This window comes from Haemaphysalis longicornis, unplaced genomic scaffold (assembly GCF_048455015.1).
Source record: "Haemaphysalis longicornis isolate Haplotype H1 unplaced genomic scaffold, Haemaphysalis longicornis Haplotype H1 scaffold_1, whole genome shotgun sequence".
Taxonomy (NCBI): Eukaryota; Metazoa; Arthropoda; class Arachnida; order Ixodida; family Ixodidae; genus Haemaphysalis; species Haemaphysalis longicornis.
In genome coordinates this window covers 231010264-231082352 of record NW_027526203.1, presented here as the reverse complement: position 1 = coordinate 231082352, position 72089 = coordinate 231010264, and the positions used below count along the sequence as shown (strand labels likewise).

General features: G+C 49.6%; 2 pseudogenes; one reads left to right on the top strand and one right to left on the bottom strand.

Moving 5' to 3' along the window:
- Positions 1-15379: 15379 nt before the first annotated feature.
- On the bottom strand, positions 15380-16040 carry LOC144158141 (uncharacterized; annotated as a pseudogene).
- Positions 16041-40360: 24320 nt separating this feature from the next.
- LOC144158134 (uncharacterized) lies at positions 40361-58670 on the top strand (annotated as a pseudogene).
- The last annotated feature ends 13419 nt before the right edge of the window (positions 58671-72089 follow it).

Here is a 72089-nt window from a genome sequence, read left to right as displayed (position 1 = left end):
TACATGGAACCGAGATTCCACTTCCTCGAAAGCATGGAACGTCTACAACAGGGACCAATTACTCTCAGAAATATTTTAGGACCATGGATTCATCCGTCAAAGCAGCGCCAAGCTCTACGGAGTTTATTCTCTTATTTGGATGAAATTGGCCTAATTTCAAAATTGTAAATTATGTGGCCCAAACTCAAAACAAAAGTCCGCTACCGCGCCAAGTACACGACAGTTTTTTTTTTTCGTTTTCTTTCCTGCCCAGCTCTTCCTTGGGCCTTTTCTTCCCCCATCCTTAACCCACAGCAGAGAGGCATGTAGGCGTCTGTAAATTCCGGCAAACCTCTCTGTTTTTCAAATAAACAGCCTTCTCTCTCTCTCTCTTCTCTCTACGCACGCATATGATGTTTTTGGCACTTTCAATCAACAGACAGAAACTGTGGTACTAGCTTCTATTTTTCTATTTCGTGCGCCTCCCCGCACGGGGCACCTCGAGCAATCTTGGTGACGGTACTGGCGATACCGCGGACCCCGAGCCCCCAAACATAAGCTGGATCCAACCGTGGCGATGTGTTTATAGGTGGAGGGTTAGAAACCGCGAACGGTGGCCGTCGGAGCCCAGGTCAAGCTCCGGCGGAAGGGCTTCCTGTCTGTCTACCGGGCAGGGAGCTCCGGGACCTCTTTGACTACCAGGGTAAGGTCAAAGAAGAAAGTACCCCCGTCTCCCTGCTTTTTCCTATGTCATATGGATAATTCAAACCCCCCCCCCAGACGTGATCGGCCCCCGAAAAGCGGCCGCACCGAAGTTTCCTTTCCATCCGTTCCAACAATCCACATTCCGAAACCTGACAACTATCCTCGATTCTTGGTTATCGAGGCAGTTGACAAAACAAACCCTGTTTCTTCCATGTCCGTATTCTTGATCACTAAGTTCATGGGAGGCATCCTCGGAAAATCGTTCGATGCTAAGAACCTCCGTACCGGTGAAGTCCTAGTCAATGTCAAGACGCAGCAACAAGCCACTAACCTCCTCTCGCAAACCTGCATGGCAGATCTGGCCATCAGAGTCACTCCCCATCGTAGCCTCAACAGCTCTCAGGGCGTGATCTCGGAGACCGATTTGTTGAATGAGACCGAAGCTGATCTTTTGGGAGGCCAGAAAGATCAGGGTGTAACTGCAGTGAGGCGTATCACCATCAGACGAGACAATAAGGAAATCCCCACAAAGCATATAATCCTGACATTCAACAAATCAAAACTTCCTGAGCACATCAATGCTGGCTTCATTAGGTGTGGTGTACGTCCGTACATACCTAACCCGCGCCGCTGCTACAAGTGCCAGCGATTTGGGCACGCTACAACTTCTTGTCGCGGCAAAACGACCTGCGCGAAATGTGCCGCACATGACCACCCTACTGAAAACTGTGACTCTACTACCTTCACCTGTGCAAACTGTCAGGGGCCGCCCGCAGCGTGGTCCCGCAGCTGTGAAAAGTTTCAATTAGAAAAGAAAATCATTAACATCAAGGTCACTGAAAACATCACCTTCCCAGAGGCGCGGAAGAGGTTCGCCTCTTTCCCTGTGGGGAGGTACGCCGACGGAGCTCGCCGCGGGGCGGAGCGGCGTGTGGTTTCTGCGGGGACCCAGTACCGCGAGTCGGACTTGGTCCCGCCCCCGCCCCCCCCCCCCCCCCCCCCCCCCTGGGTTGCCTCAGGCAGCCCAACCCGCCTCCGCACCGCTCGCTGGGCCAGCAGCGGCTGTGGGGGCAACCACGTCTTGTGGAAGCGATGCTGCATCCTCCACTTCCACTCCAGTGTCCCAAGGCACAGGCGAGGGCGCAGAGGAGATGGACATGGGGGAGCCAGCGGCAGCTCCCACCCCCACCGCACCGCCTGCGCCATCCGAGGCGTTCCTGAATCCCTCGGTGGTTGCGGGCAAGGGAAAGCGCGCCCCAAAGGGTTCGCGGTCCAAGGAGCCTGATCCCTCAGGCGCTCCAAGGACATCCGAAGATAAAATGGACGTCGGTCCGTTCTTGTCTGCGGTGCACCGCAAGGAACGCGTCCCGACGCCAAAGCCTCCCGACAAGCCAAAAAAGACGAGAGTCACAGCCCCGAAAGACGACACATAAACAACACATTCCAGTAGCTCCAAACACTTCATAATGGGAAGAGAGAACATAGTAGAATGGAACTGCAGAGGCCTTCTGAATAATCTTGACGACATGTATGAGATCCTGCATACCAATCAGCCAAGTGTAATGTGTGTTCAGGAAACACATTTGAATTCTAAACACACAAATTTCTTGAATAGTTACCTGGTATACAGGAAAGAAAGGAAGGCTGCACACACTCTTCTGGCGGTGTTGCCATAATCGCCCGCAAATCCTTAGCATGCCACCCTGTCACCTTGAACACCGTCCTTGAGGCTGTAGCAATACGCTTAATAATATTTAATAGGTTGATAACGGTATGCTCCATATACATTCCTCCTGATGTTACACTTTTGAGCTCTGACTTCGAGGCGCTGGTTGACCAGCTGCCCGAACCGTACATTCTAACAGGCGACCTTAATGCTCACAATTCTCTTTGGGGCTCTTCTCGAACGGATGCCCGGGGTCGCCTGATAGAGAGGTTTCTTACATCCTCTGGAGCATGCCTTTTCAACAATAAACATCCTACATACCATAACATAGGTCACAACACATACTCACACCTTGACCTGGCTATTGGCTCTGCAATTCTCTTTCCATGTCTTGAGTGGGGTGTGGGCACGGACCCATATGGTAGTGACCATTTCCCCACTTCATTAACGTATATAGGTACAGGCCCGAGCAGTCCATCTTCCCATAAAAGGTTTAATGAAGCAAGGGCTAACTGCAATACATTTACAGAGACATCCAAACTACACCACACATTCATAGGACACCTACACGTTGAAGAAGCTACCCAACTCCTCACGGCGCACATCCTCGACGCCGCCGAAAAGTCCATTCCCCACGCCTCTGGTGCCTCCCGCAACCAGCGGAGGCCGTGGTGGAATGAGGACTGTAGGCGGGCGCGAGAGGCCCAGAACAAGGGGTGGGGTGTCCTTCGTCGGTACCCCACGTCGGGTAACCTCATTTTGTTCAAACAGGCCAAGGCGTTAGGAAAACGTGTGCGCCGTGAGGCAAAACGAGAGAGTTGGCGTTCCTTCATAACATCAATAAACTCCTACACAGACACACGGAAAGTATGAACAAGAATACGCAAACTCAAAGGACAACAAACACACAGCCTGCCTCTGGTCAGCACAACAGGGGACACACTCGAAGACCAGGCTGACACACTCGCACAACACTTCCAACGCGTTTCCAGTTCCGCACACTACACAAACACTTTCATGAAACACAAACAAACGGCCGAAAAGAAGCCTATAATAGATAACAATAGGTCATCATCTTCTTATAACTCAGAGTTTTCACTGCATGAGCTGAGGGCTGCTTTGAGCACGTGTAAACCCTCAGCTCCAGGCCCAGACAACATCACATACACAATGATACAACACCTGCACGCAAACACTCTTCTAACACTCTTACACCTATATAACAAGATTTGGCTTTCGGGGCACATTCCAAAGTCTTGGAAGGAGGCTATAGTTGTAGCTTTCCTGAAAGACGGAAAGGACCCGTCGTCCCCCTCAAGTTACCGCCCTATTGCCCTGACGAGCTGCCTGTGCAAGCTCTTCGAGAAGATGATCAATCGCAGGCTCGTGTACTTCCCAGTGGCGGATCCAGAGGGGGGGCGGTAGGGGCGATCGCCCCCCCAAAGCCTGTGGCCACCTTCTTGGTCAGGTTGCCCCGGCACGACTGCCCTAACCGCAGAGGAAGCCGAATGGCTAGAACGGCTGTTATGATTGGCCTTCACGGCTTGAGAGGTAGCTACACGGCAGGCATACCCGAAGTTAGTCTCCTAACCGTGGTTATCGCAAACCGAGCTAGGCAAGCATGGTTTACCCTCACAAACCGTGGAGCTGCAGGTGCACCAGCCGTGAACCGGCGCCGTGACCCGTCGGCATAGCTACAGATGGATGCAGCCTCATGGTGTCAGAGCTGCGTGGCGCCGTGTCAGAAATTAAGCGGTGTGCCACAAAAGCAGTTCACTCTCCGTGTTTTAACCACGCACTCAACTTGTCGATTTCGCAGTCATCGCGCGTTCAAGCCGTTAGGAACGCGGTGGGGGTTATGAAGGACGTAATTTCCTTCTTCACCGCCTCACCAAAACGAAACAGTGTATTAACGAACACACTTGGCCACCAACTGAAAAGCCTTTGCGAGACGAGATGGGTGGAGCGACATGACAGTGTCATCCAATTTCGGGACTCTCTTGTCTTCGTGGCGAAAGCTCTTGACGCCGTCGCCAACTGGAAGGAGCTTCAAAGCGCTGCAAAAGCAAGGACGCTCCGCGTCGCCGTTGGCGATGTTGAGCTAATAATGGCGATAGTTTGCCTCTCGGACCTTTTGGCTCACACGCTTCCCTTGAGTCTTCTCTACCAGAAGGAGTGCGTTGATGTGCATACACCAAGGAATACGCTGACAGACGTACACTGTAGCTGCCCTCACTGCTCAAAGGCGTAAGAGTGAACAGGCGTTCACACCTCTCTACGAGAAAGCCGTCGCGCTCGCGGACGAATTTGAAACCGAGCTGCGGCTCCCTCGCATCACGAAGAGACAGTCCTACAGGTCTAACACACCAGCGCTTGATCTAGAGAGCTTCTTCAGGACATCAGTGTATATTCCTCTACTGGATAATGTGTTGGCAGACCTGAAATGGAGATTCAATGATGATACTTTTGGAGTTTTTTTTATGAACGTTTATTTTGCCACAGGGCATAAATATGGGATTATGAGGTGATGGTGATTAGATGAAAATGAAAATGTTCGCTTCGCGGATGAAGTCAAGGAGTGAACGTTGATGGCGCCCATGTATCCATGCGGCGTATGCGGAAGCGTCGTCTACGCGGAGGCCCGTCGCCGCAAGGTGCCGCAGTCTCGTCGGCCTCAAGGCGAGGCAGGACCACAGCAAGTGGTGAAGATCGGCAATCGCGTCGCTGCGGTGGCACAACACTGTGCAACCAGAGTTTGTAAAAGAACCTCGGTATTGAAGCCAGTGGCGGGTCACGGCGGGAGTTAAGGCCACCCCCACCCGAATCCTCCTGAGCGCAACCTCCTCTGCACGGGTAAGACCCGGGGGGAGGGTGGCAGCACACGGTGGAATGAGAGCACGTGTGCGGCGCCAGAGGTGTTCTTTTCTCGTCACCAGGAGAGTGGCATCATCCAGCTCTAACGGGGAGGTCGGAGATGGAACGGATGCTACCAGTCGGGCTGCTACGTCTGCCTTGCAGTGTTCTGTGAGTAGGTCACGTGGAACCCATTCAATCAGGATCTTGTGAGCGATTCCTGCCGCAAGTTTATGGGTACTCTGAGCCAGCACAGGGCTACGACTAACTAACCGTAGTAGGCGGACTGCTTGTAGAGCATCGGTGCGAACTACGATGCGCGCCCCGGGCTGCAAAGTGATTCCGGTTACAGCAATCAGAGCCTCTCTAATGGCTACAAGTTCTGCACAGAACGATGATGGAGGTTCCGGGATTTTAAATCTGGACGACTTGCTGAGGGCTGGATGGCTAGTGCAATGAATGGCAGTGGCAATCACAGTCTCTTGTATATATGATAGAGCCGGGTGGAAGGAGGCTATCCGTGTCGGCGATGCGTTGTTTGAGGGCAGACGCCGAAATGTTGGAATCTGGACGACGAAGGTCAGTTCGTTTGTTGCCACTCAATGGCACGAACTGCCACGGGGGAAGTACTCGCTGCGGTAGGGCTGGTAGCGTATGAGAGACTGCGTAAGCTATTAATGCTCGCGCCGAATCACACAGTGCATTCTTCAATTTCCGAGCTTCGCGACGTTGATGAACAAGTTCATCCAACGTGTTCAGTTGGGCTTGTTCCTGGAGAGCAAGCTCTTCCTATTTTTCCGTCCCAGCTGCTGAATACCATAGCATCAGAAGACGAAGCAAAAGTAGTCAAGCAGATTGCCCAGCGGTATGGATCGCTCGTAAGGCACGGCTTAATAAATGCTAGTGTTATTGCAGCAGAACTGCGGTTATGGCGGGAAAAGTGGAAGCGTGAAAAAGAACAAGGAGCGGACATCCCTGCGACTGCTGTTGAAGCATTCTGCATGTGCGATGTCGACATCTTTCCTTCGATCAAAGCACTACTACAAATACTGGCCACTCTCCCTGTCAGCGTCGCCAGCGCCGAAAGATACGCTCCGCCGCTTAAAGACATAGCTGCGATCACAGATGAGTGAGACACGCCTGACCGGCCTCGCCTTGCTACATACGCAGAGACATTCCTGTTGACTGTGAAAAAGTTATTCATCGCTTCGCCAACGGAAATCGTGGACGACGGAGGTTGGAATTTGTGTTGTAGCATTGGATTGCTCACATTAGAACTTTCAGTACAAGTTCCCAAATCTACCAACCAGACATCGTGGTGCTCTAGCTGCACATATTTCCGTGGCATTGTTTCTGCAGTCTAGTACATGAACTCCCATTGTATCTGCAGTAATGCTTCGTTATCAATGGGACATTCACTTTTGAAGTGCAGGTATGTGCTCATCATTATGACCCCGGAAATATCCAAGAATTAGTGGAATTCTGGTGACCACGTCGAAAGAGGGAAAATGATTGGACGTCAATCGGCTCACTTAATATGGTGCCGGTGCACCGGAAAGCGCCGTGCCTGTTCACTGCGATCCGGATAATGTAAATACTTGTATAAGGAAAGCGTTCTTTCTCACATCAACTTGTCCTGATGACTGCCCGGAATGACACCAACCTGTGTTCGTACCGGCCACGCAACCCGACTCCTAACAAAGGCTTAGCACAGCAAAATGTGCCTACATCTGAAGTATGGCAGCCCGATATTTGTAGTATTTCTTGATATTCATTAAGATTAGAAAACTGATTAGAACAAATGAGTAGAACCACTGTGAGCAAAAATTAACAGTATTTATGATCTGACGGGGTTCCTTTGATAATAGTAACTACTAAAAACAAAAGTCACCCTCTCCCTCTTTATTTGTACTTCAAGTGACCGCCCCCCCTAAAATGAGTGGCTGGATCCGCCCCTGGTACTTCCTCGAGTACAATGGTCTTCTCGAGAGCTGCCAGGCAGGCTTTAGGGTGGGGCGATCGACAAACGATCAACTGGTTGCACTTGACTCATACATCAATGATGCCTTCGTGCATAAGCAGTACTGCTTAACTGTCTTTTTCGACCTCGAGAAGGCCTACGACACCGCTTGGTGTTATGGGATCCTTAGTGACCTCAGCTCATTCGGTGTTTCGGGTAATATGTTGAACACCCTTGTTAGTTATTTGTCGGAGAGAACGTTCAGAGTAAGAGTTGGTTGTGCACTATTAAAGGTTCATGTCCAAGAAAGTGGCGTTCCGCAAGGTGGCGTGTTGACTTGCACTCTCTTTATCGTAAAGATGAACTCTCTTGGAAAGGCACAGCCACCAACAATCTCTTATTCTATGTATGTAGACGACGTGCAAATATCTTTTAAATCATGTAACATGTCAATATGCGAACTTCAAGTTCAGCTTGGTGTCAAAAAGCTTGCTGGCTGGGCAGACAAGAATGGGTTTAAATTTAATCCTGCAAAAAGCTCCTGCGTTTTGTTCTCCAGGAGGCGCGGGGTCCATCCGGACCCAGACATTACTCTGAATGGCGTGTCGCTTCCTGTGAACAAGGAGCACAAGTTCTTAGGTGTTGTGTTTGACCAGAAACTCACATTCATTCCACACATCAAGAAACTTAACCATAAATGTCTGAAAACAATGAACATACTTAAGGTTCTCTCGCATCAACCGTATGGTTCCGACAAAGAACTCCTACTACGGCTCTATACTGCGTTGGTTGGGTCTCGTTTAGACTATGGCAGTGTGGTATATGGGTCGGCGACTAAAACAGCGTTGCGAATGCTTGACCCAGTGCTACACCTTGGGCTGCGGCTTGCGTCGGGTGCTTTTCGCACTAGCCCTGTCGATAGTCTGTATGCCGAGTGTAATAAGTGGAGCCTTGAGAACCAACGGACGTACATGGACTTACTTTATGCTTTTAAAATTTCATCGCTGAATAACCATCCTTTTTATCCTGTCTTTAACGACACATCCACATCTGTGCTTTTTGTAAATCGCCCATTCGTTCCTCTGCCCTTTTCACTTAGAGTGAGAGAGCGAGCCTCGGATCTGAGCGCTTCGTTTTTAGATGTGTACAGATCATCCTTTTCAGACAATTTACCTCCTTGGAAAGTTCGTCCTGTGTCCTCCGACCTTTCTTTTATGAAACTTGACAAAAATCGGGTACCGCGAGCTGCAATACTGCAGCACTTTCTGTCTTTGCAGTTTAAATACACATGTGCAGAATTTTATAGTGACGCTTCTAAAACCTCCAGTATGGTGTCGTGCGCTGCTCATGGTCCTAATTTCAATGCAGCCAGAACCATGAGCGTGCACACATCAATTTTTTCAGCAGAAGCGTATGGAATTTTAATGATTGTACGACACATTCTTGAAACTCAAATTCCCAATTCCATCATCTATACAGATTCTTTGAGTGTTGTTCGCGCACTGTCATCGCACAAGCCCCCCAAAAACCACATAGTTAATCTTGTATTCAGCACTATCATGTCCGTGTATGCACAAAAGCACGAGCTGGTCCTCTGCTGGGTCCCAGGACACGCAGGGATCGCTGGGAATGAGTTGGCAGACGAGACGGCCGGTGCTGCTGCACTCAGGAACACTGTGGACATTACAACGGTACCCTACACAGCCCTCAAGCCACACATAAGACAACACCTGCGCAGAACATGGCAAACACACTGGGACGAACAGACAGACAACAAACTACATGTAATAAAGCCACACTTGGGACGGTACACAGCTGACTCACACAACAGACACACGGAAGTCGCCTTGGGTAGGCTGCGGATAGGGCACACCCATGCACCGCACTCGTATCTGCTGACGGGATCTTCTAGACCCCAGTGCAGCAGGTGCGGAGAGGCCCTATCCGTAGTGCACATACTAATCACATGCAAGGCACTTCACACAACACGACACAAACACTTCAGAGAACTCCACAGACAACATATTCCCCTACATCCATCATTTTTTCTAGGTGACGATGCCATTGTTTCTGTGAAACGTGTGTTTGAGTATTTGTTAGACGTCAAGTTTTTAAACCTCATTTCCTATCACGCATCATGAAATCTGGCCTTATACACCAGCCATGCTCATTGTCGTTTTGTAATTTCACTTTTGTTTTTGTTGACTTTACTTAGTTTTTAAGGTTTCACCCCTAATATATGACTATTGTTTTGGAGCTCTTTGCCCCAGTTGGCCTTGCGCCATAAACATACAACCATCATCATCATTATTTTGTGCGCCTGTAACTTTTGTGAATTCCACGATTTGGAAAATTCGCTACCTTCAAGAGTGCGGGAAACTTTTTCACTAGAATCAGGCTGCCCAACAGTAACTGGGCTTGAATTCTTCATCTCACAGGGCTTTCTTTTTTTCTTTTTTTATCGCCCGCATACTCGGAGTGAATCACGAGACGCACGCAGGGAAAGCAACAAGGGAGAACATCTGTGTTATGGCCAATCATTTTACTTGCGGCTGTTTGAAATTAAAAACATAAGCTCTTAAGGCTTATTTATTTCAATGACCATTAGCCTTGCTTTACCCCCCCCTCCCCTCCCTAGGGGAAGTAGGAGGGCTCGGCCAGAAGTATTTAGGAACGGGTTTTTTGGTAAAGCATTTCACTAAAGCTTTTTTTTTTCTCGAGTGAGCCAGGACGGGTACATGCAGACCACCTACAATACATGACGTTCGGGGATAACCACGTAGTTTTCACAATTAGCACAAACACTGCGTGTGGCGCCACCGGGCTTTCCTGGAACGGATCTCACTTTCTCAACAATGCGCGAAATAATGGTTCCAGCGGTGGTAGCGAAACGGCTAATCTCATTGGTGCGGTTTCATCCTTCGGTCTCACTGGCGAAGGTAAGCGTGCACAAATAGCCTAGGCTCCGTAGCCCGATTCGCGAAAAATGTGGGCCGCCGAAATTAAAAGGTCCTATAGTATTTCTATCGCAGCTTCAACTGTGAGCTGATGTACCCCGAGCCGCTGGATTTCACCGCTCTAACTGGCCGTCAAACCCCCATGCGCGCCAGGTCTCCGCGGCAGTAGCGCGCGGCACTGGACGGCCGGCGGAAGGCCGGCGGCCGCTCTCACCAACGTTTTTTTACTCAGGGTTCCAAGGTTCTATAAACGTTGGCTCTCGCTGCCGCCGCTCGGGCGCTCCGGTTGCCGGCAGCGCCCTCTGCGCAACGCTGCGCGTGCATCAGACACGCCTCCCCATATAGAAGGCGCGCGGACGGCAGACTAGCTCATATTTCTAGGGACCATAGCTAAAACCAGAGTTACATCGAAGAGCTCTGGTTAAACCACCCCCAACCACCCCCTCCGATTAAACTACCCCCTCCGATTTGTGGCGATTGTCTGTTGTTGTAATCACTTGTGCGTTTTCTTCTTGGTCATCGTGAACAGCGATAGCAGTCATTGTTTTAAATACCCAGTATTTGCCGAAAATGTGTTTGTGCGCACCTTTTCGAGAACAGATGTAAGATACAAGTGGGACGTCGTAGCTGCGTGCGCGATAAAAAAGGAAGGGGTTACTGGTTTTGCCGCGGTAGTGATTGCTGCTTTATTAAACAGCGACCGAGGGAGAGAAGAATGCGTAAACTAGGAACCAGACGCAGTAAAACAAGCCGCGCGGGGGCGGTATTATAGTTGTTGGTCGATGCTCGCGCGATCACCTTCAAATCGCACGCGACTGTACCTTGCGTTCCGCCCGCAGGGTCGTGGGATCGAAACCAGGCGCCGGTAAGTATTATTTTTTTATGTAGTGTAGGGGGAGAGGTGCGGACTTGTTGTTGAGAGCGAGGAGGGTAGCGTGATGCGGGAGAGGAGGAGTGGGGAGAGGGCGCACCTGGAACGGCTGTTGCGGACGCCGAGGCACGCCGACAACGCCGGGTGATATCGTTAGTTAAAGAAATGCTCTGCATTTAAAAATATCTTCATGGTGGTCGTCCGTGTCGGGCAGTGGTAAGCGAGACAACGCGTCCGCATGGCTGATAGCTGACCCTGGCTTATGCTTTATCTTGTAGCGATAGTTCGCCAAAAATGTGAGCCAACGATGCACTCGTGCGGTTGCAACAGCGCTGCCCTGCCGTTTAAGATCAAGCAGGGTTGTCAGGGGTTGGTGGTCCGTTAAAATGTGGAAATCTCGCCCGTAAAGATACTTGTGAAATTTCTTCACCGCAAAAACGATGCTCAGGGCTTCTTTTTCAATTTCCCCACACTTACGCTCGGACGGGGACAACGACCGTGAAGCAAAAGTAATGGGTTTTTCATTCCCGTTTTCAACATGCGATAACAGCCCCTAGACCGTATTCCGATGCGTCACACGTGATTTGTAGTGCCTTTTAGAGCAAAGCTTTTTACCTCTACCCCCCAAGGGTCCTTTGCGACCGTTGGTGTCACCAGAAAACAGCGAACAAATAAAAGAATTTACCGGCACCGCCGGGAATCGAACCTGGAACTAATAGACTAACAAAGCGAGAGCCCGTTGTCTTACCGATTTAGCTACGAGCCCACGAGAAGACGGGGAAGACAGGTGGTGTACTCACCAACCACATCTACGGGTTTACCCCCTGCGTTCTCCCTGAATGCCACGTGAAAGCGTCACGCGACCACTCACGCCCGTCTAGCGGCCCTGTGCGCACCTTGCTCATGTGCTAAGAGTCACAAAAATTATAGGAAGCTCACACCAATGCATGGCATCTAACTTCTAGTACGCCAATGTGCTAAAGCCCGTGGCCTTCAGTGTTCACGTATAAAATCACAGCTCCTTGTCGTCCGCCCTCACACCAAATCAAGGAATACATTCAAATACCCCTTGATGGCCAGGCCATCACTCCAAGCCCCAGCATCAAGATCCTGGGCCTACATCTCGAGGCTAACACCAAGAGTGACGTCTGCTTGCAGCGCCTCAAAAAGAGCATTAATCAAATCATACACATGATCAGGCGAGTTGCCACCAAGAAGCGAGGCCTAAAGGAATCCGGTACCTTTCGATTAATTGAAGCTTTTGTCCTCTCGAGAGTCACTTACGTCAACCCCCTGTCTTCTTCTCAACAAGGAAGACATAGAGATGCTTTATATAATGATTAGAAAGGCGGCCGAGCAGGCCATCGGTCTTCTCATAAGTGCGTCCACACAGAGGCTGCTTAGCACGGGGCTCCACAACACGGTGTAAGAGCTGATAGAAGGCCATCTTTCTAACCAGAAGGTCCGACTCAGAACTGCAGTGGGTAACCGCATGCTTCACCAGATTGGCTGGGCAGCCCAGAATGTCACTCCGCTTGACGTACTCCCAGGCTCTTGGCGACTAAAACTAAAGATGCTCCCTTTGCTTAGAAATATGAACCCCTCACAGGACGAGAGTCATCGAAAAGCACGGGCTCAAGCGCTAAACACCACCCTCGGTGGGATCATGCAGTTATCTACACAGACGCCTCCAAACATCGAGGGCAGCAATACGCCATCATCGTGGCTACCTCCAGAACCAACCTCCTTGCGTCTACCTCGCTTAGGACCCAAGAAATGACGGCAGCAGAAGAAGCAGCCATCACCCTTGCTCTCACACAACCAGCGGTTCGGAGAATAGTCACCGATTCCCAGCAAGCCTACTGGAATTATCAGTCGGGTTGGGTGTCCCGACCTGCACTGCGCGTGCTAATAAACCACTCTCCAAACGGTTCCATTCAGCTCATCTGGACACCTCCTCACGCTTCAATGCAGGGCAACAAATACGCCCACCCAACAAGCCTGCGCTTTTACCTCCTGTGCTATGGAGCTGCATGAAGACAGTCACCCGCTTACCACGTTCATGCAGATAACCCAACATTATCGCTTTCTGAGACAGACCGTACCTTCGCCTTACCCTGACCTTTCCAGAGAACAACAAACTACCCTACGGCTCATACAATCCGGGCTCCTTCCCACAGCCTACGTGTCTTCATTTAATGCATCCGAATTGCTACGACGCTGAATGTAACTTTTGCTCAGAAGTAGGAACACTCCACCCCGTAATCCGGGTGTGCGACTTTAGCCCTGAGCACGCTCCTCTCTTTCCGTCAACTACCCAAAAAGAGCAATGGGAGATGCTGCTGTCCAGGCCCTCTCAACCTACCCAGCTTCGGCGGGTGGACAGAACACAGGCCGCGCGGTCTGCATACGGGCCCCACAGAAGAATGAATCACTCCCCAGGGCTGCAATCTCGGCCATTCAGAAATCTGAACAGAAGTATTTCTTCCTCCTCCTGCTCCTTCTCTGCCGCAAGCCTCGTCGCCTCTGTCCGCGGAGCAGAGACGGAGAAGTCAGATCGTCTAACACCGGGTTGGAGCTTTAATTTTATAAAAAAAGTTTCCACTCTTGTGCTACACCAATACAACTCAACCAAAAACCGTTCATGCGTCGTGCATTGATTTAACCTTACCAAGAATACCTCTTTGAAGTAATAAATGGCGTGGTTAAGTGCAATTCACTTTTCTCTGGTTTTACTACTTGTAAAGCAATGTGAGTGAATTTAAGTGACGTCGCATGGGAAATCGTTATGGGTGCCGTTTACAGCTTTGCTTTCCAACCACATTCACAAGGTGGATTGGCGCGAATTTTTTTTACATCGTGAAGCTGCAAGACGCTTTTATCGGACAGCATTTTCTTGCAAGTTGCGAACGCCTCGTCGCACTTATGCGACCAATGCCCTCTGCTTTCCTTGCTCAGCAAGTCGTGCAGCGGTTCTAGGATTGTAGCCAAATTTGGCAGGAACTTTCTATAGAAATTTACTAAGCCCAAAAGGCCTTCAGCTGGGTCACGTTAGTAGGTTTCAGCGCCTCTTTGATGGCTACGACCTTTTCGGCCGTAGGGTGCAAGCCATTTTTGTCAATATCATGCCCCAAATGCGTTTTGCGCTGCTGAAAGAGCCTACACTTCTTGGCATTTGCTTTAATACCATGTTCACTCAGGCGGCTTTGCACCTCCTCCACTCTGCCGTAACACTGCTTGTAGTCTACTCCGGCTATGACAATGTCATCCAAGTAGCAGGCAGTGCCAGGCATACCTTGTAGGATTTGATCCATTACAGCTTGGAAAATTGCTGGAGCACACACTACGCCATAAGGCAAGCGACGGAACGTAAAAAGGCCCATGTGAGTGTTTATGGTGAGCAATTCTTGTGCTTGCTCATCCAGTTCCAGCTGAAGGTACGCCTTCGACAGATCAATGACTGAAAACACGGTTCCGCCTTCAAGTGAGGCAAAAATATCCTCGTGCAGTGGCAAGGGGTAATGGTCGACTTCTATTGCAGGATTTACTGTGATTTTGTAATCCCCACAGTGCCGAAGTTCTGTTCCGTCTTTTTTTGGAACAATCACAAGAGGCGTCGCCCACTTGCTGTGCCTTACCCGATACACGACTCCCGCTTTCTCGAGATTAGCGAAATCTTGCTCGACTCGCTCGCGCAAGGCGTATGGCACTGGTCGCGCTTTGCAGAACACTGGGCATGCGTTCTCTTTAAGTACAATGCTTGCTTTGAAACCCTTGATAGCACTAAAACCAGTATTAAATACATCCCGGTACATTTCAGTGAGGGGCGTTTCCCTTTCCAATGCCTGCACGGAAAAAACCTCACGCCAGTGGAGTTTTATCTTTGAAAGCCAATTTCGGCCAAACAGCGTAGGAATCCTTGCCCCTTCAGCCTATTTGGCAATAACCAGAGCCAATTCGAAACACTGTCCTTGATACTCGACTTTTACGTCGGCTACTCCCGCAACAGCGGCAGGCGTACCGTTGTACGTCATTAATTTCACATCCTCTTGCGTGAAACTGGCATTAGGAAAGTGTCTCGCCCACTCTACTTCCGAAATAATCGACACGGCCGCACCCGCATCAATGTCTATAGGAACTACCTTCCCATTTATCGTAACGTTTACTCTAAATGGGGGTGTGTCGGAACGGTTCACGTGACCCAAAGTACGCAACTCTCTATCCTCCTGCGGCTCTACACAATGCACAAGTTTTGTTTTGCACATTTTCGCGATGTGACCCTTCTTTTTACATTTTAAACAGTCACTAGTCAAAAAAGGGCAACTCACAGGAGGCTGGTGTCCTGCACCTCGGTGACAGCTCGTTTTAGTCCCTTGCGATGCCTTCTTAGCAGGGCTCGTTTTTCTTCGTCCCGTCTTGCTTGGTTTTCCTTTTGGCGGAGATTTCTGCGTCCCTCGTTACCAGTACACTTCCGTACTGTCAGAAGATGCTCCCGACTTGTTTGGTTGCAGCATCCCTTTCATGTCCTGGCTCGCTGCTTCCATGGCGATGGCGACCTTGCACGCGTGCTCCCACGTGATTTCTTCGTCCCGAAGGGCCAGTAACCTGCAGCGGACGGCTTCAGTGCGCAATCCCGCCACCAGCCGATCCCGCAGAGCGTCGTTCAGGAAATTGCCGAACTCGCATGTCGAAGCCAGCTTCTTCAATTCCACAATGAAGTCTGCAACGCTTTCATGTGGCGCTTGTTGGCGTTGGTTAAAGCGATAGCGTTCGGCGGCCAGTGAACGTTTTGGAGTGTAATGTTTCGTCAGGACACTCACCGCTTCCACGTACGATGCCTTGGCCGGTGGGCAGCAGTAAGCTCCGGAGCGTCACATAGGCGGTTTCCCCTATGGCCGTTAAGAAGACTTGCAGTTACTTCTCTGCAGCGATGTCATTGGCGGCAGCGAACAATTCGAAGCGTTCCAAGTACACCTCGAAATTACCGCTGTCCGGCTGGAACTCCGGCAACGTGCCGACGGTTTTGCTGTGCACGTCGGGCGAATTCATTTTGGAAGCTCGGTGCGTATCCCATCCTCGTCGTCACTTGTAGCAGAGTCCTTTACTGGTCACGAAACTGCTCCGTAACTCAATGGGAGAGCTTCATATGCTGCGTTTGGCCGCCGCGCGGTGGCGCCACCCTCTCACTGAGGTCACTCCTCGGGCTTCGTTGCGCTGGCTCGAACGGCGGAGCCGCGGCGAGTTGTGTTTGTTATGTGCGGGAAAAAAATGTAACGTGCATATCGCGCTCTTGTAATGCGACTTAAGTAGTTCAACGACGATGCCGAACATGTGTTGCGTCCTGGGATGTCGTTCTTTGTACAACGATACCACAGAAAATGTTTCCTTGTTCTGTTGACCGAGCGACGGGCAGCTGCGTGAGAAATGGAGCAACGGGATATTTCAACTTCGACAGTGTGTGGAAATGCACTGTGTGTAAAAATAGAAAAAGCAATGCACCCTTTTGAGAGCATCGTGGACCTAGAATTGTACAAGGCTAACTTAAAGCCGGATTTTTGTCATATCAGTCAGGTTGTAGCGGTGCTTCATTATGTATGTGCAAACTTGTATTACCTTGCGCTCAGGCTCGCGTGTAAAATAGCTTTGGGACGTCCTTGTGCTTTTACTTTTCATATTTCTGTGAATTGTCCCTTAGGGTTCGTTTTGTTTGTTTTTTTAACCGCACGTGGCCACTTCCGTTTTTTATGTGGCATTTCAACCGGAGCGCCGGTTTGCTCTTTTATCGTACGTGCCGTCGGGCAATATTGTTTGATATGGAAAGGGTGCCACCTTCTCGCTAACTTGATTTTTTGTTTCTTGGACAATGTTCTCGATCCTATTTCCATGGATCTGAAATTTATAACGTTCCGAGAGTAATACATGCGTAGCAAACGCCGCGCAACTCACTTTATCGACGTTCATCTGTGCACGTCACACTGCGGACTGCTTCTTCGACGTTTGTGTTTCATTCTAGTCTCTGGTAGTGCAGGAGCTCGCTAGCTCGCTGCGTTCAGAAAAGCTTTGCGTCGTTCTTGGCTACGTGGCAATATTCTGTTTCCTCCGTGTGCTGCACATCGCAGCGCGAAAAAATAAATTTCTGTACGCTGGACCACGCTCTTTTGTCTCCCTTCGTAACATAGACATTTTTTTTCGTGTAATAAAATTAGTTTTATTGTTCTTTTTTCGCTTCCTGTTTTTGCAAGGATTGCAAAGCGTGGAAGCAGAAAGACACATGGTGCAACATATATCTCTTCGTGTTTTGATCCTTCGCGTTTCTGCAGCGTTTTTAGATGTTCTCAAGTATGTACCCACTCATCGAAACGACAATACTACTGGGCTATCTCTTTTAGCGTTCTGTGCATTCCAGAGCATTCAACAGATTCATTAAGCGCAGTCTGAACGAGGCGTACTTGGTTTCTTTCAGTTTTTTTATTCTATTATCGATAGGCCCGCAGCAGTCCGTGACTACACAGCTACCGTATGTGTGGTATTTACAACTTTGCTTTAAGAAAAGAAGCAATATAGATTTAAAAATCCGTAAACACGACGGCGCAGCGCTTGCGCCAGAGCACACGGAATCCGTTGCCGTTCGTGGTCGAAGTCTACGGTAATTTACTTCGAAAAATGAAACCCCATTGAAGGCAGGTGACATACACACTGACTGGACTGTTCATCACTAACTACTACAAAAAAAACACACTTAATCAGCGCGCAGACACCAAACGAAGAGAGCGTTTGCATGCCAAGAGCTGGCAAAAATGCCGCACGCGCGGCGGCTGGATGACCTTCGTGCGGCGGTGGCGCCTGCAGTGGCGCCCGCGGTCCCTATATGAAACGAGAGCCGAAGTTTCGTGATCAGTAAAGCATTGAAGGACTCTGCTTGTAGTAACCGGCAGCCGGGCAAGAGTGGAAACGTTGCTTTATTTCCCTAGGCGCGCACTGGCAGCTTCACAACTGAAAAACGCGCATCCAAGCCATAGAGAAATAAAAAATTTCTTTATCTGTGCCCAAGCCGGGTGCGCTACTTTATACACAAAGCGTCGGTGCTGCGCACGCGCTGCCAGCCAACCGCTGCGCGGATAACACGATCGCGACACGACACTAATGCTAACTGATGATGTTCATTCTGTTCTTGATCGGGGTTCTGAAGTAGACTGTGTGTACTTGGATTTTTTAAGGCATTCGATAAAGTTCCGCACAACTTCCTTCTTTTAAAACTAAGTACACTTAGCATTGACCCGAATGGGCTTACATGGATTAAATGTTTCTTTACCGATCGCCCACAATTTGTACATGCCAATGGCTATAACTCTTCAATTCCAGTAACTTCTGGCGTACCCCAAGGATCAGTCCTTGGTACCTTACTCTTTTTGATTTATATTAATGATTTGCCAAGCAAATGAACCTCCACTGTGAAACTTTTTGCCGATGATTGTGCTGTTTACCGAGGGATTAAAAACGCTAATGACACCGTGCTACTCCAAGCAGATCTGGACGCGATTTCGGACTGGTGCTCCAAATGGAAAATGACACTAAACACTAACAAATGCAAACTAACGCACTTATCACGTCGTAAAATTACTGACCACGCTTCCTACACCCTTAATGACAAGCTGTTGGAAACAGTAACATCGTACAAATACTTGGGTGTCTTACTCACTTCAGATCTTTCTCGGAACAGTCACGTCAGCCGCGTAATCGCCAACGTTAACCTCATGCTGAGGTATATTAAAATGAATTTTTATATGACGTCACCTTCTGTTAATACTCTTCTGTATAAGTCGTTAATTCGCAGTAAGCTTGAATATGCCGTAACGATGTGGGACCCCCGAGCTAAAGCACCAACAAATGCTATTGAGGCTGTTCAGAATTGCGCAGCTCTGTTTATTCTCTCCAACTACGATCGTACAGCTAGAATTACACTTATGAAGCAGTCTTTATCATTGATACCCCTGAAGCTACGCCGCAAAATTTCACGCTTAGGCTTGTTCTTCAAAATATATCGCATGAATTCATATCTAAAATTGCATTGTTCACCCCGGCAACGTAAATTTCATCGCGCATGGATCATCGCCACAAAGTGGGCACGCTTTTTTGTCGCAGTGCCTCTTACTTATCATCTTTCATTCCAAAGACGTCATCAGAGTGGAACCACCTACCAGCAGCGGTCGTTGATACTAAAAATTTAGAGGAGTTAAAAAAAATTAACGCCAATCCACTCTGTGAATGTGTTTGGAAAGCAAATCTGTGAACGGCAGCAACAATGCTTACTAATGCGACGTCACATAATTCACTCACTTCGCTCTACAAATATTGAAACCAGAGAGAAGTGAAATTCACTTTGCATACCCTTACCCTCTACTCCTTCAAACAGATATTCTTGGTAAGGTTAAATTAAGGCATGAGGCATGAACGGTGGTTGGTTGAGTTCTATTGGTATAGCACATGAGTGGAAACGGCTTTCACGAAATTAAAGCTCAAACCTGGTATTAGACGATCTCACTTCTCCGTATCTGCCGTCGCGAACGGAGGCGACGAGATCAGCGGCAGACACGGAGCAGGATCAGGAGGAGAAGTAGGAGAGGCAGAAGGAGGAAATATTCAGATTCCTGAATGGCCCAGAGTGTGGTCCAGGGCAGTGGTTCCTCCTTCACTGTAGCCCATATTCAGTCCGCGCCACGTGTGCTCTCTCTACCAGCTGAAGTTGGGTAGGCAGAGAGGGGCTGGACAGCAGCATCTCCCATGGCTCTTGTTTGGTAGTTGACGGAAAGAGAGGAGGGTGCTCAGGGCTAAAGTCGCACACCCCGATTATGGGGCAGAGTGTTCCAACTTCTGAACAAAGTTTACATTCAGCGTCGGGTGTGGCAATCGGGTGTGGCAAGACGCGTCGGGTGTGGCAATGAGCCGGATTATATGAGCCGTAGGGTAGGTCGTTGTTATATGGAAAGGTCAGGGTAAGGCGAAGGTAGGGTCTGTCTCAGAAGGCGATAATGCTGGGTTACGTCCCTGATTGAGACAAGCGGGTGACCGTCATCATGCAGCTTCATAGCAGGGGGGCTAAAAGTACGGCTTGGTGGACGTATTTGTTGCCTTCCATGGAAGCATGAGCGGGCATCCAGATGAGCTGAATAGAACCCTTTGGGGGAGTGGTTTTAAATGCAGAGCATTTCAGTAACTCACGATGTCACCCGCGTTGGCGTTCGTAGTCCGCACGCTCACTGCGCATGCGCGTCGAGTCGAGGCGAAAGCGAACACATCTCTCGCGAGGGGCATTGGATTGGATTCGAACACTCTCTCGCGAGGGGCATTGGATTGGATTCGATTGGATTGGATTGGATTGGCTTGGCTTGGATTGAATTTGGATTGGATTGGATTAAAGTGGATTGTGTTGGATTGTGTTGCGTCATAGCCGCTGCACGTTGCGTCATAGCCGCGGCAGACGCGCTTGGGCCGGCGCATGTGCAGTACTCTCTCTTCCGCGGTTTCCTCTCCTTCGGGCGCGCTGCGCATATAACCGGTGTGCCGTTCTCCGGCCAAGCAACATCCGCGGTTGGCTCAAACACCTAGAGTCCACGCCGCTTTACAAGTACGCCAATGTCGTCGACTGGGACCGGCTTACGCAGTCCCCTCAACGTATATAAGCGGCGGAGCGCGCGTTCGGAATTCAGTCAAGGGCGTCTTTGCATGGCTTACGCTTGACGTGACGTTTTGCTTGACTCGAGTAGATGCGACGCATTTACTCGAGTTCCCCCCGTGGGAAGATGCAGGCGGCTTTTTTTAGCACACGCAGTGCGGGTCGGGACACCAAACACGACAGGTAATTCCGGTAGGCTTGTTGGGAAGTGGTGACTACCTTACGAACCCATGGTTGAATGAGAGCCAAGGCGATGGCTGCCTCTTCTGCTGCCGTCATGTCTTCGGTCTTGAGTGAGGCACAATCAAGGAGGTTGGTTCTGAAAGTAGCCACGATGATGGCGTACTGCTGCCCTCGATGTTGGGAGGTGTCTGTGGCGCTAACTACATGAACCCCACCGAGGGTGGTGTTGAGCGCTTGAGCCCGTGCTTGTCGGTGACCCGTGTAGTCTGAGGGGTTCATATTTCTAAGCAAAGGGAGCATCTTTGTTTCTTGTCGCCAAAAGTCCAGGAGTACATCAAGCGGAGTGACATTCTGTACTGCCCAGTGTTGCAACCGTGTCATCCCAGCGCTGACACCAGTTGTTGCGACCGGGCGGGGGCACCCGATTCGAGCTCCGTGGTCTCAGACATACAAGGGGTAGCGTGTATGATGCGAGCGGCCAGCCGCTGTTGCAGCCGTGAAGAAGTCCAAAAGCCGTAGGCTAACGTAACTGTTTACTTCATAGCGAGAGGTGAGCCGAAGCCCCCCAAAAAAACAATGCCCTGCGGGCGAGGTTACAATACAGGACTCGAGAAGAGCGACCGCAGGGATTCGCTGCTCAAACAGGAAAGAATTACAGCGCTTGGGCTGCTTCTATTTATATCCAAAAGCAGCAACGGTCAAAACGCCAACAAGTAGCAACACGCCACGAACGTCACAGACACACACAACGCTCTTTCCACAGTTCGTGAGTCATCGGCAGCTTCGGCGCACGTTGAGTCCGAGAGAGGGGAGAGAGTGTCCTTGAAATATGCTGAGGCATGCCTCGCCGGGCCGGCAACCGTCGAAGTTTGAAGCGCGTTGAAAGCGAGGCGACTGGGCCGGGCATGTCGAGGCGTGAATGTATGACCCACCGACGTGCTGGCACCTGACGGCTGTGGGGCGCACGTCCGTGAAGCATGCCTGGGCGTGCCGTTGGCAACCGCCGGAGGCGCGTTGCAAAGCGAGGCGTCTGGCCCGGCATGTCGAGACACGAAAGTATGATTCACCGACACGCTGGCGCCTGACGGCAGAAAGGCGCACGTGGTGGATTCGCCGCCCAGCCGTGGAGTGATGCGGGAAAATAGGGCGCGTTGGCCGATTCGTAACAGCTTCTCCGCCGGGGGTCCGAGATCCCGATGGATAAGGGTCTTCAACCGTTGTCCGGAGGGATGCTTTCGAAGTGAAGTGCTCGGCAGACGCTCGACTCCAGGCCTGGGCTGTACGACACCGTGCTGGAGCTTCACAGGGCCGATCACTGGACGAGTAGTAGCTCCCCAAGAACATCTCTGGCTTGGTCATGCAAGCAACAGAACAACACAGGAAGACACAACTGCATCGCCGGCAAGTGCGAAGACAAATCCACAATGAAGATCTACCAGGCTTTAGTTGCGAAAAAATACGCTAAGAACTATCTGCTCTAGTTATATTTTAGCTCAGCAGTACTTGAGACAAGTGAACAAACTTGAAAGGTGACATTTCGCGTGATTGGAAATGTCCCACACAAAAAGAAATGTAATTGTAAAGGGCGAAACCTGCTTCAGGAAAACAATGCAATAGAGAAAGTCAGGCGTCTACAGGCCACTTCTCGCGCCGAGAGCTGCGATTTGAGCTCTCGTCAATGCCCTGAGTTTTTCCCCTTCTTGTACCGCACTTTAGGTGCGGCTGCTCTCTGAAAGCTGCTGCGACCGCGTGAAATGACACCGGTCGTCTTGTTCGACAAAGGTCGAGCGCGTGGAGGAGCGAGCGGGATTTTCCACCGTTCATACGTTAGGCGCGCACTGCTTCTAGGCGGCGTTCCCTTGGCGCTATGCGAGCTCACGGCTTTACCCCCTGGCGCGCCCGCACTGAAACACGCACCGCAAGTATCCGCGGAAGTTTTTGCTATCTCCTCGTTGCTCGCCTTTTTACGAACGCGTTCGGCAAGCAAACGCCGGAACGCGTTTGCGTTCTAAACCTCTAGGCTGGTTGGTTCCCGACTTCGGCTCAGCCACAGGTGACACCGGAACCTCAACTAGCTCAGCCGATGTTGGCCTATCGTCGGGAGCATCAGCTGGGAGTGACAAGGGCACGACGAGCTCATTAGACATGTACCTTGCAGTTCCCAACAGTCACTACCTCGTCGTCCCTCGCGCTTTCGGCGACGGCCTCAGCACGCGAAGCTCAAAGCGTGTTCCCGTTCTCCTTCCTCACTGCCAGAACTACACTACAACTAGGCTGCCCTGTCTCAAAAGACGGCTCAGCCGCCCCAGACACCTGAATCTCTACGAGCTCGGCTGGCCGTTGCTCGAGGTCAGCTACCTGAGCTGGTGGCAGGACGGAATCGGCTTGCCCAGTGGCGAGATCGTCATGACTCCCAACTGAACCCTGCAAACCATTTGCTGCCTCGACTGCAGGCTTTCCCACCACGTCGCTCTCTTCTGAACTACCGTCCGAAGGAACAACCTCCGTTTCAGCGGACTCGTGTTGCCTTTCGGTAGCCTAATGGTTTCCGCACTCCCGCGAAACCTCGCTATCTCGCAAAATGTTCATGTTCAGACCGGTAGGCGCTCCCAAGGCCTCCCGCGATCTGAACCATCTAAACACCTCGCCGAGATGAGATCTCCAAAGCCAACACAGAAATCATTCCGCTCTCAGTGGACTTACATCGCCCTCTGTCGTGAGCCTCCGCAAATGCGCCATCTCCGCCGTGGCCTCCGCGATCGGCTACCGGGGGCGCGCCGTTGCTCCGGACGTTCCAATAGCACGGAGAGAGCATAATTCCAGGCTGTTTCGCCGTTTTCCGCCGCATCGCGGCGCGCGTAGCCTAAGGTCGTTTTCCCTGGCGCGCGCGGGTGCAGAGGACGAAAACTCGGCCTTCGCAGCCTGTACGTGACGTTTAATAAAAGCGTTACCGCACACCAATGCAGGTGAAAGGTAGAAGTAGTTACTGGTGCCATTAGGGTAGTTACTGGTGCTTTGAATTTTTGACGTAGACTATATATGCCCGGGGTGATGCATAAGTGAATTCATTGCACAGCAGTATTCTTTTTTGTAGTCACGCATGGTTCCAAAACACAACACGTTTTCCGGTTTTGTTTCTAAAAATCTCGTACATGTTGTTTGGAACGCACGGAACGCATATTCCGTGCGTTCCAAGCAAAAACCAAATTATGGGAATTCAACCGACCGAAATGCAACCATTAGTAAACACGAAAATACCCACTATGTCGTTTCCGTTTTTCTCCTTTAAACGTGGGGTCTTTGACAGATAAAGTAGATGACATGGCAACACTACTTGAAACGTTTGGCGTAACTTTTACCGCGAGACTATTAACAGAGACGTCGTATACTTCAGCATCTGAAGTGTATACTGTCCAAATGGCTATCGGTATTTCTTCCGCAATAGGCAGCGTAAACATGCTGGTGCCGTTTAGTGGCATGCATGTTTGCAAATAAAAACGTACAGAGAGACTTCCAGTCTACCATAAATGAATGTGGTCTAAGTAATGTAATAAAAATCTTTACCCCAGTTACGATTGGTAGTTCTCCACTTGATGTGTTTATTCACTAATATCCCGAACAACTTACTTACAGCCGATGTTGTGCATACAGATATTAGTGATCAGCTGAACTGCTCACCCAAAAAAATAATGCCCTTAATATGTCATGACAACAAATTAGCAAATCTATAAATTCAGAAACAGTCTTTCGAAAAAATACATATGTAGAGCCGATAGCGATATGAAAGGCATCGCGGAATATCATGACTTTTTCACTCACGGCAAATAATTTGGTAGCGTGATTGCAGTAGGTACTTGAAACCCCTAAGCATAATAAATAAAACGCAAAAATATGATTGATTCGTACCCGTGGAAGCCTAACAAATTATTTGAATATCGTAGTCGCCTGCCTATAAACAATACATGAGAGCTTATCGGTATTACGCTGTTTTCGCACACGCACGCACACACACACGCACACACGCACGTGCGCGCGCACGCACACACACACACACACGCACACACGCACGTGCGCGCGCACGCACACACACACACGCACACACACACACACACGCACACACGCACGTGCGCGCGCACGCACACACACACACGCACACACGCACGTGCGCGCCCGCACACACACACACACACACACACGCACGCACGCACGCACGCACGCACACACACACACACACACACACACACACACGCACGCGCACGCGCACGCGCACGCGCACGCGCACGCACACGCACACGCACACGCACACGCACACACGCACAACGGATACCCAGAGCGTTCGAAACAACTTAAAAGGCAAAAAAAGCATATTTTCGCGCGATATCGCGCGAAAATGATGCAACAGCGAAAAAAGAATTCAGCACGCTGGCATTCACTCTGCCCGAGACGACAGAAACCTTCTCGGCATTCGCCTTTCAAGCAAACGACCACTAAAGCTGCGTGCAAAGGCAATCGTGGGTGTTAAACAACGTACGTTAAACAATGTACTTGTAGGATCAAGTCAAAATACATATACCATATATTCAAGTTTTCTATCCCGAAGACGCGACAACGAAGGCTGATTTACAACTCATAGCGCAGGCAGCGTCGGCCAGACGAGCCTCGCTTCAACCTTAGGCTAACGGCGCCGCCTCGCGGCGTGTGTCGGAGTTAGCAAAATTACACTGCTCCCCTTGCTTCCGCGCCGAATGGCACGGCCGGAGCAACGGCGCGTCGCCGGCAGCAAATCGCGGATGCCACGTCTCCGCTAGCTCTCTTATCCACCTCCCCGCGCTGCTGGGCCGCAACCGTCGCTTCCGACTCGCGCTCCCGAGCGTGTGCTACTAGCAGCGCTGGCACGGTGCTTTCCTCGACAACGAGGTCTTTTTCGAGCAACTCAGGCTTCACTTCTTCCTGCTCGAGATGAATTTCGTGCTCTAGGTTCTTGTCCTCTCGTTGCAGTCTCTCTCGCTCGAGTCTCTTTCTTTCCCGTTCGAGGCGCTCGGGCTTTTTTCTCGCATCTTTTCCTCGTGTTCCTGCTCTCGGTTTCTTTACTCGCGTTCCTCCTCTGCAGCCAGACGTTTAGCCTCTGCCTCGGCGGCCTGACGTTTCGCGGTCTCCCTGCCATTGATCAGTTTAATGCATTCCGACAGCTCCTCATCGTCAGCCCCGACAGCGAGTATAGCCTGTATCAGCTCTGGCTTTCTCAGCGCGTACGTAACATCCAAGCGCAAATCTTTTGCAAGCTCCAACAACTGTGGTTTTTTCAGCGCCTTCAAATTCATGGCCGGTCTATAGTACTGCTTTCCCACTGCTCCAAAAATGTTTTGCGCGAATAACCCACGCGACAAAACGCACGCCCTACCAGCTATCCTCAGTAGCCTGGTACAACTCAGTGAAGAAAAGTCCCGCACTCACCCTTGACCGCCATGAATTCTGCGAAGTCTGAAGCCGCCTTGACGTCCGTGGTGTTGGGTCTCGCACCGCTGGCTCCAGGTGTTACGAAGTTGTCATCCGACCGCTGCCAACCAGTTGTTGCAACCATGTCATCCCAGCGCTGACACCAGTTGTTGCAACCGTGTCATCCCAGCGCTGACACCAGTTGGTGCGACCGGGCGGGGGCACCCGATCCGAGCTCCGTGGCCTCCGACATACGAGGGTTAGCGTGTATGATGCGAGCGGCCAGCCGCTGTTGCAGCCGTGAAGAAGTCCAAAAGCCGTAGGCTAACGTAACTGTTAACTTCATAGCTAGAGGTGAGCCGAAGCCCCAAAAAAACAATGCCCTGACGGGCGAGGTTACAATACAAGACTCGAGCAGAGCGACCGCAGGGATTCGCTGCTCAAACAGGAAAGAATTACAGAGCTTGGACTGCTTCTATTTATACCCAAAAGCAGCAACGGTCAAAACGTCAACAAGTAGCAACACGCCACGAACGTCACAGACACACACAACGCTCTTTCCACAGTTTGTGAGTCATCGGCAGCCTCGGCGCACATTGAGTCCGAGAGAGGGGAGAGAGTGTCCTTGAAACATGCTGAAACATGCCTCGCCGGGCCGCGTATTCGGGTTTCGGCGATGCATCACCCACGAAAGGGAGAAAAGGATGAGTGCGAGAGGGAAAGGCGAAGGGTTGCGGGGCTGTTCTGCTGGTGTACACACTACCCGCTCTTGGCTCGGCGGCCGGCCTGCAGTGAATATCCATTTCTTTCCTCCATGTGAAGCGGCAAGTGTTTCAATCGCGCGTTGGATTTTGCCTTCTGGGACGGCTGCGCTGTGATTCAACCACCCTCCTAGATCTGTATATTTTAACGAAGTTAAAAGTGCCTCAACTGTGCCTGTGTTGGATTTCGCGTCCCCTTTTGATGCCCGCCGCTGTCGTGCGCCCTTTTCACTCACTTGCGCGAACCGGCAAGTGTTTCAATCGCGCGTGGATTTCGCCTTCTGGGACGGCTGCGCTGTGATTCAACCACACTCCTAGATCTGGATATTTCAACGAAGTTAAAGTGCTTCAACTGTGCCTGTGTTGGATTTCGCGTCCCCTCGTGATGCCCGCCGCTGTCGTGCACCCTTTTCACGCATTTGCGCGAACCGGCAAGTGTTTCGCCTTCTGGGACGGCTGCGCTGTGATTCAACCACACTCCTAGATCTGGATATTTTAACGAAGTTAAAAGTGCTTCAACTGTGCCTGTGTTGGATTTCGCGTCCCCTCATGATGCCCGCCGCTGTGCATTTCGAAGTGCTTCAACCGGGTCGTTTAAGTTTTACGCAGCAACCGTGTTCTAGGTAATATTACCTAAATACTAAATACTTTGTCATCCGTGTTGTTTTGCAATATCGGTCGCAAATCGTCGCGTGAACGGTTGCTAGGCAAGCGTGCATCCACAGTTCACCCTGTGATCGGCCGCCGCTGTGAAAGTCGTCAACCTGTATTATGAATGAATTCCTGGAGTGTGACAAATAGAAATTTAGCCTAATGCCCCATAAAGTTGGGCCTAAGTCACGCTGGGAATACGCGATAAGTATAATCACTTGTCGCCCACCTTGAACATGTTCGTACTCAGATTTTCTGACGATTGCTTTCAACCTTGTCACGAAGGTTGCACTTTGTGCCCTGCTTTTTATGCGATGGCACAAACAACCGGGTTGCTTGTTTTGTTTTTTTCTTTATCGTATCTAGCGCTCCGCCCAGACGAAACGGCAGTTGGCACTAAAGTTTTGCCCAGACAGAATTAAAACTGTCAAATACTCCTGCTCTGATCTTCGCCTCTTAGATTTAGACACGCAGGACTACCTTTGCACCGGCTCCTCTTCGCGATCGTGTGTTCACGGGTCTTTTTCTTTTTTGCTTGCAAGCCCCAATGGTGCTAGCACCCACACTTATTTGCGAGTTGGACTATGAAGTCTCCACTGATGACTTACGTTTGTCCACACACACTGAGCAAAACAAGCTACAAGGGGCTTTGGTATCCAGTATTCTTACGCTGGAGCATGCTTCAAGGCATGTGATCACAAAAGCACTTAATTTTACAGCAAATACAGGTTCTCAAATTGACTGAAAAACTGAAACATAACATTAAGATGAATCTTTACCTAGGATGTTCCTGCTAGTTCCGCATCAATTGCCAAAAAAAAAAGCCCGCAACACATGCTAATGCACTGATCATGAAAAAGTGACGTAGTGAATAGTAAATCTGTCTGCTGAACACAATTTTTTAATAAAACTACAGATTTGAATATAGAATACATGTTGCAATGTATGGGCACATGAAACAGCAACAAACAAGTCCCAAAGCTCAAAAATTCTTTATTAAAAGCTTTATAACCTCAAATACAAATACAACATTTTACGTGCACATCGCGGTTTAGGCCAGGAACATCTTGGCTCAAAACTTTCCACAATTTCTCAGTCAGCACCTGCAACACCAAAAGAAACAAATAAACGCTTCCTTTTACAACTACACCGCAAATGTCAAGGGAATCTAAATTCAAAATTGATGGTGTATTTTGTCCCATATATGGCTACATTAATATGTACACAAAAGTTAGTTTAGCCTGCTTTTGAACTATTCTAACTGCTTATTCTGAATTTTTTTCTACGTGACACCAGAGATCCTTTGGTGATGCAGTCTTGTGTCTAAAACCTGCTTCAGTCCCTTCACACCAAACAGTATTTTTGACTTTTTTGAGAATTTGTACAAGGCCAAATAATGGCTTAAACGTGAGGGCACGACGGTCACCAGCCCTGCAGACGGCGGTCGCGACAGTAGCAAATACCCGATGGCCATGTTCGACCTCGGTCACAACTAAAGGCGCTCCATTGCGTCCACGGTCGCTTTTTCCCTGGGCGGCGGCGGCCGGAGTCACAACGGCGATGTGACAGAACGGCGCAAGGACAGCAGCGCCTTGGCTTTACGAAGTGCCAACGCACAACAGAGACCCCAATTGTAAGTAATTTTCTACCCCTGACCATTGATTTATCCGTGCGTTATCCCTGCAGTACTTTAACTTTTAAATAATCGCTTCCTAGTATTTACACGATGTCACAGTACCTTTATGTCTGCGAGCAAAAAAAATTGTATCTCGTTTTATTTCAAATGAAATATTTGCGTTTGAATTGGTTGTTGAAAGGAGCGCCCACGATGAAGCGGATAGGTAACTTTGAACGAGGGAAAACGTAAATTCAACTCGTATCCGCCTGAATATTCATGATGCACAAAGTTGGCGAGGGTTACTCAGGGACAGCTTTACGTACATGAAGAGTTACCACTGTCCATGAAGTACACGAAGAGTTAATGTACATGGAGAGTTAAAATACATATTTGTTCTCGCTGGAGTTTAGTAGTTTGCTTCTTTTACGGGCATGCGACTCCGTGTGACGTAGCCGCTGTTGCATGGTGTGCCCGTCATCGCGACCTTTGTTGCCCCGTTACATACCGACGCGTGCATCCACTGCTACACCCAATTTTAAAATCATCATAGCAGTGTGCGCAAGTGAAGGGCCTTCGTACTGGTGGCGATGAAAAGAAACGTGCCTTTTTAGAAGAATTTTTCTTGCCCTCTTTCTGGCCTTTCTTTGAAGTTTTGTGGGTTCAAGAGTATCGTTCTTTCAATGCTCAATCGATTTGGTATGACGGACGAATGTATTCATATAAAAAAAACAGGCTACAGGCTACAGACCACAGGCCCTTTCAAGAACACCCGCAAACTTTCGCGCTTCCCCCCCGCCCCCCCCCCCCCCTTTTCTTACATACGGGTGCGCGCTGATGTGATTCTGCCTGGATTTTGAGAAACAGTCAGCATTACTTAAGTAACCAAAATGACCGAGGAATCATCACCGTAAACAGGAATTCTCCGCAAACTTCGCAATTTTTTGCCAATATATTATGTCGTAGCCTGAAACCATGCTTCAGTTTGAACATCACGGTCGCTGTCAACCAAGCGATGGAGTGCCTAACTCTACTATTACTGTCCGTTTCGGGCTGAAACACGGTAGTCTGCAGCATTTATGTACGCGGGGCCATGCCCTTACGCATGTTTTCTTGGTGCACTGCAGGCAACAAAATGCTAACTTGTTTCGAGCATCGACCCACGCCCGAAGGTCATGCTGGCTCTGTACAACATGCTCCGTTTTCTGGTGGACCAAGGAGCTTCCCAACATAGTTTCCATTTCCCGTGTCGCTAACGAAAACTACAAAATTCCTATGCGCCCTATACATTCCGGCCCATGCTGTTTTATCGTTTAGCTTTAAAACCGACAGTGTGTACTCGGCTGAACAGAGCAGCGCACGCGTCCTCTAAAAAGTATGTTCTTTCATTAATGTTTCAAACCAGAATGGCAGGACCTCATTATAATTCTTTCCTCAGATCTTACGACGAAATTTCACATGCAGCAAGATCTTGCTCAACTTGCGTAGAACATGACCAACCGCAACACTATGGTCAGACAACGCTGTCTTTGCATTAATATTTGTTCTTGCTAAATTTAAAGTTCTATATAGCATTGAATAGTAAATTTGCAGTGACTTGCTCTACCTTATCCAGGAGTGGTACCTACAACTAAAGGGGATGGCCACCCCAGAAAAGTTGCTGGATAGCAACCGCCTACAGGCAGACTATAGGGCATTTATGCACGAAACATTGAAAACTTGACAGAGAATAATGCAAGCATTTTAAAACACCAAGGGGGAGCTCATTACAGCAGAGTCTACAGTTGGGCTGTACGGAAATGTTAACCAGATTGATGTTATTACAAAGCACCAGATTCTCATGTCCGCCCAGCGTCTCTGGAAGCGACGAGGTGGACTGCGTCACAGAATCAAAACAGAAGCGAAAATTTCAATTGACAAGGCTTGACAATACCGATGGCTGAATTATTCCGCTTTGCGTGAGGGCTTAGTCCTACCACGTTCATGCAATCAGACCAGCGCTACACATAACGTAAGTGCATAGATTCGATGTGGGCTGCACAAAATGAGCTTCTGTGGCCTTGCACTGAAAGCTGCTGTACGGGCATAAAATGCTCATATACAAAACATTTTCTTCCGCATTTTGGACAACAGCAACTAAAAAAATCTCATTCTTAAGGCCTAGCCGTTTTATTGCGGATGTAGCACTCATCATACCACACACTTTGATATAAAGGAAGTAATCACATGAAACTATGGTCATTCAATGCAATATGTCTGCACAAGGTGCCCGTGCGTGCAGTATACGTCCCGTATCACTGGCGCAGATTTGCACCACGTGGTCTGCGGATTTTTTCTCCGTTTACAACTCCACCTGGCACTAAAATACCATCATAATCAACACCAATATCTGAACGAGACCTTACACAGCCCATTTGAAGACAGAATACAACCTTGTTAAATTTAAAGAACTAGCCTTTGGTGACTGAGCTGCATTCCAGTCACAGAAGACGTTTTTTAACCGAAGCAAGGCAACACATATAAAAAATATGCAAATTTCGCGCTGAAGGGACGTAATATCGGTAGCAGTGATGTAGTTTAGGCCAGCACTAAGACGTAGTTATGAGTGTGTTAGCAGTAAGTTAAAATTCAAATGATAGGATCAATTGAACTAGAGGCCCTTCTACATTCGCGCCATCATGTTTTGTGGCGGTGGTTTAGGTCGTTGGGCGCCAATGAGAATTGCCGGAAAGTGGCTGGGGATTCGCCACTGCTTCTTAGGTTTTCTTTAATATCTCGACTATCCCTTTGAAGCTTGCGATAAGATTGGTATCATTGCTATCCGGACAATGGAGTCTATTTAATGAACCAACCATGTATTTTGTCTTAGCCTTTAGGTACGCTTACAAACTACCGCAATTTTTGTTCTGTCGGGGGGGGGGTTGAGAATAACTTGAACCCCCCCCCCCCCCCCCCCGAAAAAAAATCCTAGCTACGCGCCTGCCTCCCGTTTCAACCCGGCGCAAAACTACCTTCCCGTTTCGCCCTTTCCCACTTCGCCCGTTCCAGTTTCAACCCGCTCCCATTTCTACCTTCCCGTTTGTTCCTTCCCATTTTAACCCGGGGCGAAAGAACCTTCCCGTTTCGTATTTTCCTATTTAGCCCGTTCCCGGTATAACGTACCCAGTTTATGAAACGCTATAAAAACATTTTCATATTGTTTTTCATTTATTTCCGTTTGTTCACAGCCGCTGCGATAGCATGCTCAGTACATCCAGAGTCCTTGACTGCTTTTCAATCCTTGGCTTCTCTTTTGGATCTAGAGACGACGACATTTAGTTACAATTCAAGTCGTACCAATTAACAAATTAACAAACGAATAATTTAAATTATTAAACAAATATTTTAAATTAAAAAAAACAATTGACAAATTAACAACAAATTAACAAACACGTCGCTTATGAAAACGAAAACAGCAAAATACCGAAATGCACTTAACTAAATGTATTTAGGTCGCGAGGGTCGCCCTGCGTCTGCCCTCGTTTGCTCTTGTTCGGTCGACTGACTCTCGCCTCTAGCTTCTTTAGATCCACCCCCAAAAGACCAGGCACTTAAGTTTTATTACATTAAAACGACGCCATCATGGCCGGGTCCCGAAAGAGTGAGAGGCGGAACTACTAACACAAATGTATATTTATACACAAGGTTTATACACAAACGTATATTTTATCCACACTCTAGAGCTAATTTTAACTCAAGCTTCAAGATATTCCTCAAAGGACGAGTAAATAACTAATAAAAACCAACCGACCCATAGCCACTCCGATCGCGCTGGCCATCGACCCTCGGGCGGCCTCTATAAGTATTTGTTCCTACGACGCGCGCCGAAAATATGCTCAGCGCCGTAGGAATTTCGGCCTTTGTCAACCAGGCGTGTCCATTACAAAAGGAGCTGTCAGTCCCTCGTCACATTTATCCATCGTAGTGGTGACACTGTAGACCTGTTACGAAATCGAACCTCACTGCGTACCTTGGCCGTTGCAACTTCGCTAAGCGCTGCGGCGGGCCTTTCTCTATTCATCTCTAGCCCCACAAATGACGCCGCGTTGAGGGTAACCCCACCGACCAGGACGCACCCGCTCTTTGCATGCTGTAATGCGGTAATTACCACCGGCAACTATACTCGGATACAAGACAAGAAAAAATTGGCGTCGCCCAATCCCCCACTTCCACGACCCCCTTCCAGCCAATAGTGTCGCTCTATGAAGGTGACGTCGTGGCCGACCGCCTTGCACCTGCAGGCAGCGCTCGGAGCCAAGCTTTGCTGAATGCGTCTGTGCCGAAAAGTAGTTCTTAAGGGCGCCTTCACTTTGAGCGGAGATAAAAACCTTAGCTAAAATTCTTTATGTGCCCGTTTTAATGCAACGCGTGAAAGAACTTATCGTCAGCTGCAGTAGCGAGTTTCAATTTTATTCCTGATGGTGAATTTCTGCTCTTCCGGGTTTTCCCTCAGCCGCTTGCTTCTGGCAGCTTCTGGTTTTATGCATTGCCGGCCCCATTTCCCGCCATGGATCCCGAAAAAGTGCATCTGAATGTGCTTCATCGTTCTCGACTGAGAATTGTGGTGCGTTGCCATCTACGCCACGCCGACGGTACAAGAAAAACAAATGCGGCCGTGTCATCTGCAGCTGCGGACGGGAGATGATCTGGAACGCGTACGTTCGTTTGCGGCATCTTCACCCAGAGCGCAGCGTTGAAGAAACGGCCGCGACCGTGAGCGATATTCTTGGAGTCAGCGTGAGCTTGGTGATGAACGTGAAGAAGGAGATGAAAAATAACGACGGGAATGTTGCGACGCCCTCCCGAAAGCGCCCGCGAAGCGCCGGAAAGAGACGATGCACAGAAGTGTACGACGACTTCACGAAGTGCGCATTGCGGTCGTCCGTGCATCGCTTTTTTCGCAGCAGTGAGATTCCGACAGTGAAAGCAATTGCTGCGGATTTCAACGCTAGCGGCGATGTTACTCCTCTCAAGCCATGTATTGTCCGCCGCCTGCTGAATGACATCGGGTTCAGGTATGAGAAGACGGGCCGGAACTCGCTGCTGATCGAGCGGGATGACATTGTCGCGTGGTAGCAGAAGTACCTCTACGACGTCGCCAGGTACAGGATGGAAGGTCGAAAAATCTTCTACCTTGATGAAACCTGGGTGAATGCGGGACACACGCTATCGACTGTTTGGACGGACACGACGGTTGCTTCCCACCACGGCGCCTTCATGCGGGGTCTGACGACAGGTTTGAAGCAGCCGTCAGGGAAAGGACAGCGCCTGATTGTAAAGCACATCGGCAGCGACGACGGCTTCGTCAGTGGTTGCCTGGATATCTTTCGGGGTACGAAGACCGGCGACTACCACGAGGAGATGGACGGCACCCGCTTTGAAAGGTGGTTTGGCGCCGTTTTGCCGCAACTGCCACAAGGTAGTGTAATTGTCATGGACAATGCCTCGTACCACTCGCGGCTGGAAGAAGCAGTGCCTACGACTTCTTCGCGCAAACAGGTCATTCAGGACTGGCTGACGTCCAAAGGACTTGCTTGGGATGAAAAAATGCTTAAAAAGGAGCTCCTCAGCCTTGTGGCCTCTGTAAAGACACGGTACATCAAGTATCGTATTGACGGTGCAGCTGAAAGGGCAGGATGTATAGTGCTTAGGCTCCCACCCTACCATTGTGAGCTCAATCCCATTGAGCTCATATAAGCGCAGATGAAACGAGGTGTCCCAGCCAGAAATGCCACATTTAAGCTGGCAGATGTAGAGGTGCTCCTGAGGGAAGAAGCTGCCAAGGTAACAGCTCAACACTGGGCAAACGCAGTTCAGCATGTGATCAGCATTGAAACAAAGTTCAGGGGAGACGGTGGAGCAAGCGCGCATGTTCAACCTATTATAATCCATTTGGATGAAGATGGCATGGACTCCGACAGTGACCTATCTGGTATCGAGTCCTTTGAAGATGTGTAAGGCGGCCAGCTATTCGCCAGTGCCGCCTTTGCCCCTTTCAGTTAGTGTGGAGTGCGGAATTTAGCTTAAGTAGGTGTGTTTCCATAGCTGCAGGAGCAAGAACTCCATCAGACAGCAGAGAAGACCAGACATGCTTTTTGTGTGCGTTATTAAGACTTATTTCTGGAGTTAACTGAGCAGCCTGTGTGTGCTGCGTAACTTGGTCATGGTTGATTGCTTTGATATGTAGCTATGAGAATCAGAAGATGCAATTGCAGTGTTTGGTTTTTATTTCATCTGCCATTACTCAATGTTGTATGCTGTGTTGTAGAGTCAACAGGGATTTTCCAGTATGGCAGTGAGGGTGAGAAGTTATTTCAACAATCGATGCATGATCTCATTTGCTGTAGTGAACCGAGCAGTGTATTGTGTGGTGCTGGATCAGGACTGGTTGCCTTGATATGTAGCTATGAGAATCAGAAAAGGCTGTTGCAGTGCTTGGTTTCTGATTTCATTTGCTGCAAGTGTGGTGCAGGAATTAGGCCAAATGAATGCAGTCCTGACAAGACACTGCGTGGCAGACCCCACACTGTTCCAAACTATTTTCTGGAAGCAGGGCCACGCTTGCACAATGCGATAGTTTTGGCTGCACAGGGAGGATGGCTATTCGCATGTATAGCATGAGGTGTGTGCAAGCAGAGTCAAGTGAGTTCGCAAATTCACTTCAAGCAGAATCATCTGCAGTGCGTGGCTCTAGGGCTCCTTGTGCGACGCTATGTAAATGGTTATAAAGGCAAGTTTCACCTACAGGAAAAGATGCTAGCTCGAGTTTTCACCCCAAGTTTTTTTACATTGTTTGGACACTTATGCGTGTATTGGATGCAGAAACAAAGTTGCAAATTAAATGCCTAAGTGAAAGCATGTAATTATGTAACTGAACATTGTGTGCCCATGTGGCTGGCTGAGCCAAGTTGTCTTCTTGTAGAACATTAAGAACAAATAAATCTGCTTCAGTGTCTTATTGCTCGTTTCATTTCCTCTGCATAATTCAGCAGTGCGTCTGTTTAGCTGTCTGAGCCAAATCTGACAGGATACAGCAGTGAGGACAAGAAAAGTTGCTTCGGTGTTTTATTTCCAATTTGATTCTATTTAGCTATCTGCTGTCTTACGCAGGACTTAGGATAAATATGTTTTATCTGTTGCCTACTCCACTGGATAAAATGCAAAAGCACAATGTTAAAAACAATCCCCAAAGCTTTGAGAAGGGGAAACAAGATTGTTTTCAATCGATCGTCCCATGTATGGGAATAATTTCATCTAGTGCATGTTTGGCGAGATTATAAATTTCCTCCTGAACATATGATCCGATTTTGGCTCTTGCGTAGCAAGAAAAGTATGATATGCATTGACCAGTTTCAGTGCAGTGATGTGTACCATATGTGTGCTTCCATGCATCAACTCAACCGACATGTCATCAATCAGTGCAGATCACTACGTAACCCTTCAAACAGACTTCATTGCCTGTGTTATGAAATGGGCATCAATTCATGTTCTGTCATTGTGATTTACACTCCTAATATATGCGTAGACATTGCACGAGTTGAGTTGCGAACAGTGCTGTGGCAAGCAGCAGCTTGCTATTTGACTTGGAGCAGCGAGCTTCTCGCTCAAGCGGCCACTTGTGACGCAACAGTGAGATTGGGTGAAATGCTGAGCTGTTTTCCACCCTGAATGCTCTATTTTGAATTTAGAGCACGTGCATGCAGATGACCATTGCAGCAGCAGCTTCTTGCTTAAGAGACAAAACAGAAGGCGAGCAGTGTCATTATAGCTTCAATAATGCACATCTCATGCAAGAATTTGATTTGGTGAACAATATGCATGCGCATGTGTAGAAAAAGCTGAAAGGGGGTTTATTTGATTTCAGTGCTGCATTCATGTCTTCACATGCATTGTTGCAGCTGGTCATACCGGTGAAATCTAGCTAATGCAATGTCACTATCGTGAACCACAGCTCATTCACAAAGCATAAACGGGACAATGAAATTGAACTTACAGTGGTAACACTCCTGTGGAATCTTAATTATCATAGACAATGCAAACTCAAAGCAGATGCCTATTCGTATTTAATTCACAAAGGTTTTTGTCCGAAACAACAACTTAAGGCACTCCAACAAAAAACAGGCGACAAAAGCATACTTGTTGCAATTAACACATTTAACAATGGAATCTAGCGTAACCGAGAAACAAAATAGAAAGGGTGGCTTATTAAATCCCATCACATAGCTAAGCTACAGCTCGTACGCATTCACGGTCAAAAAGTGCGAAAATTCTGCTTCTTGTATTTGGCAACTTGATCACAACTTGGGCGAATACGCTTGCGCCCGACATGGACTTGGGACACACGGCTCGACATATATGCTCTAACGAAATGCAGCGCGCGACGTCGCGCGGCTTGCGTTTCGCCCCGTGCATACGTCGTGCGCTATGCACAATATTTACAACTTGCTGGCGTAATCTACGAGAAATAAACAAGGAGTTATCGCCCCCTGTCGCAGACACTGGTGCGATAACGTGGGTAGCACAGTCACAGGAGGGGGGACTAAACGGTAGAACGAGAACGGTAGAACTTCCGGTATTCACGCTCAAGGCGAAACGCCCGCACAGGATGATGACGACCGCTTCGTATTATACAGCGTACACAGATTGCAGTAACTGCAGCGGCGGCTGCTTACCGGCAACGCGAGCACTCACAAAGCATAAGAAAACACACCGTAGCGATTGTCATTACCGAGCATGTTAAGAACACTGCACACAACACTCAAACAAGGAATACGACTGAACGGCACTAAAAATCGTCCTCAGAGAGCCCGACGACGCCGACGGTTTGACGCGAACACGAACAGCGGAGGCGGACATTTTGGTAGAAGTGCGTAAGCGCGGAAGAACATGTTTTGTGATTTCTTCCGTGAGCGCGGCGTAGTAGCGGTCTACCACGACGTCACGTTGATAAGGCGACACCATTGGCTGGATGGGGGTCCTTTGATGAGGAAAAGCCGCATTTTTCTTGAGTTGTATGGTTGTATCCGAGTATAGAGAGACCTACCGCCGGGGTCACAAGGTACCCTCGGCGACGTATAGACCTGAGACAACAAAGGTGCGGCTCACCCCAAAGGACCTTAACCACCCTTCCCTGGCTGGGAATATTTTTATCGGCTAGACGCGCTACCCGGCTTTCCAAGAAAAACGACGAAAAGCGGAAAGCTCTTCCGCGGCTGCTCCTAGCGCCCCTTGAACGCTTCAGCGGTGCCTGCACAAAGAAGCCGTGCGGGCTTTTATGTAACAAAAACGCCCTGCGTTCTCGCTAAATGTGTAACTGACTGATTTAACACATTCAATTGTTATATTTCGCTTAAATAGAAATAATTGACTCTATTGAAGGATGGCGACTCAGTACTGCTTCCTTCGGAGTGGTCTGGGTTACTCGAAGACAGGTTCAGCTGGCGGCGCTCGGTGAGAAGCTCACGAGTTGTCGCGGCAATATGAGCGCTGGGACCCAATGGGACTTTTGTAGAAACTGGGGGGCGACAACGGCGCCTGCGTTTTGTATCCACCGACTGCGTGGGCGCCGTGGTAATCCTGTGGCGCCTTTGAAGGTTGCTCTGGAAGAACAGCCATGAGCTGCGTTCTTATTAGGGCTGGGTGTCGATCAAAAATTTTAATCCGATTAATCGGCTACTTTTAATCGGTTAATTAATCTATTAATCGGATGTATTCATTTACATAAATAAGGCTTAAAAGACAAAGAATGTTCACTTTTTCTTGATGGTTGTTTTTATTTTCACGTTGTCGATGCTAGTTTGTACAAATCATTTTAAACAGTCAATGATAATTCATCCAGTTGCGGAGACAAAGACGTTTGTTAACATTTTCAGGCAGCAGAGAGTTTCCTTGCTTGTTGACAGTCATCCCGGCTGGGATGAACACACGCTCAAAATGGCGTTAAGGTTACCGGAACACACAGGAAAATTTTTACAACAGGTGCTAGTTCCGGAAGGAGAAAGCTCTGCACCCTCCACCACTCCAAAGGATCCAGATCGTTGTCGGCTACTTCTGCCATAGAGCGGTATGACGACACCTGGCAAGGTGTGTTTTGCGCTTTACTTTCCGCCCCAAAATGGTACTTTCGCTTTTTACTGGGAGTATTTTCAGTGGGCGTGGTGGACGACTTAACTTCCAGATGAGAAAGCCATTCCGACACATGTTCGCGGTGATCTCTGTCGAATGGGAGGCTTAGCGCAAAAAAGGCGAGGACGATGGCAGACGAGACAGACGGTCTTTTTGGGAAAACATCTTGGGACGCAGGGTTCGCTGGCCAGCGTACAATGGTGCTGTACAATCTGCTTAATGACTTTGAGAGTGTAAATTCTTCAAACAGCCGCCACCGATCGCTTCTGCATGCTGGGGGGTTCCGCGATGCGGAAGCATGCTGTTTCGGTTAAACGAACCCACAAAGAGCATTTTCTGCTCAGAGCTGTGCGGCGTGAACAGTAAGGAGTTCTTCCTTCGCCGGCGGACGTGACTTCAATAGATCGTTTAAACTGACAGCGACGATCTGTACAAAAGCAACGTGGCAGTTCAGGGTGGCGGCCGCTAATGGAAAGGAGACGGCTGGAATATGGAACGCAAAAAACGCAAAAAAAAAACGCCGAGTCGCACGCAGGTTTGAAGACGGCAGGCCTTTCTCCCGTGGCACACTACACTTCAACCGTTTAACCAATTACAAATATTAATCGCGATTTAAGCATTAATCCATTAATCGGAAAGTTAATCGACCAATCGCCCACCCTACTCAACACATGTTAGTCCCCACTGGCGAGTGCTGTTGTCGGGAAGGGCGTCTCACCGCTTTCTCGCTGGAAGACGGAGATCGTCGCAGGCGGTATTTTTGGGAAAACATCTTGGGACGCAGGGTTCGCTGGCCAGCATACAATAGTGCTGAACAATCTACTCTTTGAGAGTGTAAAGTCTTCAAACAGCCACCGCCGATCCCTTCCGCTGGGAGGGTTCCCCGATGCGGAAGCATGTTGTTTCGGTTAAACAAGCCCCCAAGGAGAACTTTCAGATCACAGCTGTGCGGCGTGAGCAGCACGGCAGGACGTATTCATTTTTCTTCCTTCGGGGTGGCTATCCCCATCTAAACACATTTCGGATATTAGGGGCGCCTGCTAGGCTACGAGCACAGCAGTTTTCACTGCCACTGACGCAACATGTCTTCGTTTGTGATCTTGGAAACACAGGAAAAGAAGCAATGGGGCTCTTCGATTTACCGTCTCGGACTCACCGCGGATAGCCCGCGGGTAGTCCGAGGATTCCCCGAAGTCATAGGGATACATGGAAAAATCGAATGCCGGGCTGCTTCTCGGGGAGTCCGCGGTGAGCCCGAGACTGTAAATCGAAGAGCCCCAATGTCTGCACTTGGACGGATACAAGTACCATGGAAAGCGCTCTAATGCGAACGGAAGCATTGCTTGGCGCTGCGCTAATTACGGATCGTCCTGTTGCCCTGCATCAGTCCTGACAGAGGGAGATCATGTCAAGACCAGCCGCCGTGAGTAGAATTTTAATTGACTTGTCATGATTAGGGTGTCGTACTAATATACTGTTTCAGTTCAATGTTTCACGTATTAATTTCTTTCTCTTAAGGAGACCGCAATCATCCTCCTGATGAAATAACCGCGGTGAAGGATCAGATGAGAAGGACGTTGAAAGAAAAAGTTGCATCCAACCCCCACATCGTTGCTCCAACAATATACAACGAGGAACTTCTTCGTGTGTCCCAAGCTGTGAGTTTATTTTCTGCAAGTATAAATATTTGAAGTGTCTAAAAATACATCGGACTTTTCCGCAGTTTTTAAAGGTACGTCAGGCGCATTCCAACTAACTCTAGCTGAGTCCAAAAGAAACTCCACGCCGCTGTTTTGTGCTCGCTTCACAGTATTTCAGCGAGAGCAGTCTCTCTTAATATCCAACCGGCCAAACCTCTTCCGCTCACTGCCTAGCTAGACTGACTGTTAAAATTACTCACCAATAATAATTAAAGATGATCAGACGTAACTTTAGCAATGCCTACGTCGGCCTTGGCTTCAGTGAGAGGTTGCGGTTCGGCCGGTCGGGTAAAAATCAAGACCAAGTGCTATTGCAAACCGCTACCCATGGTCACACACAAAAAAAGAAACTTGGGAAGATTTTAACCCGCGACTACAATGACCGCGAGTGGAGGCTTAACTTCCACACGAAATCCCACTAGAGCAATCGGCGTCTGATCAGCTGGTTTTCAGTCCGTCTGGACGGGACTGTACACATTTCACGTCGATCGTGGCCGGAAATTTTGCCATGCTTATCGTTCGATCTTGAGCATTCCTTGTCGTTCGAGCTTATCCACGCGCTTTAAAGCGTCTGAATAAGCTCGCTAAAGTGGCTTGCGCCTAGTCAGCGATTGAAAATCGAAGAGGTCCGATTGCGACCGATTACGCCGACGTACCTTTAAAAATCTTGCATCCCTCCGTCTAACGAGGACGACGGTTGCACGCGAGGCTTTTAAGTGCGAATGCACTTTATAAGCGACCCCAAACCATCCACCGCCGGCGGCGGCGGCGTCCGCAGTGCTCCTCTATATTTGAAAAAGAAACAGCATCCGGCGCCAGGTTTCGATCCGAGGACTTTGCGGCCGCAGCGCGACGCTCTACCGACCAAGCCACGGACGCGACGGTAATATTAGTGTTAGTGACGCGCCTTATATCTTTAACGCATTCAAACTACGTCGTCAGCGGCGTGCGTTGGCGACTCAGCGGCGTTATAGCGGCTTGATAACTGCGTGGTGTACACGTGATACTACAAACCCGATGGAAGAGATGGAAGAGAAGGCGGCGAGGCGGTGGGCTGCAGGGGCCGAGCGCAAGCGCCGCAAGCGGGCCGACAACCGTGCATTCGCACTTTCACATTCTCCCCCTCGGGGAAATGCGGGGGAATTTTTTTTGTGAGGGATTCCTTGGTTATCGTCCGAGTTTGGACTTGTACTCGCAAACGGTTTGGTCTTTTGATCGCAGCGGCTTTGACTTCAAAACTTTTCCATTTGACTTCGCACTAAGGAAGCTTCGCGTTTAACCATAGGTTCGTTAGACAGAGGGGTGCATAATTTTTAGGTCAAATTTTGCACGTCCATGACCCTTTCCACTTTCGAGCTGTTTCGACCATGTCGGAATGACGCAATCGGATGGACGTCGGCTTCATAACGCGAGGGGCCCAGGTTCGCTTATGACCACACGAAGCCCACTTCTTTCTTTAACTTTACACACAAGCATAATCATCCTCACAGAAAGTTGACTTTCCTGCAGTACGTTTCTTACGCGACATACGCCGTCAGTGAGACAGAAATTTTTTCGCTTTAAAATTTTGCGGATACGGCTTTCCCTTTTCGTAACATTGGTGCCGAAAATCCGGGAAACAAGCCAGCGTTGCGGCGAGCCTTCTCCTGACGAGCTGGGTACGCCTTTCTTCAGCTACGACCGGCATGGAACGTATCAAAAACAAGCGCGCGTCACGGCGGGCTATGAACACGAAGATTATAAGCGAGGTGGGCCAGCTGCTACAGTCCCAGCAGTTGGACCTTTCCGTCCTTCGTGTGTTTCACTGGCGTCTTCGAGCGAGCAATGCAGCATTGTCCGCACTTAACGCCGAATTTGAAGCCCACCTGACCGACGACCAGGCAGCCGAAGACTACGCTTCCGTCATGGCGTATGACGATGCAGCGACCAGCGCACTGGCTTTACTCGAGCATCACATGGAGGTGTTGAGGTCATCTTCGACGCTCCAGATTGCTCCTCCATTGGAAGACGCCAGCGGAGACCGCCGGGCTGCGACGTCTACCGGACAACCCATGCCATCGACTTGTGAGTTTGGAGCACGTCTCCCGAAGCTAGAACTGTTGCGCTTCGACGGAGCGATAACGCGGTGGCAACCTTTTTGGGACATGTTTCGACATTCCGTCCACGAGAATCCCCGGCTGTCCAATATTGACCGCTTTCATTACTTGCTTTCGCTTCTTCACGGAGCTGCTGCTGAAGCCGTTGCTGGCCTGCAAGTGACAGAGTCCTGTTATCAAGATGCTCTTAATATTGTCACGAAGACAAGGACGAAGCAGTTGTGTTGAATGAAAAATACGTTTATTGGAGCGAACTTGTGCTCCCCTAAAAACTCAAAAGAATACAGAGGCGGCGAAGCAGCGGTCAACAAAGTGACTTGCACAGGCGAGTGTCGTCGAATCGAATGCTCCGGCGTCCGCACTGCAGGCTTTTTATCTTTCGGCGCGCGTGGTTCTCGAAACGTCGATTCACATCGAGAACATAGTAGATCCAAGAAGATTATTCTGGGCTGTTCACGTTAGATCGGAATGCTCTCCCTATCACGACAGATAACACATGCGGCACCGAAAGGAAGAATGGAACACGCGCTTCCCTTGGCGCAGAGATAACACAGACCGGCGCAGCCGGGCGGTAAAAGCAAAACACAAATAAACAAACCCAATGTATGGTTCACGGCATTACCCCCCTCTAAGAGTGCATCGACCCGATGCTAACATAAGCGACAGTCCGAAAATAAAAATAAAATTCGTTATCGTCCGTAGAAAGGTTTTAAGCGAACCACGTGAACGACTTCGGGCCACGTGCGTCGTCGTGATGTTCCGGAATCACCATCGGGGATCACCTCGTAGGTAAGTTGGCCGACACGTCGTAGAATCTGGTAGGGTCCGAAATACCGTCGCAGGAGCTTCTCACTGAGTCCGCGTCGTCGGATGGGAGTCCAAACCCACACACGATCCCCTGATTGGTACTCGGCGTCTCGGCGTCGGAGGTTGTAGCGGCCTGCATCCACCAGCTGCTGGTCCGTTATACGAACTCGAACGAGCTGGCGGGCCTCCTCCGCACGTTGAAGATATCCGTGGACGTCGGCGTTGAGGTCGTCGTCTTCTACGTGCGGAAGCATGGCGTCGAGCATCGTAGTCGGCCTTCTACCGTAGACAAGCTCGAACGACGTCAGCTGCGTCGTCTCCTGGATAGCCGTGTTGTACGCAAACGTGACATACGGGAGCACTTCGTCCCAAGTCTTATGTTCAACGTCAACGTACATTGACAGCATATCTGCGATTGTCTTGTTCAGACGTTCGGTTAGTCCGTTCGTTTGGGGATGGTACGCCGTCGTTCTTCGGTGATCCGTGTTGCTGTAACGTAATACTCCTTGCATCAGCTCCGCAGTAAATGCCGTTCCGCGGTCTGTGATTAGGACTTCCGGGGCTCCATGTCGCAGCACAACTTGGCTTATAAAGAACTTTGCCACTTCTTGTGCAGTCCCCCTCGGAAGAGCGGCGGTCTCTGCGTAGCGCGTCATGTAGTCTGTCGCTACGACAATCCAATTGTTCTGTGATCGTGACGTAGGGAACGGGCCTAAAAGGTCCATTCCAATCTGTTGAAACGGTCTCGATGGGACGGCGATCGGTTGCAGAAGTCCGGCGGGTCTTGTCGGCGGCGTTTTTCGTCGCTGGCAGTCACGGCAGCTCCGTACGTAGTGGGTGACGTCAGAGGTAAGGCCGGGCCAGTAGTACCAGGCCTCTCAAGCTTGGACGTTCCTTGGTTTCCCTATAGGCGGCGTAAAAATCGACACCAACCTACAGCGGCAGTTTTCAAAATCAAGTCCACCAGACGGCGCAACCGAGAGGTTACTTTTGGTAGAGAATACAAAACATTCATTCCGTGACTCAGAGAGCCAACAAAGTTCGCTTACAATGTGTTGTTTAAAAAGATTATTAACAAGTTCCGCATCAAACATCTGTTGAGCAAAATGTGCGCAACTTTTTACGAACAGCCGACTGGTGCACCACCTCGCTTGTGAATTCGCAACCACAAAGCCAAGCTAAGCCAAGCTGTATTGCGGTTAACTTATTCTCTGTGGTGACAGTGTGGTCTTGTCAAATCTAGTTTTCTTGAGTATTTCTGCGCTGTGAACATGCAGTAAGTGTGATACGTGCCACCGGGAAGGCTCAGCGACCCGCGTGAGCCTGTTGGAGCCCGTGTGAGCGGGGCCGCTGTACCGCCGCATCGACTTGTTGTGATGGCGCATCTAGGCCTATAGCCAGGCTGCGACTCCTCTTGCTATTGGCATTACTCTTCGTTTTACGGACTCCCCTCGGTCCAGACCTCGCCAAACGTACGTGTTGCTCCTCACGATGGATGCGCCCGTCTGAGCGTGCTCGCCACTACAAGTCTGTCTAGCGCTGTGCACGGAGTTGGTTCCCACCACCTCGCTGACGCATCGCCCCAAGGTATGCCGCCACATGTGCGCACCCCTTCCTGGCCGCCCGACAGTCACGTTGTGCCTCTTGCTCGCTGGAGACATTGCGATCAGTCCCGGCCCCAAGCGCACGTCGTCACGTCCTACTTGCAGCCGCTGCGAAAAGGTTGTGTATGACAACGTCGCCGCTCTCCAATGTGATGGATGCGGAAGGTGGGCACATCGCACGTGCGAACTGATGACGCTGGCTGTATACCGCCGCCTTTCATAGTCGACTGAGTGCTGGTTGTGTGCCCTTCGTTCGAAATCGTAGCGCAAGTGAACGAGTTGTTATGGCAAAAAATGTCACGAAAGCGACGCACAATTGCAGCGATCGAAATGAAATGATGTCCTCGCCCCTGTGAACTTGCGGATGTCAATAAACGATTTGTTCTCACTTGCTGCTCACTGTGGTCTGTGCCAGTCGAGGCCATCTGGTCACCTGGCGTAACATCACTTCACTAGGGCGGCGCAAGTAAACACGCGGCCAGCGAGCCAGCCAGCAGCCAGCAGGAGCAGCGAGCCGGCGGCTGCCGTGCGAGAGCAGCCATGTTATTAAGGAGCTCAAGCAGCCTGTGCAAAAAGCATCCGCCATGTTTACAAAGCCTTGTTTCAGCGGAACCAAGCGGGCTCCCTCCGTAGTTCACGACGCCGCCGCTACGATTTTTCTGGCACTACAGGCAAAGCTAGACCTTTGCTTCTCTAAAATCCTCCCTGTTCTGTGGTAGTACCTCGCCTTAATTTTTCCAATAGTGCGGGCTGTGCCGAGATGTCCGGAAGACGGGTCGTCGTGACACGCTTCCGAAATTTCGTCACGAAGGTCCGCGGGGATGACGAGAAGGTAATTCGCTCTTGTTCCGGGGCTGAAATTCTTCTTCACGAGGACGGAGTTTCTCAGGCTGAATGCTGGTAAGCTGCGTTTGAAGGTCCTAGAAACGGCAACGTTGCATCCCTCGAGGTACTCGATTATGACGCGTAAGTCGGGGTCGGCACGCTGCTGGGCGGCTAGGTCGCTCTCCGTCACGATCCCGAAGAACGCGCTGTCTTCATCAGAGTCTTCTGGTGGTGGGTGGACGGGGGCGCGGGACAGGCAGTCGGCGTCGGATTGTTTCCTTCCGGATTTATAAACGACTGTAACGTCGAACTCCTGCAGGCGCAAGCTCCACCGCCCAAGACGGCCAGAGGGGTCCTTCAAATTGGCGAGCCAACACAGCGCATGGTGGTCTGTTACAACCTTGAATGGCCTTCCATACACGTATGGGCGAAATTTTGAAATCGCCCATATAATAGCCAGGCACTCGTTCTCAGAGGCAGAATAGTTTTTCTCCTCCTTCGACAGACCACGGCTGGCATAGGCGATTACCCTTTCGCAGCCGCTTTGCTTTTGGACAAGGACGGCACCCAAGCCTATACCACTGGCGTCCGTGTGCATTTCCGTTTCGGCATTTTCGTCGAAATGAGCGAGCACGGGCGGGCTTTGCAGGCGTTTTTGCAGCTCGGAGAATGCTTTTTCTTGGTCGTTTTCCCAGCTGAACGGGGTGCTGTCTTTCGTCAAGCGCGTGAGTGGCTCTGCAATGCGTGCGAAGTTTGCGACGAAGCGCCGGTAGTATGCGCACAGCCCGAGAAATCTTCGCACGCCCTTCTTGTCTTTCGGCCTAGGGAAGTTCGCGATAGCTGAAGTTTTTGCCGGGTCAGGTAGGACTCCCGCGGCGTTGACGACGTGGCCCAAGAACTTGAGTTCCTCGTATGCGAAACGGCACTTTTCAGGCTTCAGCGTCAACCCCGACGTACGAATGGCCTCGAGTACAGACTCCAACCTTGCAAGGTGTTCGTCGAAAGTCCCGGCGAATACCACTACGTCGTCGAGGTATACGAGGCAGGTGTGCCACTTAAGGCCAGCTAGCACAGTGTCCATGACTCTTTGAAACGTCGCTGGTGCTGTGCACAGCCCAAACGGCATCACCTTGAACTCGTATAGGCCGTCTGGGGTTATAAATGCAGTCTTCTCTCGGTCTCTCTCGTCCACTTCAATTTGCCAGTATCCGGTCTTCAGGTCCATCGATGAGAAGTACTTCGCGTGGCAGAGGTGGTCGAGGGCGTCGTCGATTCGGGGGAGGGGGTACACGTCCTTTCTCGTGATTTTGTTCAGTCGCCGGTAGTCAACACAAAACATTAATGTGCCGTCTTTTTTCTTTACGAGTACGACGGGCGCAGCCCAGGGGCTTTTCGATGGCTGTATAATGTCGTCGCTGAGCATGTCGTCGACTTGAGTCTGGATGGCTTCCCGTTCGTGTGAAGAGACGCGGTACGGTGACTGTCGGGTAGGTCGGGCTCCATCTTCGGTTATTATTCGGTGCTTCGCTAGAGGGGTCTGACGTAGTTTTGCGCTCGACAAAAAACATTCGCTATAGCGACGCAGCAAAGCCAATAATTTGTTCCGTTGTACTTGCGGTAGCGCCGGATTCACGTCGAAGGGCTGCGGGAGCTTGAAGGTTTCTACGGGGGTGCGTTCAAAGTCGGCGACCGCGATCACGTCACTTGCTTCTTGCGTTTCTTCGAGGCATGCAAATGCCGCGCCCTTGTTTAAATGCTGGTACTCCTCGGTGAAATTAGTAACCAAAATGTGGGATTGGTGTTCCTTGAAGCGCGCAATGCCTCTTGCGACAGACACACCGCGGTCGAGAAGCAACCTTTGGTCACTCTCCACAATAGCGTCAACGTCAGGAGCAGCACCTTTACAGTAGACGGTGATCATCAAACTTGCGCGGGGTGGCAGGGTGACATGATCATCGGCTATCCTTACAGCTGCACGGTGTTCGGGGTTCGGTTCCGGCGTCATGGAGTGATCGGAGGAAAAAGTTATCGACTTGGTGTGCAGATCAAATATTGCGCCGTTGACCGTCAAAAAGTCCATTCCGAGAATTACGTCGCGGGAGCAGTTAGGCAAGATGACGAACGCGGCAGGGTACGTCGTGCCGTCTATGGTGACGCGCGATGTGCACGTCCCACTTGGCGTCACGAGGTGGCCTCCTGCTGTGAGTATATGCGGACCGTCACATCTGGTCATAACTTTCTTCAGTTTAGACGCAAATGGTCCGCTCATTACCGAATAGTCAGCTCCCGTGTCTACGAGGGCGACTACGTCAAAGCCGTCGATGGACACCTTGACGTCAGATGCAGTCTTCCTCGAGTTCCGGGTTCGTCGGGGCGTCGTATCTCTGCTTGTACGTGTTGACGGTCGGGCACTGTGCATCGTCGTTGTCGTCGTCTTCTCAACGGACGTCTCGGTCAGGTCGGGTACGCGTCGCGCCGTGTAGCTGTCGTCGTGTTCAGGAATCTCGTCAGGGCTTGGTCGGGTCGTCGGGATGAGGGCATGTCGTGAATCACTGTCTTCGGCGCGTCCTTGCGTCGTTGGAGGGTTTCCAGTATTTCGCCGTAGAGCAACTTCACCTCCAGAAGTTGCTGCTTTTAGTTTCCCCCGCGTGGGCTGGGGGACCTTCCACGTGCGAAATCAGCATTGCTACGGCGGTTAGGCGACTGGTATGGGTAGGGCGATGGCGATCGGTGTGAGCGGGCTGGTCCTCGGTTGGTGTTGGACAGGTATTCGTCGATCTCAGTAGGGCGCTGGCCGGGTTGGGGGCGTGGGGCGTCGATGGAGAAACCACGCAGTCCGAGTCTCCTGTACGGGCAGCGACGATAGATGTGATCGGCCTCCCCGCAAAGGTAACACAGCGGACGATGATCTGGCGTTCGCCAAACGTCAGTCTTCCTCGGCGTCTGGGTTTGGGCTGTGTACGGCGGTACGGTCGACGGCGGCGAGAGTGGGGACGGCGGCGAGAGTGGACGGCGGTACGGTGGAGCTTCTTGTAGACGGGTTGGAGCAGAGCGGGGTCGACGAACAGCCGCAGAACAGGTCATCGCCTGTGGCTCGCGGGGTGCCTCGGATGGCATAGAAGTGCCCAAAGCGTGTTGAACCTCTTCGCGGATGACGTCAGTCAGGGAAGACACTTGAGGTTGCGGCGTCGTCGGAAAAAGCTTCCGAAGCTCCTCCCTGACCACTGCTCGGATGGTTTCAAGCAGTGTGTCGGAGCTTGTAGCCCCGGCACCGATCGTCTCGGAAACCATCACGTTGATTGGGCTATCGTACTGCCTCGTTCGAACTTCCAGCGTCTTCTCCATCGCGGCCGCCTCAGACGCGAATTCGGCCACCGTCTTGGGAGGATTGCAGACAAGGCAAGCAAAAAGCTCCTGCTTTACCCCTCGCATGAGAAACCTTAGTTTCTTTTCTTCTGTCATCTCCGGATCCGCACGTCGAAACAACCTCTTCATCTCCTCAACAAAGATCACTACCCCTTCGTTAGGGTGCTGCGTTCGAGTTTCGAGTAAAAGCGCTGCGCGTTCTTTTCTGACCACGGTAGTGAAGGTCTTAGTGAACTCGCTTTTGAACTGAGCCCAGTTTGTCAAGGAGCTCTCGTGGTTCTCGAACCAAGTGCGAGCCGAATCTTCCAAGTAAAAGAAAACGTGCCGGAACGTTTCTGCGTCGTCCCACCTGTTGAATTTCCGGACGCGCTCCAGTTTTTCCAACCATTCTTCTGGGTCTTCTGTGGGAGCTCCTCGGAATGATGGCGGTTCCCGTGGCTGCTGCAGAACGACAGGAGGATTGGCTTGGTTGATGGTGCTGGTTGCGACATCTTTCTTCTTCGTCTTCTCTGGTAGTAGACCGAACTCGGGTGGTAAATCTTGCACGCGGAGGCTCGCTCTTGTTGGACTGGCTTGGCGGCTTCCAGAGGTTGTAGTGGGCATGAAGGGTGTGTACCCAGCACCTCCACCAGATGTCACGAAGACAAGGACGAAGCAGTTGTCTTGAATGAGAAATACGTTTATTGGAGCGAGCTTGTGCTCCCCTAACAACTCAAAAGAATACAGAGGCGGCTAAGCAGCGGTCAACAAAGTGACTTGCACAGGCGAGTGTCGTCGAATCGAATGCTCCGGCGTCCGCACTGCAGGCTTTTTATCTTTTGGCGCGCGTGGTTCTCGAAACGTCGATTCACATCGAGAACATAGTAGATCCAAGAAGATTATTCTGGGCTGTTCACGTTAGATTGGAATGCTCTCCCTATCACGACAGATAACACATGCGGCACCGAAAGGAAGAATGGAACACGCGCTTCCCTTGGCGCAGAGGTAACACAGACCGGCGCAGCCGGGCGGTAAAAGCAAAACACAAATAAACAAACCCAATGTATGGTTCGCGGCAATATCTTAAAGAATCGTTTTGGTAATTCCAAAGTGATCGAGCTGAAGCATTTTGAAAATCTGCGGAAACTCCGACCTGCCGACTCAGCCAGCAAAGTGGCCGTTTTGAGGAAGCTGTACGACCACGTGCAAATGAACCGGCGAGGACTGGAAAGCTTGGGCGTTGGAATTTATTCTTGCGCGGCTATGTTGAATGAAGTGCTTTTAAAAGTGATACCTGGCGACATTATCGTCGATTACTTCAAACAGCAGAGCCTTGCAGCCCGCGCCGCTTCCACGAGCAGTTAGAGTTCTTCTGCCCAGGCCGTAGAACATCTACTGTATTTCCTGCGAGTGGAAGTCGAGTGGCGGGAAAGAAGCTTCCAGATCAGCAAGCCTCAACGAAGTGAGGAGGCTGACCGAGTGCCCAAGAAGCAGCAGTCTATTCCGACCGCTGCTGGTCTGCACAACACGGCACAGACTTCGTCTTGCTTCTTCTGCTCCGCCAAAGATCACAGCACGGAAGAATGTCCGAGCGACATCCTTTTGGCCGGCAAGCGAACCCGCCTAGCAAGTGACGGCCGATGCTTCAGATGTACTGCCAAGGGACATCTCGTACGGAGGTGCCGAAGAAAGGTCCGGTGTGGGGCATGTAGGCGACGACATGCTACCACGATGTGCACTGCTGACCGCGCTCTAAAACCATCCGAATCGGCTGCAGAAACGCGACATGCAGCGATGCACGTCAACACGCGCAAACCAGCCATCCCGCGACTCTCCAGCGACGTCCTACTACAGACGTTCCGGGCGTGGATTATGACATCGCCGCATTGCTGCTACGTCCGTGGAATTTTTGACAATGGCAGCCAGCGGACTTTCATCCGACAAGACGTCGCCTCTGAGCTCAAGTTAGCTGCAATTGGCGAAGTCGATGTGGTCATCAGTGCTTTCGGCCGATCTGGAGGTCCCAAGAAGAAGTTTAAAGTTGTCAGAGCGACCCTCCGCAGTCAACATGACAGTACGTCTACTGAGGTTGAAGCCATCGTCGTGCCTTTCATTTGTGAAGACGTGGCTGAAGCACCGAAGAGCAACACGCTTCTGCGACGCCTACTCGCCGAGAGGAAGCCACTGGCTGACACCATCGCTTTTCCAGGCATGGAGTTTGAACAAGAAATGAGCCTCCTCATTGGGTCAGACCAGATCTGGAAATTCATTCCAGAAACGAGCCAGGTACAGCAGGAAGAAGCGAATCCTGCTTTGGTCGCTGTGAATACCAGTATGGTATGGACCTTACAAGGACCGTTATCTCTGGAAGATAGCGACAGATGCAAAAGCAGCAACCTTGTGCGCGTCCTCCGCACGGACGTGCACGCGAATGAACACTTCTCTTCCTCTTTTTGGCGGTTTCGGGAGGTAGATACAGTGAACCTTATAAACACGCCGTACTCGCACCCCGATGAAGATGGATTACCAAAGTTTGAAGATTATACGGTCGACGACCGCAAGAATGCCCTTCCGAGACCTTATATGTTACCGCGACGCCACACTACAAACGAAAAAGCGATTAGGGTATCCGACAAGGCCGAGGGACAATACCAGAAGGATGACTGTACAGAAAAAGTGAAGCGTACGTTTTGTCCAGGACATGCCCCCTACATGCCGCACCGTGATATCATCGTAGAGGCTTCAAGAACCACTCGTCTTCATGACGTTTTTGACGCATTCAAAGATGCTGTTACAACGTCTTCCTTGAACTACGTCCTCGAAGAAGCTACATCCTTAACCAGTAACCCTAGAAAAGAACCGAATGTCAGGGCGACATTAGAAGAAAGATGTCCGGTACAACTTCCCGAAGATCATCGCTCTAATCACCCCATTTATATGGGTCATAAACGACTTTCTCACCGTGGAGTCAGCGCTACTCTCGTTAGAAGACGCAATTGTCCCAGTGTAGATCGAGGCCGACCATGCGAGAAGACAGACCTCAGACGTTGCGAAGTGGGTGCACTTTTAAAACTGCAAGCTGCTTAGGCCACAGCGCTACCGAGTGACAATCGGCAAAGTCCTGGTGATGTTTTGGAAACTGGACAATATGGAAATGGTTAAATACCATCATGCTAGTGGAACTGTTGTGACTCTGCTTTTAACTATGCAAGTGTGCATTTGGTGGGCGCGGAGGATGTTGCGGATTTCTAATTTGCCGCCAACATGAACAATGATGATGATTTAGAAACGCCGAGAACGAAGTGGCGCGTTTGCACGCACGGGGAATGCAGCAGGCACGCGGGGGAGTTCGGAACGCTGCGCTTGAACGACCGTGCACGGCTTTGCGTCGCTCTCTCCACGGCGCCAATAAACGCTGAAGAACGGCTTTCCCTTTTCGTAACACGTCCTACGTATCTTCAAGGAATTGTGCCTGCTGGAACGTCCGACGTACCTTTTGCCCCATTGATATTATTCTAGTTTGGAGCTATTGCTATTGCATTGAGTTTGGAACTATGTGTACTCGATTTTGTGAACTGAAGTTGGAACCGTATTTATTTTAAGAACACTTCCGAGGTCGTGGCGGGAATGCCAACTTTTGCGAGCTTCAAGCATGCCATGTACAGAGAGCGACGCCGTCACCAGCCGGAGCTTCCTGCAAGTGCCGACGACGTACAACTAAGCCCGCTGTACCAGCAGACTGAAGACGGCCGTCCTTTCCTTGTGGTCAACGAAAACAGTGTTCCGGGTTCCCTAATCTTGGCATTTGCATCCCAAGAGGCTTTGCAACGTTTGTCGCCTGCAAAAATGGTATTTCTTGACGGCACATTTTTTGTGGTGCCCCAGATTTTCGGTCAACTACTGACAATTCATGTCATGTGCGATGGAAAACACTCACCAGAAATTTACTTTTTATTGTGTGGTAGATCACGTGAGACCTACGTCCGGGCATTCGAGAGTTTGAGAAATGCGTTCGCTGCAGCAGGCATCACCTTCCCAAATCCGGACATTTTTTAACGGACTTTGAGCAGGCACTAATCGCAGGTGTGTGAACTGTGTTTCCAGGAGCCGCGCATAGGGGGTGCCATTTTCATTTCACTCAGCGAGTGTGGGCTGCAATGCAGAGAGCTGGCCTCCAAACCGCGTACGGGCAGGATGATAGCCTGCGGTCGCTCATAAGAAAGATGGTAGCATTGTCGTTCCTTCCCGTTTCGGCCGTCCAGAGTGAATGGCAGTTTTCGCGCCAAGAAGGTATATCCCTCGGGATTCCTGCTGTCATCACAGTGCTGGACTATTTTGATGCCACCTGGACGAACGACCCGTTTTCAATTGAGCAGTGGAACCACTATGGAAACCGAGGTCCGCGGACCAACAACCACATGGAGTCTTGGCACCGCAAGATAAACGCAGTGTCGGGGAGAGCCCACCCTAACATTTACAGCTTCATCGACCTCATCAAAAGGGACAAGGCCCTGACAATAGTACCTTTGCAGCAGCTTGCAAATTGTGGTGCTGTGCGGGTTATGGGGCACAAATGGATAAACAAGGACCGCAAGCTGGCAGAACTGGAGTCTCAGTTTTCTGGATGTCTCATTTCAGTGCACGACCCAGGCGGCACAGAAAGTGTGCCCCAAGACCGGCCCGTCTATGGCCGCTTTCTGGCATGTCCGGCCAGCATCCAGGTTCTGGCAGCCACTGATCATGCGTTGAACGGCCAACATTCGGCAACCAGCGCTTCGGTATTTTTCCGTCCGCCCGTGTCCGGACGCACAACGGCAGCTAAACGGCTGCCAGATATTCAGTTCTCTTACGGCTGCCGATGTTGAGAAAGAGAACGGCCGAAGTACGGCCTTAGGGCATCCGTTTTTTCTTCGGGAAGCGGTAATCGGCCGAAGCACGGCAAGCGACCGGCCACAGAATATGCGTATTCTTGCGGCAGTTGGTGTTCGAAAGGATACCGGCCGGAGCGCGGCTGCCGTGCATTCGTTGTTTCAACGGTGAACCGCGCGTCCGGCGGTAGAATATCCGGCAACCAGTGTTATGAAGGATACCGGCCGACGTACGGCCCCAGAATATACGTTTTTCATTCGGTTAGCTGTCCTCGGCCGAATTACGGCAAGCGAATGGCCACAGAATATTTAGCAACCGGTGTTCAAGAGGAGACCGGCCTACGTAAGGTATCTGGTTATACGTCATTTTTTCGGCAAACGCCATACAGCCGAACAATGGCACGCGCCTGGGCGCCGAGAATTCATGCACAGACAAAGGAGACCGACCGGTTTTTTCCTGGGGGGAGAAAAAGCCGTTAGTGAGCCGAACGACGGGGACGCGTTTTTCATCCGCTCCGTGTTTCTACGTTTTAAATGAACGAAAATCGTTTGTCAAACAGTAATGAGTGTTCTCGGTGAACGGACAAGGTGCAAGGACTCACTGGACGTTAGAAGGGAACCTTTTAGGCCAGCGAAATGTCATTTATTGCCACAAGAAGACTGTGCCACACCGACGGGTGAGCTAAGCCTCATCAGTCATCGCCGCTACCACGCCTCTGCCGCCGGCTTGGTCGACGCATCAGCTCGAGGCTATTCGCCCCCTCAAGAAATGGAGAGCATTGGAGACATCGACCCGGCAGAGATGTCCGATCCGAGATGGAAATGGTTCACCAAAATAACTGGCCTTCAAGGGCGTCGAGCAAGCGGCCACCACGCAGGAGGTAAACCGCCACCATGTCAAGGACTCCCCACCAAAGAAAGGCAAGTGCGAGCAAAAGCGCAAGTTATTCTGCTTACAATTAAACTGCGAAAAGAAATGTTGCCCTATGTTGTTGGTGATAAACGTAGAAGAGACTCGCTCGTGCATTGGTAGGATCAACTTCATGCCCTGCACTATGTTACTTCATGGGATTTTACGACTGCCTATTTAGAAAAAAAAATTACTTATAATTTGCGATAACAACAGAGCCTTGTCACTGACGAAGCCTAGCTGTTAATTTAGTTCCGATGTTTGAAGGTGAGCTCAGCTACTCTTGGGATATGACTCATTTGATTAAACATAATCGCCAGCATCCTAGGAAACATGGATTTTGTCAGGATTTTCTTGCTCAAAGCAGATTGTTGAGTTCACGTACGATTTGGCTCTTGCAATAGATAAGCTTAAAGTGGTTCACTGTATATTCTTGGACTGCAAAAAAGCAAATGATGGTGTCACAAACTCGAGCGTACGACGTCTAAAAGTACCTTATAAATTTTTCATTTCATTTGTACAGCGCCCAATTCTTCTTGCAGTCGTTCGATTCATTCACTTCGGTTCCATTCGCCCCGAGATAATATGGAGCTTTCTCGAACGAAGAGACGGTAACACGATCACTCGCCGGCTCGACGGTGAGAAAACAACAAAAATAACACCTCCGCCGCTCCGGTTTCGTCGAAGCTTCCAGTACTTTCGAGGAAGTGCGCGTGGCCTTGCCAGTGCTAAAGAGCGTCGATGAATCTAGAAGGGAGAAGAGTGAAGTTATTCGCTGACGGCGGCGGGCGCGTTGTGTGTTGTGCTCTCCATCTCCGCGCCGGCACGGTTATAAAAAGAGAAGCAGCGCCTAACCAAACCAGCTACGTTTGGCAGGCGTGATGTGACAACGGCACCTGTCAGTTTGTGCATCACACCATCGGCGACACGCGCCCTGGAGGACTCCAACGTACTCCCGGGCCTTGAATCACCGTGATCGTCCCGGACGGCCTGGCCTACAACGAAGCCGCGCGGCCGCGCTTCTCAGGTAGCCGAATCGCCTCCAACAGCGGTGCATCGTCCGGCCCGGTCGGTGAATATGCGGGGACTCTGTCTCTCATAAGCATCGAACTGTTCGTTTTCTTTTTTTGTTAACTGCTACGCTTCGTAATATTTATTTGTTAGCGCTCCTGTTTGTATCATTTTGTCTAATTGGACTGTTTCTTGTATTTGAATTCCATCTAAGTTGTCTGTCATTATCGATCCGTTACCTCGGGCTTGTGTCTGTAACTCGCCTGTCTAAATATAAGTCTTTGTGCTGTTTTTCGTTCAGGGCTCTTGCTCATTCTTGCCGCTCTGGTCGACGAAAGCCGCACATCAGACGGCCACCCCCTTTGTCACCAGTGCCATGTGGATTCGGTGGGGTATGTTGCCTCTCTGGAGTCGACTCCCCATATCTTCCGACAGTGCACCCTAATTTAGCCGAACGTCGGCACTGCCCACTTTAGCCGAACGTCGGCAATTGGCAAGGATGAAGTTCTTATTTTTATTGTCAAAACATAGATTAAACATAAGCACAACAAAATACTTAACGCCACGCCGCGGACGAAACCTGAGAGGTATAAACGATTACTCATACGAAGTGCCGCAACAACGTGTCAATGTATATGCGAATTCGTTTTTTCCAAAAACAATTCGTCAGTGGAATGCTTTGCCATTACCACTGGTGCATTGTGATACACAGGATAAATTTGAGGAAGGGCTCAAAGATTTTTTTCTGTAAGCATGGTCTGCCATTTTGATTTATTGTAATTTGTTTGTGTGCTTACGACTGCACTGTTTTTCCTTTAACCTCAATGTCGGTGTTTGCAATATATGAACGCAGTGATCTTGCGGTGAGGAGCATTAGCGGAGAGAGGCCACCTGGAAGACGACGGCGCCTGTCTCAGCGCGTCGTGGGGTGAGTTCCTTTTGCTTTCACCCGTGTGCGATCACTACCGTTAAGTCAGGGCATGAATTAGCGTAAACTACGATTTGGTTCGTATAGCTAATCATGGCGAGTAAGAATCGCTCAGTCGAAGCGATGGAAGCAGAACTCAGGGCTGTTCGGGAGAACATTAGGCATTTAGAGCGGGAGCTCGAGCTAATGGAACAGCGCGAAAGAGCCCGGCAGTTGCCGCGGCGGGGAGCGGCGGAACAAAAGCTCTGTGAGGCGACGCCGCATTGTCAGCCGAGCACCGATGAGGCGGCCGTGTCAGAGGCGGGGGTACGCGCCTGCGTCGCACCCGTTGCGGCCGCCGCAGGGGTTCACGAGCCGCCGCCCAACCCCGCCTCGGGTTGGTCAGTTTATTCAGACCGCGAAAAGGATAGAGAGACCGCACGCGAGTGTCTGGTCTCACGCCGGTGCGGGATTGCGATCCCGGGAGCGGAGCCTTCAGGTCAGTTGGCGAATGCTCAGGAGCCGGGGCCGGCCGACGAGGCCGTAACAGTGAAGGGTGAGGCGACGCAGCATTGCCTGCCGAGTGCCAACGGAGCAGCGGCTGTTGCTGTCCCAGCGGCAGAGGTGGGATGCGAATGCGTCGCAGTTGGTGCAGTCGCACCACGGCTTCAGGAGTCGCCGCCCGATGCTGGCTCGGACCGGTCAGTAAATCCAGACCACGGGCAATCTCAGGAGTACGCAAGCGAGGGTGTAGACATACACCACCGTGAGGCTGTAATCCAGGTAATCGAGCAGAAGGGGCAGACTAACGGCGCGGTCGCCGTATCTGAGGCCGCGAAGCGTAGTGCTCGCCATCACCGCTCGCAGAGCGACGCGGTGGGCAGGCAGTGTGCTTCGGAAGCGCTCCGCCCGCGAAATGATCTCGACGACACGGAGTGTCGGGAGGAGCCAGCTGTCGCGGTTCCGCGAGAGAAACAGAGCGACAGGGTCGAGCAGGACGCGCGGGTATGTGCAAAATGCCCCTCGGGCATTGTTCCGCAGCAAGCAGACGAGAGGCGCGTACAGGGCTCGGCGGGGCAAGGGCACAAGCCGCTCGAAATTGAGCATCATGTCGCCCCGGTAAGACCGCCTGAACGGGTAGGCGAGCACAGGTTTTCTTGGAGCGAAGGAGAAACCGACACATTGTTAGTACGCAAGTGTCTGTTCGCTTGCAAGGGCCTTCCATGCGAGGTTTCGCATTGTCGAGCCAGGGGTAGCTTCATGCACAGGCACGGGGAGTTTTCTCCCGCGCAGGTGGAATACCCAGCGGCTGTCAGGCACTCATTTTGGGTGGCCTGGGGGTATTTCGGTCAGGTGTGGCTTTTTGGTGGCCAGGTTGAGCTCGAGGCAGAGTTGCGCCGAGGGGCAGCTCTAGACCAGGACGGAAGAGTGTCGATTTTTCTGCGCTGTTCCTGAGGGAGTGGCAGTGTTCGCATGCGGGTGCATGGCGGGGGACCCCTACTGGGCAATCGAGAGCTTCGTTACGCAACAATGACTGGTCGTGCTGCTGAAGAAGACAGCAAACGAGACGTTGCGGACTGGCACCAGCTGTGTGTGTGTTTCGCTAGCGGAGCACGGCGAACTGTACGCTGTGTAGCGAACGTGGTGCTACACCGGATACTTTTTGCCTTCGCTTGGAACTCTAATTATTTTGGGGGTTGTCCTTATCGAAGGGTTGGTGTGTGCATGCAAGCTCGTGTTAGCGTGTTTTCCGGGTACAAGTATGTGAACTGTTTTCACTGTCACTTTGCACGCCTGGATCCTGTTTGTGTTATTCACGTAGTGACCAGTGGGCCCCTACGTGAATCTTGTGACGGGCGTGTAAGGGATCCAGGTGCCAGCGACGCGGAATATGTCGAACGCGGAGGGAGCGGCAGGCCCGGGAAGTGGGAATTAATGAATGGCTTTATGGCAGCCCGCTCGTTAAGAGCAAGCGGTCTCTGGGTCATGCCGTTCGCGGAAGGGCACATTGTCTGGGGTCGCAGCTGCGCTGTCGCGTTGTTTTGGCCGAAGTGCGTGGGGTAGCCTTGGGAAACCATCGGTAGCCTGGCGACTCAAGTGGAACCCCGGGGGCATGGCGGCCGCTGGCTCGGGACTCACCGCGGTTTCCATTAGCAGGTTGTAAAGCCATTTGGTCCGTCGAGCGGCTGGAGACGGGGAGCGTGGAGCTGTAACCAGTGGTTCTACATTGGCCGATTAACGGCGATAGCTTTCCTTTTGTTGGCCAGTGCGCGCGTCGAGTGGAGGCTTGCGAGAAGGCGCGCGTTGCGGCCCGGGATGGGCGCGGCAGAGGCGACGCCTGAGCCGGCCGCCGTGTCCTTTTGTCCCTACGCGCTGTTTCTGGCCCACGGTCCAATTAACGGGGCATCGCCTGTCAACGGCAGAGAATCTTGGGGACGCGCCGGGCCGTTAAGACGGATGTTTATGGGTTTCAGCTGGCTTGAGTAGCTGTCCGGTCTTGGACGAGATGCGTGGGAACAGGCGATGCAGACCAGCGTTCGTGGAAGCTTGCCCCGGGCGCTTGCACGTGTTTCCTCGGATGTTTGAGTGTTTGTCGTCTTTGTTTGGTTTACTTTTGATCTCTTCCTTGTTTTTCTGCTGGGAGAGAGTGACCAGCGTTTGAGGGTTACGGAGGGGCGTTGCCCACCGTGGTTTAGGCCCGGATTTACTAATCCATCCTATCAGGTGCCCAGGAGATACCGATTGGCCGGTGTATCGGGGGTGGGGCCTAAGTAACCCATTAAAACCACGAGACACGAGGTCTCGGGGTCGAATCCTCAAGGTTTTAATGTGCTATGCACGGCCGGCGTATTGCCGGGCTAGCCAGGTCAGGCTAGGGAGGATCTCACCACTTGGGTAGTTTTAAGGTCAGGGTCCGTCGCTGACGGGGGTGCCGCGTGCACAAAGTTTTAGCTGACCTAGAACCCCATTTTATTTCTTACTCTGTTTGTCAACTCAGTCTGTCAATATTCTGTATATATCTTCTGTGTAAATATACAGTTTTTTTTAAAAACCCTCCATCAACCATCGTCGTCGTGTCATCAGTGCCGTCACCATCAGGCACCAACGCAGATCATCATCTTCATCAACAACAAGGAAGAACAACGAACCTACAACCTTTACTGATGGTGTTCCATATCACCTTCTGCGTAGTACATTTCATCCTATGAACTGAATGAATCGGTTTTTGCGTTGTTATTACTATTGGCCCTATAGCTTTGTTCCAAAGTACTGTGTAGTTTACCGGACTATAGCGAATGAACGTGATTCCGTATACCTGCAGCTTTATTCGAATTTAATAATATCCTGGTGTGCTGATTCAGAAACGTTTTTTGGGTGTGAAACAGTGTGTTAACGGCACCTTTACAAGAAAACCTTCATTCCAATTGAATAACTATATCGTAAATTATGCTGCTGTGACAACGGCCGAGGAATATAAATACCTAGGAGTTTATTTACGGAGTGGTTAGAGGTTAAATAGGCAGGTTCACACCATAAAGGTTACGGCTGCATATGTTTTTGGCTTTCTGAAACGAAATTTCAGTGAACCTCCATCTAACTGAAAAGAACAACCGTATTTCACTCATGTGCGCTCAATCTTGGAGTACGCATGTGTTTTCGTGGGTCCCTACACCAAAGAGCTGGTTGATACGCTCGAAAACATACAGAATATGTCAGTGCGATTCGTATTAGGTAATTGGCACGCTCAACTTAGCATGAGAGAAAGTAAAAGGAAACTGAAATGGCAGGACGTGGAAGATCACAGACGAAACCACAGGTTGAACTTTGTTCGTAATATCTATCATTCGAAAACTGGAGTAGAAGGGGATAAGTATGTCCAAGCGTCATTCTACATATCGCAAGGTTGGACCGCTTGCTTAAAGCAAATTATTAACTTCCCTGTAAAGGTGACGCCTTTCGCGATTCATTTTATTTTACATCAATACTGCAGTGTAATTATCTTCCACGTATGATTGCATTAACTGTTTATATTGACGATTTTCAGCGCGCTTTGTAGAATTATTTTGTTATTTTGTCTCATATTTAATGCTTAGTGTTATGTATCTCCCTTCTGTAATGCATGCAAAGGCAAGCAGGCATCAAATAAATAAATAAATAAATAAATAAATAAAACAATGAATAAATAAATAAAAAAAATAAGTAAATAAATAAATAAATACATAAATAAATAAATAAAAATAAATAAATAAATAAACTCCCAGAGGCGCAAGTCTGCCTCCGATAGGTTGAGAACCCTACGCATTCAACCTTGACCAATAAAATATTTATTGCCCTATTTGTTGCAGTATGCAAGGTTACCTATATGCATGCTACCATTGCTATGTTATGGGTTTGAAACAAATTATGTAACTCTAATTTTACGCCTTTCCTTGCGTGAACACAGAGGGATACAACTGCAGCCGCCTGAAGCAGGGCGTCATTCGCTACGCGTCTAGAATTTTGGGAACGTAGTAGGACATTAGAAGAAAATTAAGTTCTTTTGTACTATTAAGTGGTCTGGACGTAACTCATGAAAACAACATTAAAATAGATTGAAAATGAAAGTACTCGTTCCCTCCTTCTTAGGATCAGCCCTGCGCAAGATCATCAGAAAAGTTGATCGAGTAGACAATGTCTTTGCAAGAAAAATGGGCAAAAAATACACATACTTTTTTGTGAAGGAGTTATATGAAATGCTCCTGAGTGTTTTGTTGAGAACCAAAACGCTTCGTAAAGGCATTCACACCGGTTTTATATACATCAAAATTGGTCAAGCAACTGTTATAAAATAGTTTATGTAGTCATAGCATGAAAGTGTTCCGGAATATTGCCCTAAAAGAAATTGGCTAAAAGCGGCGCAATTTATCTCTCTTAAATTCAACCCACTAAAGTATGCGCCCTACGCCCCCGCCCCCTCCTCTTTCCCCGTTTATTACAGGTAAGCCGCCCCACAGAGGATATCAGGACCTGAACAATACATCTATTCAAGCTCTACAAAGAACTGAATATTTTCTGTGTTCGGCAGTAAAAGAGGCACAGCAATTAAAGGAGCGACAATTTGTAAGCACTGTTTAATAAACAAATTTTGCTGTCAACTGAGGCTGGTAATTAAGCAAGGCTGCGCTGAAAGCTTGACGGCTGGTGGTTGCGCGCGAGCTCACTTTGATGTGGCTGCATTGGACCCAAAATGCTGGGTTTGTGTTCCTTCTGCACTGCGCGAATGAGTCATCTGCTTGCGCGACATGCAGTGACCGGTCTCAGTACAGTTAACGTACTGTGGCTGAACTCCAATGCCCGTAGCACGGCCGTATTTCCGGCAGCTTTAGTCCGGCTGGAGTCCGACGACCGTATCTCGGCTGTCCTCCGGCGGCCGTACTTCGGCCGTACACGGGTGGCTTTGGAATGGCCGGAGCCCTACGGCTGGAATCTGGCCGTATGGCCGTAAGCCGGTCGACTGGCCGACGGACACTGGCCGTTGGACAGCCATGGGAGTACGGCCGTATACGGCCAAAATCACCAAAAGGCCCACATTTGGACATGGGCCGAACATGGCTGCCGGAAAACGGCCGGACAGAAAATCACCGTCCAAAGTACACCGGCCTGTTTTAGGCCGAACAGTCCTGTGCTGCCTGCCCAGGCGGCACAGAAAGTTTGACCCAAGACCGGCCCATATGGCCGCTTTCTGGCATGTCCGGCCAGCATCCAGGTTCTGGCAGCCACTGATCATGCGTTGAACGGCCAACATTCGGCAACCAGCGCTTCGGTATTTTTCCGTCTGCCCGTGTCCGGACGCACAACGGCAGCTAACAGGCTGCCAGATATTCAGTTCTCTTACGGCTGGCGATGTTGAGAAAGAGAACGGCCGAAGTACGGCCTTAGGGCATCCGTTTTTTCTTCGGGAAGCGGTAATCGGCCGAAGCACGGCAAGCGACCGGCCACAGAATATGCGTATTCTTGCGGCAGTTGGTATTCGAAATGAGACCGGCCGGAGCGCGGCTGCCGTGCATTCGTTGTTTCAATGGTAAACCGCGCGTCCGGCGGTAGAATATTCGTTTTCTTCTGGCAACCAGTGTTATGAAGGATACCGGCCGACGTACGACCCCAGAATATACGTTTTTCATTCGGTTAGCTGTCCTCGGCCGTATTACGGCAAGCGAATGGCCACAGAATATTTGGCAACCGGTGTTCAAGAGGAGACCGGCCTACGTAAGGTATCTGGTTATACGTCATTTTTTCGGCAAACGGCATACCGCCGAACAACGGCACGCGCCTGGGCGCCGGGAATTCATGCACAGACGTGTTTGGAAGGAGACCGATCGGTTTTTTCCTGGTGGGAGAAAAAGCCGTCAGGGAGCCGAACGATGGGGACGCGTTTTTCATCCGCTCCGTGTTTCTACGTTTTAAATGAACGAACATCGTTTGTCAAACAGTAATGAGTGTTCTCGGTGAACGGGCAAGGTGCAAGGACTCACTGGACATTAGCAGGGAACCTTTTAGGCCATCGAAATGTCATTTATTGCCACAAGAAGATTGTGCCACACCGATGGGTGAACTAAGCCTCGCCAGTCATCGCCGCTACCACGCCTCTGCCGCCAGCTTCGTCGACGCATCAGCTCGAGGCTATTCGCCCCCTCAAGAAATGGAGAGCATTGGAGACATCGACCCGGCAGAGATGTCCGATCCGAGATAGATGGAGATGGTTCACTTCACCAGAATAACTGGCCCTCAAGTGCGTCGAGCAAGCGGCCACCACGCAGGAGCTAAACCGCCACCATGTCAAGGACTCCCCACCAAAGAAAGGCAAGTGCGAGCGAAAGCGCAAGTTATTCTTTTTATAATTAAATTGCTACAAGCAATGTTGCACTATGTTGTTGGTGATAAACGTAGAAAAGACTCGCACGTGCATTAATAGGATCAACTTCATGCCCTGCACTATGTTACTTCATGGGATTTTACGACTGCCTATTTAGAAAAAACATTGTTTTAAATTTGCGATAACAACAGAGCCTTGTCACTGACGAAGCCTAGCTGTTAATTTACTTCCGATGTTTGAAGGTGAGCTCAGCTACTCTTGGGATATGACTCATTTGGTTAAACACAATCGCCAGCATCCTAGCAAACACGGATTTTGTCAGGATTTTCTTCCTCAACGCAGATTGTTGAGTTCACGCACGATTTGGCTCTTGCAATAGATAACCTTAAAGTGGTCGACTGTATATTCTTGGACTGCAAAAAAGCAAATGATGGTGTTCCATATCACCTTCTGCGTAGTACATTTCATCCTATAAACTGATGAATCGGTTTTTTCATTGTTATTTATATTGGCCCTATAGCTTTGTTCAAAAGTACTGTGTAGTTTACCGGACTATAGCGAATGAACGTGATTCCGTATACCCGCAGCTTTATTCGAATTTAATAACATCCTGGTGTGCTGATTCAGAAAAGTTTTTGGATGTTAAACAGTGTGTCAACGGCACCTTTACAAGAAAACCTTCATTCCAATTGAATACGTATACCGTAAATTATGCTGCTGTGACAACGGCCGAGGAATAAATACCTAGGAGTTTAATTTAGGGAGCGGTTAGAGGTTAAATAGGCAGGTTCACACCATAAAAATTACGGCTTCATTTGTTTTTGGCTTTCTGAGACGAAATTTCAGTGAACCTCCATCTAACTGAAAAGAACAACCGTATTTCACTCATGTGCGCTCAATCTTGGAGTACGCTTTTGTTTTCGTGGATCCCTACACCAAAGAGCTGGTTGATACGCTCGAAAACATACAGAATATGTCAGTGCGATTCGTATTAGGTAATTGGCACGCTCAACTTAGCATGAGAGAAAGTAAAAGTAAACTGAAATGGCAGGACGTGAAAGATCACAGACGAAACCACAGGTTGAACTTTTTTCGTAATATCTATCGATCGAAAACTGGAATAGAAGGGGAGAAGTATGTCCAAGCTCCATTCTACATATCGCAAAGTGGGACCGCTAGCTTAAAGCAAATTATTCACTTTCCTTTAAAGGTGACGCCTTGCGCGATTCATTTTATTTTACATCAATACTGCAGTGTAATTATCTTCCACGTATGATTGCATTAACTCTTTATATTGACGATTTTCAGCGCGCTTTTTAGAAGTATTTTGTTATTTTGTCTCATATTTAATGCTTAGTGTTATGTATCTCCCTTCTGTAATGCATGCAAAGGCAAGCAGGCATCAAATAAATAAATAAATAAATAAATAAATAAATAAATAAATAAATAAATAAATAAATAAATAAATAAATAAATAAATAAATAAATAAATAAAACAATGACTAAATAAATGAATAAAAATAAACAAACAAATAAATAAATAAATAGTAAATAAGTAAATAGGCGCAAGTTTACCTCCGATGGGTTGAGAACCCTACGCATTCAACCTTGACCAATAAAATATTTATTGCCTTATTCGTTGCAGTATGCAAGGTTTCCTGTATGCATGCTACCATTGCTATGTTATTGGTTTAAAACAAATTATGTAACTCTAATTTTACGCCTTTCCTTGCGTGAACAAAGAGGGATACAACTGCAGCCACCTGAAGCAGGGCGTCATTCACAACGCGTCTAGAATTTTTTTAACGTAGTATGACATTAGATGAAAATTAAGTGCTTTTGGACTATTAAGTGGTGTGGACGTATGCTCATGAAAACAACATTAAAATAGATTGAAAATGAAAGCACCTGTTCGCTCCTTCTTAGGATCAGACCTGCGCAAGATCATCAGAAAAGTTGATCGAGTAGAAAATGTGTTTGCAAGAAAAATGGGCACAATCTGGACATACTTTTTCGTGAAGGAGTGATAATAAATGCTCCTGGGTGTTTTGTTGAGAACCAAAACGCTTCGTAAAGGCATTCACGCCGGTTTTATATACATCAAAATTGGTCAAGCAACTGTTATAAAAATAGTTTATGTAGTCATAGCATGAAAGTGTTCCGGAATATTGCCCTAAAAAAAATTGGCTAAAAGCGGCGCAATTTATCTCTCTTAAATTCAACCCACTAAAGTATGCGCCCTACGCCCCCCGCCCCCTCCTCTTTCCCCGTTTATTACAGGTAAGCCGCCCCACAGAGGATATCAGGACCTGAACAATACATCTATTCAACCTCTACAAAGAACTGAATATTTCCTGTGTTCGGCAGTAAAAGAGGCACAACAATTAAAGGAACGACAATTTATGAGCACTGTTTTTAAATGAATTTTGCTGTCAACTGAGGCTGGTAATTAAGCAAGGCTGCGTTGAAAGCTTCTTCGTCTGGTGGTTGCGCGCGAGCTCACTTTGATGTGGCTGCATTGGATGCAAAATGCTGGGTTTGTGCTGCTGCTGCACTGCGCGAATGAGTCATCTGCTTGCGCGACATGCAGTGACCGGTGTCAGTACAGCTAACGTACTCTGGCTGAACTCCAATGCCCGTATCACGGCCATATTTCCGGCAGCTTTAGTCCGGCCGGAGTCCGACGACCGCATCTCGGCTGTCCTCCGGCGGCCGTACTTCGGCCGTACACGGGTGGCTTTGGAATGGCCGGAGTGCTACGGCTGGAATATGGCCGTATGACCGTAAGCCGGTCGACTGGCCGACGGACACTGGCCGTTGGACAGCCATGGGAGTACGGCCGTATACGGCCAAAAGGCCCACATTTGGACATGGGCCGAACATGGCTGCCGGAAAACGGCCGGGCAGAAAATCACCGGCCAAAGTACACCGGCCCGTTTTAGGCCGAACAGTCCTGTGCTGCCTGGGTGGGGACTTCCTGAACAAAGCGAAGGCATTTTCAGGTCTATAACTTTTTCCTGTCTTAACCAGTGCAAAGTGTTTAAAATTTTAAATAAATAATAAATTGGCCGTCACTTCAACAACACCCAACCTTACTTTGCCTGAAATGATTTCTTTTTTTTACTTTTCCGAACCTGGTATTCCACGTGAAACACAGCTTTTTTCTCCGCACTATGTACCTTCCCGCACAGACCGCGACCGTGAGGTTAGCGAGGCTACATGTAAATCCGGCACTTTCTCTAAAGCGTTTTTTTTCAAGACCATACGTAAGTAAAATCGGTTGTCATCTTCTGTTTCCAAACACCGTTGTGGCAACGCATTTTTGCCTAGCCTTAAACTACTTGAATTAAACTGATATAGTCTTCTGTTTACGTTGTAAATGCTTTTTTTTTGCATTCACATTGGTCAGATGTATGTGTATATGTGTTTACATTCAAGGTTTATGTATCTGTGTCTACGGTACATGTATATATGTATATAGTATATGCTACGTGTACATGTATTGTGGTATATGTATATGTATAGGAGGCATGTACAGTCATGGACAAACGAGTGCGAACACAGAAAAATTTACAAAATTGAAAAATAGTATTCGTGTAGGCTTATTAATGGCGAGCTATTTCTTTTGCATGGAAAGTAAGATTTCAAATCCTTGTTATTGTAATAAAGCCACGCGTAAATTTGACTTGCATGGAAAAAAATCGCACTATTTGTGTGCTCTGTTCATATGTTTGTGATGGTGTTTTATTTGTCCATAACGGTAGATATGTACGCGTATGTAATATTCGACAGTTCTTTATTTATTTTTCAAGAACTATGCCAATGTTTGTTTTTTGAAGCATTTATGCCACACCACTAATGGCTTTACAGTTTTATAGTATTTTGTTCTGTTCGTTTCACCATTACGTCTACATTGAATTCTATCTTGTTGTAGGGCACTGGTTGTGTTTTTAGTGTGTGTGTGTGCGTGCGTGTGTGCGTGTGCGTGCGTGCGTGGGCGTGTACGTGTGTGTGCGTGTGCGTGTGTGCGCGCGCGTGCATGCGTGCGCGTGCGCGTGTGTGTGTGTGCGTGCGTGTGTGCGTGTGTGCGTGCGTGTGTGTGTGTGTGTGTGTGTGTGTGTGTGTGTGTGTGCGTGCGTGTGTGTGTGTGTGTGTGTGTGTGTGTGTGTGTGTGTGTGTGTGTGTGTGTGTGTGTGTGTGTGTGTGTGTGTGTGTGTGTGTGTGTGTGTGTGTGTGTGTGTGTGTGTTTATGCATTCAACCCGCAACTGTAGCTCCGGAAGCCATTGAGGGTACCAGATTAAAAAAATTAAAGCTGTTGTAGCATTTTCGCCTTTTGTCTTGCTCATCACTCTCCAAACAAAATTATTTCACCGTGGTCTTTCTGAAGCCCTTGACGAATTAAAAAAAAATCGGTACCGTTAAGGCACAACAAAGTTTAAAATGTTTATATTAGGATTACGTCGAAAAATTTAAGGTACGCCTAATAATTGTGCTAGAAGTTATCAGAAATAACCCACACATTTGAACGAACTATTATGAACACACGGAAGGCTGCTCGTGTTAGCATTATTGAGCCATGCACCTTGATTCTGTGTGGCGTTTAGCAATAACTACTAAGAAACCTAATTGGGGATCAGATAGTGGCCACATTGCTGTGGCCTGTCAGACAGCCACATCACCCTGCTTAATTAAAGTGGAATTTGGAGCGCCATTGTGCTAGGCAGGATTTCAGCGAAGCTCTCGCGGGAACAAACTTGGCGCAGTGACACAACTTTCACTGCCTTTACGGATTATCTCCCTCTGCAGATTATAATAAAGGGTCCAGAAGGCTGGTTAAGACCTCATGAACGTCAAAACACCCGCTGGAACAATTAGGTACCCTTTTGTTTTTAAATGAACTCTTTGCCAATTACACTTCCTCCACCCCCCTCCTCAGCCCAAACTCCTCATTCGTGTAACTCTCTGATTTTGAAAAAATATAATTGTTGGCGCGTTAGCGCATTTATTCCCTGTAATAGTGCAAAAGGAGATGATTTTCAGAACGAAATACAGTCAAACCCGGATATATCGAACTCGCAAAAAACGGTCATTAGTTCGATATGTCGTATAATTCGATATATAATGTTTAAAGAATTTGACAATGCACAGAACGTACCTCATCACTAACTGCTGTTTACTTGCAAGATACATGCTCCGCGGGCACACTAGCGCGAGAAATAGTCGCCGATCTTCTTTTGCTTCATCATTTTCGAAGCATTGTTGAGCACACACTTTTCAACATTGTCAAGTGACTCGAAACAGCTGAGCCCACAGCCTTCTATTGCCGCACAGTGGCGGCGAAGAACGCTCAGCGCGTGAAGAGCATCGGAACATGGGGGCGGGGTGGAACTCGTCGAGTCCTCACAGTTGAACACAGATGAACAAGGCGTACCGATGCGTCGTCAACCGCGAAAATACGAAAAGGGAAGCATGCGTAGAAGCGAGGGGAGAGAGAGCCCGCCGCGCGAGACTGCCGAGACAGCGGGAGAGTGTGGTCCAACCACTATTTCCAGGGGGTGGCTGTCAGAGCGAGCGAGAGCGCGAGCGCTTGGGCTAAGTGACTTTTCAAACTGGGGGAGGAGGCGTAGGCAGCTCGCCCAGCTGCCGCGCGGGAAAGCCAACTTCGGGGGCAATCTTGCGCTGCCGAAGTTCGATATATAGGTTGCGGCTGCCTTTTTTGTTCGATGTAGCCGTACTTTTTGCTATATATTCTCCCGGTAACATTATAGTGCACAATAATTGTTCGATATATGGGATAATTCGATGGAAACGGGTTCGATATAGTCGGGTTTGACTGTATTTGGAATCCCCCCCCCCCAAAAAAAAGACAACAAATGTTAAAAGTGAACTAAATAAATTAAAACTATCTGATACTCCGTTACCAAAAATGATAAAATCAAAAAGCGCGGAAAAGCACCGCGGAAGCAGAAATAAAAATCGCAAAAACTTAAAAAATAAAGAAATCGTATTTGGCGGTCTAACACATTTAATCGTTGTAATAGCTTGCCATCATGTATGCGCCTAAACTGCGTTTGCAGTCGAGGACCCACGTTGGGGCGCCAATTTGTGGTGTGGGTCATACTTTGAAGATCCTCCGCACGCGGCGGCCGTGTAGACGGCGCCGGCGTGAGAGGCAGGCAAGAGACAAAGGCAACCGACGCCAACGTCTAAGGGGGTTTTATTCCCAAAACCTCCCATAGCTGGCCCCGTCTTCTCGGTCATCGACGGGTCCCGCGTTGCTCGAGTGGCTGGAGTCGTTCGACTCCGCCGCTACCGGTGGACGATGTTGGTCCAGGCTCGAAGGGGAAGGCGCCGGGTCGCTCCGCCGCCACACGCACGCCGTCTCGCCCTCGCTCGGGGCAGCCGCCCGCCGCCGCCGAGCGCCGCAGCCCAACACAGAACAGGGGTGATTTCAGAGAAGCAAACGACTCTAGTCTAGCTTAGAGTTCCTCTATATATATATAGCTCCTGCGGGAGAGGAACTCTAGTCTAGCTTTGCCTGTACTGCCAGAAAAAGCGTAGCGGCGGCGTCGTGAACTACCGAGGACCCCCGCTTGATGGTGCTGTAAACATGGCTTTGTTAAGGTCCCTAAAATTACTAAGGTAGCGCCAACTGCTCCCTCCTTCCCCGCTGCCCTCCTCTTTTTTCTCTCCCCTCACCCGCTGCACCGCGGTCCCTTTAACTCCGCGGCGGGGCCGCCATTTTTGTTGGCTTCCTCAGAGCAGACGCCCTCACAACTCTTCGGGCCGCTCGCTGCAGTTTTTAAATGCAGAGCATTTCTTTAACTCACATGTAGCGTCCGCCGTGCGTCCGCAACAGCTCAGTGCGCAGGTGCGCCCTCTCCCGCACTCCTCCTCTCCCGCATCACGCTACCCTCCTCGCTCTCAACAACAGGTCCGCACCCCTCCGCCTACACTATATAAAAAAATAATACTTACCGGCGCCTGGTTTCGATCCCAGGACCCGGCGGGTGGAACGCAAGGTACATGGTGCTCTTCCCACTGCGCCACAAAGCCGACACAGAATTAAAGGCTACGAACGCGCCTTATATCCTTGACTCATTCAAACTACGTCAAGAAGCTGCTGATACAACGCATTCACTACCACCAACTCCCCAAACACTAAACATTAACGCAATACACCCACCCCTATGCGACGCATTTACTCGAGTTCCCCTCGCGGGGAGATGGGCCCTTTTTTTTCCATAACAACTCGTTCACTTGCGCTAAGATTCTGAACGAAGGGCACATTGCTTCCGATATTCTGCTGCCCGTATCTTTTTTTTTCTTTTTGGACGTCGCAACAACTTACGAAGGACACAGACGCTTGGAAATTCTCTCGGATTAAAGCGATAGTTATTGCGAAATCCATCGCTTACTGCGAACATATCTACATTTGAACGTAGCAATGGAAATAAAATCCGTGAGCGAGTAATTGGGCCACAGCGTTTTTTTTATCTCTTTTGGGGGGTGCCACAGGCCCCAAGCACGCGCTAAGCAGCATCACAAGTTGAAAGAAAAAGAAAAAAAAACACATACGGCGTTAAAAATATTTATCTGACTTTCTTTACCAACACTCTGAAATTTTTAAAAGTACTCCGATATGCTCTGTTGCGTGAAAATTGCTAACTACTTTATTTGATGCTTCT